This window comes from Simochromis diagramma, unplaced genomic scaffold (genome assembly GCF_900408965.1).
Source record: "Simochromis diagramma unplaced genomic scaffold, fSimDia1.1 OVJJ01000516.1, whole genome shotgun sequence".
Taxonomy (NCBI): domain Eukaryota; kingdom Metazoa; phylum Chordata; class Actinopteri; order Cichliformes; family Cichlidae; genus Simochromis; species Simochromis diagramma.
Window position 1 is genome coordinate 914,190 of NW_024386938.1, and position 70,199 is coordinate 984,388.

The following is a 70,199-nucleotide window of genomic DNA, read 5'->3' on the forward strand; positions in this document are numbered from 1 at the left end:
GCCCAGGGTGTGGTGAAGGCGGTGAGATGGCGGGAGCCTTCATCCACAAACCCCTGGTGGTAAGCCTTGCCTTGATCAAGGATGCTGAACCAGGAGTATCCCCCTAAGGTGTCAAGCAGGTCGCGTATCCGAGGTAGTGGGTGTCAGTCCGGAACTGTTTTCTGGTTCAATAGACGGTAGTCTATGCAAAGACGGAGTGAACGGTCTTTCTTCCGTACACACACGATGGGAGCAGCATAAGAGGACTTGGATCTTACTATCCATCCCTTCACCAGGAGGTCTTGCACGTACTCTTTAACCTTCCGTAGCAGCGGCTTAGGTATGGAAGTATATGCTCTCTGCACTGGTATGTCATCCTTTAGGCTTATCACCATTTTCAGATCAGGATTACAATATCATTCCCATCCCTCACAAAGGCCCTGCACTCATCGAACAACATTCTCTCAACAATCTCTATTTGTTCCTCCTCCAAATGTTCAAGGTTCACTGGCGGATGCCATGACGTTGGTAGAGGTTCAGCTGGCTCCACCGTTACCTCGCGAACTGTTACGGTAAGTGGGGACTAGTTTGGGGTCTCGGCCTCCACAATACGTTCAACCAGCTGTAAGGTGCCCAGGGCCGTCTTCCTCGTCAAGGTGATATCATGTTTGGTGTTGTTACTCAGAGCAATGGTGACGTACGGCTTAGCTGGATTCTGTATTTCAGCTAACCCTGTCCAGACATCCAACTGCTCTAGGGCCTGATTACCCTCATCAGCCTCAAACAGCACCAAACAATCGGACGGATTGATGGTTGATGGAACCCGGCACTTTACCCAGGTGGCCTGTCCAGCAGGGATAATCACATCCCTTTCACCTGTTCTCAAGCACCCTTGTGTCAAGTTTGGCTCTACTGTCTGGATGAAGCTTACAACCACCTCAGCTTTCTCAGGGGGAAGACAGATGGCATTACACAGCAAGGTAACAAGAGTAGGTATCAACCGCTCTGGTTGCCCCTCAATGATCTGTTCCAAGACATTGAAACCAATCAATGGTTTGTCCATTGGCAAGGTACTGACGAGGACCGGAGTACTGACGGAGAGGCTGGGGTCTTAACCCCCCGGTAAGTTGATCATGATGGGTACCCAGCCATCAAATTGTATGGTTTCCCCATTGACTGCGCACACTTTCAACTCATCAATTTCCTCGATGATCTCTGACAGAGGTCGCATGACTAAGTCAGGCAAGTATCTGTCTTTCCAATCCTGACACCAGTGTCAAGTAGTGCTTTCACTGCTAAGCCATTCAAATTACACTGTATGAGAGCTTTCTTACCGATTAGCTTAGCAACTGCCCCACGTTTAGTGTGGGGTGCCATAACACCAGACGTAACGAGTGCCTCACCCTGCTGCCAGTTAACTACTTCTGATGTGACTGGTGAGGGGAGACTGGGTTTGCTACTGTTAAGGCTAGGTTGGGTCCTCACCTCCCTTAAGCGCTCACTGTAGGGCTCTCTTTTGGACTCGGTCACTGGGCGCCCCGCTGCAGAGACCGGTTCACGTTTCCCTGGTTCTTAGATTTTTTTTAAGCAGCCAACCGCCCTGTGACCCTCTTCCCCACAAATGAAGCAATGGCGACAATCTGGAAGGTTCTGTTCAACACAGTTTGGACACCAAAGGTTTTGTCTTTTCTGTTTCTTGACCTGTTTTGTGAGTATGGGTTTGCTAGGTCTGAGGCTCGTGCTAGAGTCTGTTGTCTCATCGCCTCCACCAGCCCAGCGAGCTCATTAACTTTAGCTGTGAGTTCTTTAATCGGGTCAGTCTTGGTCGTGTCAATTGGTCGGTCTTGCTTACTACATTCCTGGATAGTGTTGAGCTCAGACTGAGCACTATGTACGCTAGTTGTGTTCTGTCGACGGGACGAGCCTATTCTCTTTTGCCTCTCACTTTCCTCGCTAGTGATTCTCATTATGTGGCGCAAGATTGTTTCATCACTCACCTCTCCGCTTGACAACAGAGGTTTTAACCTCTAATGTTACTAATGTTACTGTGCTTATACCCAAGCCCCTGGTAGACCAAGTGCAAGAAAACATCCTGAACAGTAGCTGGACTGTACTTTATGCCTGCATCAGACATTTTGGATGTGAAGAGGACCCGCTGCTTCAACCCTATCACCTGGTGGAGAAACTGCTGTGGTGTCTCACTCTCACCTTGTGTCAAGTTTGGCTCTACTGTCTGGATGAAGCTTACAACCACCTCAGCTTTCTCAGGGGGAAGACAGATGGCATTACACAGCCCAAAGATGGGCTGTATACTGGCTGACCTCACCCTGATGACCGGCACGGGTGCCAGGGCAGACCGGATATGGACGTCCTTGGTTTAACAGGTTTAAGAGTGAACTGACGTGGGGATGACTGAACCAAACTTGACAAAAGCTGAAGTGACAGAACCTGAACTGAGTGTCTTAGACCTGGTAACATTGCTCACAGTTTTTCCTTTAACAGCACTTACAGGCAAGTGACTATTGTCTTTGATTTTTCCCTGTTCAAAGGAAGCTATGTCATCATCCAAAAGAGAGATTCCAACAGTGTCTGGGGTGAGTTTATTGTTCTTTTCAGTCAGGGCTTCAGGTGGAATGTGTGAAAGGCAGTCCTTATAAGTCACCACTGGGAGTTGCTCAGCAGGTGAAAAGTGACGGCGGCGTGAGCGTCGCTTCCTCCAAGGCAAGGAAGCCCTGGGCATACAGCTGAGCCTCTGACATGCAGGACAGCAACACAGAAGCTGGAGTGTTGGAAGAAAAACGGAGCACTCCCACCTGAAGCGGCTGAAGCTTGGGTGCGACTGGTGGGGTTTTTTGGCAGCTCCAGGGACCTTTGAGAGCTAGCCGAGTTCCACAGAATATGCGCTCATAATCAGGAGTGCACCACGGCTTCCAGCGGAGCTCTTCATCCAGCTGGGCGAAGGCAGCCTCGCGCATACAGCTGTAAGTCCGCTGGGTCCATGTTCTCTCACAGTCTGCCGGGACAAACTGTGTGAAGTGCGAAGAGTGGACCCAGGTGCGGACATACTAAAACTCAACTTTAACTGAAGATGAGCTGTTTATTAAGGCAGACGAAATGGTACAAAAATAAAATGGCCAACAAAATGCAAAACTAAACGATAACCTAAACTGGGTAAACTAGAAAGGTGAAATGAACCATGAAAAACCCTGGTGAATAAAAAAACAAACAAGAAAGACTCTAAACATGGCAATGTCATATGGAAACCTGAAAGCATGACATGGTGTGGAAAAACCACAGACAGTCCGCCAAGGAATGGCTGAAAACACAGAGACTAAATACATAGGAGGTGATCAGGGGAAGTGACAACACATGGGGAAACAGCTGACACACATGAACATAACGACGTCACGGGGGAGGAGTAAAACTAAACACACTGAACGTAGAACACATGACCTCTTCAAAATAAAACAGGAAACATAATGAGACGCAGACGTGACAACATGAACTTGACAACATAAGACACACAGACATGAAACACATGAGAGGCAAGGGAGACTTAAACATAGAGGAGAAGACACAAAGGAAATCTAAGAAACAATGAACTACAGCAACAACCTGGGCATGACAGGAAAGAACTTAGGTAACTTAAAGAACTTAAATATAAGACAAAAAATATCAAAATATATATACACTCAAAACGCTGAGCCAAATGGCCCAGGATCGTGACATACAGTCTGGAATCAAAAGGATTATAAGGCTACAATTTAATAGTTAAGTGACTAAAAGAGTGAGGAAAAGAGGTAACTTCATAATTTGATAACTTTATAAATTTGAGAGATTTGTCATACGCATATGATTTGAAAAAAGACAGCTTCTTTTTCACATAGTTTTTAAAAGAAGACCTGATCTCATAGCAGAAATGGCCTGGAATATTGATATAATCAAATCAATTGTCCCTTAGCCCAAGGCCAGTCTGTCCACCAAACTTCAAGAAATCCATTTCTGCTGGCAGACAGACTAGCATGGAAGAAAGCATAACCTCTTTCACGAGGGAGATAAACCCTCAACTGTGAATCAAACAAAGGCATTTATATCAGTATCTGACACCGCAGTATATGAAACGTCATATATATTACATAAAACACATCAGCCTCTATTAAACTACATGAATCAACATGATAGCCCTCTTCCTTTTGTGTGTGTGTGTGTGTGCCTTTGTCTTCATTACGATTTGAGAACACTTACAGCACACTCCAAGTGTGGGGACCCAAATTTTAGTTTGGATTAAAACCTGGTCCCAACAAAAATAACATCAAACTCTGTAAATTAAAGAAAGAAAGAGTACCCTGTCAAGTTGTCAGGGTTCTCCCCACAATACCAACCAAAGTTTTGTGCTTTAGTGTGCTTAGGAACGTTAGTACAGTATTTACACCTGGTGGTGTAAAACGGTATAGCATTGTATATGTTGCAAACACACACTAAGCTAAAACGCACACATTGAAGCAGCAAACATCACTGGAGGCTAACTCTTAGATTAGTTGCTGATAGTAAGTTTCTTAAACAGATAAGAAGATAGGTGTCACATTAAAAAATGCCTGAGGATCTTAAATTCAATACTATTAACAGATAAAATATGTTTTAGTCCTAAACTTATGCTAGTTGTACAAAAGGCCAGCCAGTTCGCAGAACTCACGAACGGAGCCACATCTGCGGAGTAAGATATCAGCATACTGCTGCCGTTTAGCCAATGAGCGGTGAGGCAACCCATTCTCTTCACCAATCAGAAGACACAATTCTACCTCATCATTACGCACACGTCGACGCAGAGAGTTCAGTCGGAGCTGCAGGTGGGAAGAGTCAGCAAGGTTTTACTCACCGTGTGGATTTTCATTCCTTCTAATGCTGTTAGCGGTGTGCGTCCATGAGACTGTAAGTTTCTGTGTTTTATCGTGTTTGTTCTTTGCTGCGGCCATTATCCTCCCTCGTTTAATCCTTGGCGCTAGGGTTGCCAACCGTCCCTTAAAATACGGAATCGTCCCGTATTTAGAAACAAAAGTACACGTCCCGTATTGAGCTAATAAGGGACGCACTTTGTCCCGTAATACAGTGAGAATCAAAAGTAGTCTATAACTTTTAATGGAATTAACGCTTTGTTTGAAAACATAATTCCCAGCCCCTCTCCTGCTTTGTGACCAATGAGCTGACAGCACACTCATGACAATTCGAGTATGACAATTCAGATTACCGCTCATCTCATTGGTCGAGGAAAGGTCGCTTGCGGAGAAAATACCGGAAGACAACAGGTGACCACAACAAGAAGCATGGCCAACAGGGAAACAAACGCCGACACTGCGGTGCAAGTCTCGGACGACAGTACACCTAATGCTGGGCAGACACTGTGCGATTTTTTCAGTCACGTGATTCAGCTCCTGCTCAAACTGCACGATTGACTCGCAGGGGTTAGAAGTTCGTAGGTCACGGTGCAGGTCTCACACTATACCGCCCGATGCTCTGATGCGACCTGAGAGCTCACACTGTGCGTCCATAAAATTAAGGTTATAACAGAAAATCTGTCGCTCTCTCTCTGTCTTTCACGCACACAGACACGCACACCACCACCATCAACTTTGCTAAATTGCTAATGAAAAACATTTATCAGGCAGCTGTGATTGAGCAGCAGTGTAGATCCAACTATTTTCACGGTTGTTGTGGTCGTGATAATTTTGTGATGCCACATCGAAAAGGCTCGGATGAGCTTTCCAAAGTTCTACAAGTTGTGCCTCCATCGCTTGTGTCCAGATCACACGCTGCACAGCCGTGCTGCTCCATCTTTTTCACCGACGTTTACGTGTTTGCGCGTGAGCAGTGTGAGCGGCTGTGGTGAGACTCTCACGAGCGATTGATGATCGGGAGCTGGTCGTGAGGTGTTAATCACTTCTTGTTACCCCACGTATACTACACGATGCACGATGAAGGCCAAAATCGGTCTGATCCCCAAAATCGGTCGCACGACTCAAAAATCGTCTCAAAATGGGCCAAAAATCGCACAGTGTGAGCCCAGCATTAGAGCAGCAATGTTTGTTCGCTCAGAGAAAGGGGAGAATGGGAAAAGGAAAACACCTGGCTGGAAAAAGTTAATATGGGCATGTGCAGTGAATATCAGCGCTATGTGGCCAGAAGTGTGATAATATAACTTATTTTGTGTAATAAACAACTGCAAGGATAGATGATTACAACAAATAGATGACTAATACATAAAAGTAATACACAGATGAATAATGATGATGAGTTAAGATGCGTAATCATGGGAACAAGCGGGTTTACAAACAGGAGCAGCTGATTAGCATTAGAAAAGCTGAAATAATACCTCAGCTGAAGCCAATTGTACTAAATGCACTAAATGTGCACTGTTACAAGAATATTTTTCTTTCTATTATTTTCTATTATTTTAAGTTAAGCAGGACAGAGTTCTTTTAAAGAAAGATTTACTTATATTCTCAAAAGTTAAGCATGACAGGCTTCTGTTTAAGAAAGAGACCTGTTTTACTGTGTTAATTGTCACGGTCTGGCTAGGGCAGACCGTATGTTGCAGGGAAGGACTCAAGCGCAGACCGAAATGAGGTATGAATAACAAAACAAGCCGTTTATTAAGGCAAGAAACGAGGGTACAAAATAATGAGGAATCGATGAAAACTAAACAATGACCTAAACTGGGTGAACTAAAACGAAACATACAAAACTCTAAACATAACGAACTGACAGGGATACCTGGAGCCGAGACATGGATGAGCAGTACAACGGACCAGTACAACGGGTGAATACAACGGACGACCTGACAAAGAATGGCTGAGAGCACACAGACTAAATGGACACAGGAGGATAATGAGGGAAGTGGCAGCACCTGAGGAACCCAGCTGACACATGAACATAATTACGTCACAGGGGGAGAGTAACTGAACATGATGAACACAGACACACCAGACCTCTTCACAATAAAACAGGAAACACAGTGAGATATAGACATGACAACCTGAACTGACAACATAAGCCACAGACATGAAATAGACAGACTTGACACTGACCAAAGGCTACTAAACGATAATCATAATCACAACAGTATCAAATCATAAATCATAATATAGAAAAAACACCAAGATAACTGAAACATCAAGTACCAGAGAAACATAAAGGAAAATCCATGATGCAAAAGTACCAAAACATAATGAACTCAAAATACTGGGTCCAACGGACCCAGAACCGTGACAGTACCCCCCCCCTAAGGGCTGGCTCCCGACAGCCCCAAACAGAAAACAGAACAAAACCGAGCACCAGACCAGGGCGGGCGGAGGGGGCCCAGGAAGGAGGGACAGAGACCAGACAAAAAAAAACAAGGAGCACAAGAGACCAGAACCAAAACACGACTGCTCACTAGCCCGTAATACAATAAAGTCCGGGGGTTGACAACGCAAGAGCTGAAACAGTTCAGGGGGCCGACCGTGCACACAGCAACGGCGGCGACGTGGAAACGGTTCCGGAGGCCGACCGTGCACACAGCAACGGCGGCGAGGAAGCAGGTCCGGGGGCCGACCGTGCGGACGGCAACGGCGGCGCGAATGCAGTTCCGGAGGCCGACCGTGCACACGGCAATGGCGGGCAAACAGTTCTGGAGGCCGACCACTTGGAAGGCAGTGGCAGCCACTGAGCAGGTCCGGAGGGCGGCCGCGATGCCAGCGGCGGCGACAAACCCTTCCCGGAGGCCGTCCCCGAAGGCCATGATGCCACCTAATAGGCCCGGAAAACGGCCAGCAGATGCGAGGCGGAACGGGTCGAGCTGGCTCTGACGGCGGTGTGGCAACCGCAGGACCAGGCGAGGCAGGACCAGACGAAGCTGAAGCTGAAGCTGGACCAGACGAAGACGATGCCGGACCAGGCGACGGCGTGGGCGGAGCTGAAGCTGAAGCAGAGGCCGGACCAGGTGTGGATGAAGACACGGAGGCCGGACCAGGCGTGGATGAAGACACGGAGGCCGGACCAGGCGTGGATGACGGCAGCGGGACGGCTGCGGAACCTGACGGCAGCGGGACGGCTGCGGATAATGATGTAAAAGTCGCGGGGGACGATCCAGCAGGTGATGGCTGAACCAATTTCCCCGGACCATCAGCAGGTGTGAGGATGTGCTGGCTGGGCTTCTCGGACCCTCCAGCGGAGACAGGAGGCTGAACGGGCCCCTCGGACCCTCCAGCGGAGACAGGAGGCTGAACGGGCCCCTCGGACCCTCCAGCGGAGGCATGAGGCTGGTGTGGGTCTCCGGAACCACCAGCTGACGAGGAAGGCTGCTGGACGGGCTCCTCGGGCCCTCCAGCTGACGTGGCATGAGGCTGGACGGGCTCCTCGGGCCCTCCAGCTGACGTGGCATGAGGCTGGACGGGCTCCTCGGGCCCTCCAGCTGACGTGGCATGACCAGTAGGTGCAGAGACCACCGGCTGAACAGAAGGCTGAGCAGGTGATGGAGCAAATGACTGAGCTGCACAGTGGGTTAAGGGCTGGGCTAACGGAAGCACAGGAATGTAAGCTACGGACCGGGCTGCTAACAGAGCTAACGACTGAGCTAATGACTGAAAGGCATGCAGTAGCGATGGCGGTGTGGATTGCAGACCGAATTCTCCTGAGCCCTCAGTAGAGACAGGAACGAGTGCAGGAGCATGCCGGACACTAGCCACTCCCACCCGAGGAGTAGGTACGGGTGCGGAGACGGGCTGTATCCTGGCTGCCCTCACCCTGGGGACCGGAACAGGTACCGGCAACGGCTGGGCAACTGCCCTTCCCACCCGAGGAGCAGGTACGGGTGCAGAAAGGGTCAGAGCCTCAGCCGGCCTGGAAACCAGAGCGGGAGCCAACCGGGCCTCAGTCTCCCCCACCCGAGGAACAGACACGGGTGCAGAGGTACGCTGGGCCCGAGCTGCCCCGGGAGGAGAAACGCGAGCAGGAACGGGAGTAGGCTCAGAAAAAACAGTCGCAGAAACGGCAGGCTCAGGGTCAATGTAGGTTTTGCTTATAATAACCAGTCCGCTGTAACTGTATGCCAGGCGTTTATTAGCAGCCAACATGAACGTCCGTACATTCGTAACAGGAAGTACACATAACATCTAGAGGGAACCACAGCGACACCTGCTGGAACTCTCCGTAACGGCAGCAACAGGAGGCAGTATGGACAAACATAACATTGCTGTTATCTACATCCCCCTTTTCAGTTTTTTTTTTTCTTCTTCTTAATTTTGCACTTTTCAGGCAAACCCAAATCAAACACCACCACCGTGATGGAAGAACTTATCAGGTTATGGATTACACAACAAAATGAGGCTTCAAATATCAAATGAAATTCACAGTAATCATTGTCATAACTGCGACAAGTATGCAACAACATAACACGAGATAAAACACATTTCAAAACAGAAAATACAGCACCGGTGTGCTTTTAATCCACGTATTTACTATTCGGTTTAGACACTCTACCAGATCTGGTTCGGTACAAGTTGTCATCAGAGCGTACTTGGCATTTTGTAGGTGTTATCACCTGTTCTGACTGTTTTGTGCCATGTTGTGGTGGGTCGAGTTGAACTTGAACTGTTTCATGTTTGTTGGTTTGTGTTTTATTAGGTTCAGTTTCATCCGCTCGTCGAGATGAGTCCAGTCCATCTTGTGTTGCAGCGAGCTTTTCGGGTTGAGGCTCGCTCACAGGCAGAAGATGTTGTCTGTTGCGCCTGTATTCTTTTCCACCCGACTCAACGACATATGAGCGAGGTTCAGCACATACTTTACTTACAACTCCAATCTTGTCATGTCCTCCCTGTGTTTGTAATCTCACCACCTCGTTTGGTGTTAATGGACTGAGCAGCTTGCTGGACTTGTCGTAGTGCTGTTTTTGAGTTTTACGCTTTTTTGTGAGTTGAGTTTTGATAGTGGTTGTCACTTTTGCTGTTGGTGTTAGCAGTTTTTTGCACACAGGAAGGGTTGACCGCGTTCGTCTTGATAGCAGCCTCTGTGCTGGTGAGCCAAGAATGTTGTCTCGTGGCGTGTTGCGTAGATGTAACAGGTTCAAATAGAAATCAGTTCCATCTCTTTTTGATGTTTCAAGGAGTCTTTTGGCACTCCGGACGGCTCTTTCACTGAGTCCATTTGACTGAGGGAACTCAGGGCTGCTTGTGACGTGTATGAACTCCCAGTGTGTGGCAAACTCACGAAAGGTCTGGCTGGTAAACTGGGTGCCATTGTCTGAGTACAGTTTCTGTGGTATCCCATGTACTGAGAAGTGGTGTTTGAGTTTGTTAATGACTGAGGCCGATGTTAGGTTTTCCAGTTTATCTATTTCAAACCATCCAGAATATGAATCCACGAGCACAAGGTAGTGGCGATTGTCCCATTCGAATAAGTCTGTGGCTGTGATGGACCAGGGAAGATCAGGAATTTGGTGTAGTTTCAGGGGTTGTTTTTGTTGGTGAGGCTTTAGACTGTTGCAAATGCTGCATGATTTGACTTTGTTCTCAATGTCAGAGTTTATTGTCAGCCAGAATACGCTGTCCCTTGCTCTCCTTTTTGTAGACTCCATGCCTGGATGTCCCTTGTGTAGTTCCTGCAGATAGGTTTCATGTAGTGATGCTGGAACGATGGCTCTGTTGCCTTTCATAATGACATTGTTGTCGATGATTAGTTCATCGTGGTAGCTGAAGAATGGTTTTATTTCTATAGGCACACTACTTGCTTGTTTTGGCCACCCCTGCTGGATGTAGCGAGCAAGTGTCTGTAGGGTAGCGTCCTTCGAGGTGTGTTCGGTGAGCTCTTGTAGGCGTTTTGGTGAGATGAGCTGAAGTGACATTACCTCGAAGTCGCGCCCCTCTTCCTTTAGAGGTTGCTCATCCAGCGTTGGTGTGCGAGAGAGTGTGTCTGCGATGTAAAGGTGTTTGCCTTTCTTGTACACCAGAGTCAAGTTGAACTTTTGTAATCGTAGCATCATGCACTGTAGCCGTGCCGGGACTGTGTGGAAAGGTTTGTTTTGGATTGTGACCAAAGGCTGGTGGTCAGTTTCAATCACCACTGGCTTTCCGTAGATGTAGTCGTAAAACCTGTAACATGCGAACACTACAGCTAGTAACTCCTTCTCTATCTGAGCGTACCTTCTCTCCGTTGGAGTTAAAGTTCTTGAAGCATATGCCACAGGTTTGTCGTCCTGAAGGCATGCAGCCCCTAGACCATGCTGGGAAGCATCACATGTGAGAGTCACTGGCTTGTGCATGTCATAGTATTGAAGTACTGGTGGGCTAGTGAGGCATGTTTTAAGTTTGTTGAAAGCATCCTGCTGATGTTGAGTCCAGCTCCACACCACATCCTTGTGAAGCAACTGACGAAGTGGTGCTGACAGTTCACTTAAGTTCGGGATGAACTTGCCCAGGTAGTTGATCATTCCCAGGAAACGTTGGAGAGACATCTTGTCCTCTGGTGGTGGCATTTCATTGATCGCGGAGATTTTAGTTGGATCTGCTTTTAGTCCTTCGTCGGTGAATATGTGTCCCACGTAGCTCACTTCTTTAAGTCTGAACTTGCACTTTTTTGGATTCAGTTTGAGTTTTACTTGTCTGGCTCGCTCCAGGACCTTTTTTAAATTTTTGTCATGCTCCTCTATTCCTTTGCCTCCCACTATGATGTCATCCACTATCACTGCGCATGGATATCCCATGAATATTTGTTCCATGGCTCTCTGGAAGACTTCAGAAGCGGTGTTGATGCCAAAGGGCATCCTCAGGAATTTGAATCTGCCGAAAGGTGTTGCAAACGTAGTGAGAAGAGATGAGGCAGGATCTAGTTTGATTTGCCAGAAGGAGCTCTTTGCATCCAGAACTGAGAAGATGGTTGCTCCCGACATCTGAGCAGCTACTTCCTCCACAGTTTGCATGGGATGGTGAGGTCGCATTAGTGCCTTATTCAGATCCCTTGGATCAATGCAGATACGAACATCATCTGTATTCTTTTTGTGTGTTGCGACCATGTTAGATACCCATTCCGTGGGCTCCTCCACTGGTTCAATTACTCCCAGGGCCTGCATTCTTTGGAGTTCCTCTTTAACTCTTTTCTGCATAGGAAAAGGAACGCGTCTTGGAGGGTTGACGACAGGTGACACGTTTGGAGTGAGTTTCATTGAGTAAGTTACAGGTAAGTCACCAACTTCATCTTTAAACAGGTCTGTGTATTCATGAAACACTTTCTGCGCCAGTGTCTCATCCTGATCTGTGTCAACCTGGTAGACTTCCTTGCTGAAACTAACCAGTTTCATTCGCACGCTGTCCTTTAATCCGATGATGGGTTGCACATCTTGTTTTACAACCTGGAATTGCAGGTCATATAACTGTCCAGCTAGCTTGCACTTGAGAGTAACTGTGCCTGTAGTCTTGATCTTCGTGCCTCCGAAAGCAACACGATTTACCTGTTTTTGTGACTTGAATAGGGTTTCGTTGTTGCCGATCTTTCTGTAAGTGTCTAGTGAGATTACGTTACATTTTGCCCCAGTGTCTACTTTTATTTTGAGGGCCTTATCAGAAACTTTGACTGTGCAGTATCCTTCTTTGTTGTGATTGTTCTCACCCTCCATTGTTAGGTGCTCAATGCAAAATGTCTCATCACTGTCTGGGTCAGCATCCTCTGAAATTTGGTTCACTTGTTTGCCTCTGTGATGTGGTTTTGCTGATCTGCATTGTTTTTTGTAATGATTGTATTTTTTGCAGACGTGACACTGTTGTCCGAAAGCAGGACATTGCTCCCTTTTGGCTGGATGCGAACCGCCACAGTTTCTGCAATTTTGAATGTTCGTTAGAGGTTTATTTATTTTCCTTTTGAACTTGCCATGTTTAATCTGTACAGTGTCCACACTAGCAGATGTAATATGCTTTGGTGTAGAGAGGGCTTTGCTATGTTGATCTGTGAGCTCGCTTATTTGGCATATACGCACCGCCTTGGCAAGAGTGAGTTCCGTCTCTTTAAGAAGGGAACGTCTGACGCTGTCACTGGTTATACCACATACTAATCTGTCTCTGATTAACTCGTCTTGTAGTGCACCAAAGCTGCAGGTTCTGGCCATGTTCTTTAACGTGCTCACGTATGCTTCAATGGTTTCACCGGGTTTCTGTTGTCTTTTGTTAAAGTTATGCCTCTCCATTATGACATTGGTCTCTGGGTTGCAGATTTCCCTGAACTTTCTCTTTAGACATGCGGGGTCTTCCCTCGATTCCGCGGCGACTTCTACTATGCCTTCAGCTGATATGACTGCGGGGGCATACGTGAATGATCGCTCTCTTTCAATGGCCTCTGGTCCCGCCAGATTGAGGAGTATATAGGCCTTAGTCTTAGCATTTTTGTCACTGTGGGCAGTGGCGATAAAGATGTCATATTCGCGCTCGAACTTACGCCAGTTTTCAGCGACGTTGCCGTCAAAGATGAGAGGATCTGGGCGCCGGAATCCGTCCGCCATGTTGTGCGGTGATTGCTTTTTTCGTCGTCCTTACCGGCTCCGCTTTTCTTCTTGGACTGTGCAGGCTTTCTAATATATCCCACTTCTGACACCATGTAGGTTTTGCTTATAATAACCAGTCCGCTGTAACTGTATGCCAGGCGTTTATTAGCAGCCAACATGAACGTCCGTACATTCGTAACAGGAAGTACACATAACATCTAGAGGGAACCACAGCGACACCTGCTGGAACTCTCCGTAACGGCAGCAACAGGAGGCAGTATGGACAAACATAACATTGCTGTTATCTACAGTCAACATATACGGGGTCGACAAAAACGGATCTATCAAAAATGAACCCGCCGTCCACTTCATGTTTAGCAGTCCTTGTTTTAATAGTTTTTGAAATCTTTGGGTAAACAGTTGTAGAGTGAGCTGACTTGGGGATGACTGAACCAGGCTTAACAAAACCGGAACTGACAGAACCTGAACTGAGTGTTTGAGACCTGGTGACGTAATCAACAGTCTTTCCTTTCCGTAAGTGCAGGCTTAGGCGAGCGGGAATTGTCTTTCAGCCCTCCCTGTGTAGAGGGAGTAAAACAAAACGGGTCCTCCCAGTCCACGTCGTCATCCATAAGGGAAGTTCCCCACGGATCAGAAGTGAGCTGATTACTTTTAATGTCAGACGGGACGTGAGAATAAAAGTCATTGTCACTCACCACCATGAGTAGCTCAGCATTGTCCAGTTTATGGCGGCGGGCGCGCCGCCTCCTTCGAGCAGAGGAAGCTGGCGGAGCGAGCGACTTAGCCTCCGGTGCACAGAACGGTGACACCGAGGCTGGAGCGTGAGCGCCTGTAGCCACGCGAAAAACTCCCACCTGAAGCGGACGAGGCTTGGAAACAGGCCGGGACTTACGGCAGCTCTTGGGACCTCCGAGAGCCAGCCGAGTCCCGTGGAAAATCCGCTCATAGTCGGGGGCGCGCCACGGCTTCCAGCGGAGCTCCTCCTCCAGCTGGGCGAAGGCTGCCTCCCGACGCTCGTAAAGCTCACGGTCTGCTGAGTCCATAGTGGTCAGGTCGTACTGTCACGGTCTGGCTAGGGCAGACCGTATGTTGCAGGGAAGGACTCAAGCGCAGACTGAAATGAGGTATGAATAACAAAACAAGCCGTTTATTAAGGCAAGAAACGAGGGTACAAAATAATGAGGAATCGATGAAAACTAAACAATGACCTAAACTGGGTGAACTAAAACGAAACATACAAAACTCTAAACATAACGAACTGACAGGGATACCTGGAGCCGAGACATGGATGAGCAGTACAACGGACCAGTACAACGGGTGAATACAATGGACGACCTGACAAAGAATGGCTGAGAGCACACAGACTAAATGGACACAGGAGGATAATGAGGGAAGTGGCAGCACCTGGGGAACCCAGCTGACACATGAACATAATTACGTCACAGGGGGAGAGTAACTGAACATGATGAACACAGACACACCAGACCTCTTCACAATAAAACAGGAAACACAGTGAGATATAGACATGACAACCTGAACTGACAACATAAGCCACAGACATGAAATAGACAGACTTGACACTGACCAAAGGCTACTAAACGATAATCATAATCACAACAGTATCAAATCATAAATCATAATATAGAAAAAACACCAAGATAACTGAAACATCAAGTACCAGAGAAACATAAAGGAAAATCCATGATGCAAAAGTACCAAAACATAATGAACTCAAAATACTGGGTCCAACGGACCCAGAACCGTGACATTAATGTTGTCATTTTGAGCTAAAAATAAATGGCTAAATGATCACTTGTTTCACATGTGTTCATATCACAAAGAATAGAATATGCATCTACTTAAATCAACTTCAAGTCAAATGGTTAAAAAAATAATAATTTCACACACAAAAAAAGAGCTAGAAAATTCACCACACTGGGAAGGGTGAAGACAACTGGGTTGCCCGGCCCTGGCCACGAGGTGTCCCTTATTTATTTTTCAGGGAGTTGGCAACCCTACTTGGCGCACACTTTGTTTACCGATTGTTACTGCCGTTTACTGCGAAGCAGCCTCTGCCGTGCGGTCATTAAGGGACCGTCACTAATTTCTGATGTTAGCTCTAATGTAAAGTGCCTAGTTAGGATTTATGTAAATAGTAAAATTAGCATTTGTTGACACTCCCTTATTTTGGTTGAATGTTCCACTATCCAGTATTGTTTGTATTGTTGTATTACACATTTAATTCACTCTGTTCACATAATTATGGAAGACTTTTATGTTCTTTCCAACAGAAACCACACCATCACTCACCACACGGCATATAGCATTTTACAGCCTGTTAAATCCCCTCACTCACATTATGGATGTGTGCTTCAGATTCTTGCTAAATAAATGAGTGAACGACAGATACCTGAGTGGCAGTGGATTTTGTGGATACGCCATCTGTTCTTATCGGATAACCCTGTTGAGATTGTGGATTCATAGAGTCAGCACCTTATCATCTACATCAGTCATAGTCAGGAGGTCAAGTCCATTCCTCTTAAAGTGACCTCCTCCATTACACTAGTAATGCATCAATAACCGGCTTTTTCTGTCTGCCTGTGTATGCTGCAGATCCAAATGCTAAGCTAATTACTTAGCCATGCTTGTCACATCTGTGTTTATTAGCTGCTAAGCTAAAGTAATATAAAACAATGATCCAAATAGTCAATGTATATAAGAAGACGTACTGGACTTGAGTAACTCAGATTTAAGTTTTCACATTCACGCTTGAACGATTACATTTATTTGTAATTTTGATTTTCTTCTGCTTAACTGAAATCTATTGATGGTTGCAGGGTAGGCAGCTTATTCCAGATGTACTTTTCCCCAGCAACATTTTGCAGTTTTTTCCAGAAGATTTGAGTTGTTCCCAGTGATGGGAATAACGGCGTTACAGGTAATGGCTTTAGTAACGGCGGTACTTTTTTCAGTAACGAGTAATGTAACTAATTATTATTGCAATCGTTACAACGCCATTACCATTACGAACAAAAAATGCGGTCGCGTAACTATTTTTCAACAAACAGACGGTTGAAGCTGTGTTCAGCTTACAACATCTTATATCAGTTGCACGGAAGTAGCTGTAAGTAATCTGGGAGCTGCAGCTTTAAGCAGCTGCGCGCTCCCGCAGGCAGCAATCACTGTCTGGCAGACGATCACTTTTTGGCACAACACCTGCAGCTAGGGGCCAAAATGAGTGCTGCTGTTTAACTGAGGAAGAATAAAGTAGTCGTGGTAACCCAATCACATGACCACTTTAAGATGACAGCGCAACAAGGTAATATATGCCAGTTTTTACAGTACATTGTGTTGATAGGCCACGTAAAACCAGAGTTATGATGAACAATATATACGCGTGTTTTCCTGAATAGTTTCGCCACGTTTACTGTCTAAGGACAGCAGCGAGCACTCTCTGCTTATGAGCAAAAAATAAAAAACAAAACAAAAAACAGCCCGTTTGTGTTGGTGGAAAAATGCACCATGTCGACCAATCAAAAAATAATATGGCGACATGACATTTGGCTGTTTAGGAAGAGGGGGAAGTGGGAGTGACGGCGAGAGAGAGAGAGAGAGAGTTTTGAGATGTGAGAGATTTGTGATGTTTAGCGTGTTTGGAGTGTGTAGTTAATGTGTTGTCTTGTGTAGTTAGTGTGTAGAGTTGTGGATAGTTTTGTGTTGTGTGTCAGAACAATGAGGCGACTGCTGTCTCCAGGTAGAAACAGGAGTGACACACCTGCTGCTGTCAGACCTGCAGGTATCAGGCTGTGATGTTCTCCTTTATAGTGGACAGAAATTATTTTTTTGGAGTGGCACAAATAGTTTGTGTGGCATCTTATTGAATGCAGAACAGCTGATGGTTATGTAAATAGATGTGGTTATTAAAAAAGGGTAAAAGGTAATTGGCTGCAAATAACTTTGTTGTTTGCAAAACTTGTGCATATGATTTTAAACTTTAAAACATTTAAAGTTATGAAATATGATTCATTAAACATGTTTGTGGTTGTTACAGTAAAAAAATTAACTTTTTCTCCTCTGATTTTATGTTTTTTGTCTGATTTTAGATCAGTTGTGTTAATACAGTATGTCAACATGAAAAGATAACTGTAAATTCAGACACGTGAGGTTGTGCTGGAAAGGCAGCTTAGTGTCTCACCTTTCTATTTCTGTTTCTTCCCGTCTAACGGTTCCTTGTCCAGTGCTTTCTGGACTTCCAACAGTTCCTTCACTGTATTTTCAAGTCAGGATAACTGCTGGATTCTATCAAAGAAAAGATCTTTGCACACAAAAGGAGACGTGCTCAGAAGGTGTTGGCTGTCTTTGGATCTACCTTCACATGTGAACAAACATTCTTACTTATAAAATTTCACAAGTCCAGGTACAGATCCTCTCTCTTGGCGATGATCACCTGTCCAGTGTCCATTGTATTTCCACCTCTTGTTGCACTTATTCAAGCCTAAAACAAGCAAGTATTTCTTCACTTAACAAGAAAAAAATAACTGAAAAATACCAGATAAACTAAAAAACTAAATGCAAAGTTGCAACAGCACTTCAAATGTTTAACATTTTGCCAGAACATGCACATTTTGTTTACAGTTCACTGGACGTAGCGTTTTCAGTGGCAGAAACGTCCAGATGAACAGAATCAACTTTTGGAGATTCACTTACCTGGATGATTGAGAATGCATCAAGACGTTTTGTTTACAGTTGTTTTTCTGGATTTGATTAAATAGTGATAAAATGTTTGCATTTTTACAATGCCTGTTTCATATTTTCATTCCCTACAGCATCCACTCTTACCATTGGCCGTTTTATATAATAATAATTTATGTATTATGGAGATAAAAGTAATATTATACGAAACTGGGTTCAGCTTATTGGTGCAGCACTCTACAACAGTCCCAGGAGCACCTTGGGAAAATTAATTGCCCACCTTTGGTTTGAATGGTACATAGAGATGTAGCCTAAAGTCCAGTTATATCAAGCATGACGCTGAATCATGCTGGTTCAGCACCTATGATGCAGTTATATAACAGAAACCCAAGTCTCAAAATTATGACTTCTTATTGCTAGTTCAGCTCTTAACCTGCTGAGTTATTCAGCCACTGAGAAAATATGATGATATTATGGACTAGAGCTACAGTTTGTAGTTCATAGACTCACCAAAAAAAAGCAAATAAGCTCATCATGTGACACACAGTGACACCAATTTAATTTACAAGTGGATGAACATAAATAAGATTAACATGTTTCTTACATTTAATAATAATAAGTCTTTGTACACCAAACAGACGTACCGCGGTTGTGATCATACAAATAGTCAATATAATTGTTGACTGTGGGAGAAAAAAACAAAGATAATTATTAATCAATAAGACTAACAGAGATGACAGAGGAGACATGACACTCAAATATCCCTAATAGAACTACTGGGGATTATTTCACATCAGCAAAGATGGTGGTACAGTGGAAATAAAAGTTTCAGGGAAAAACATGTTTTAACCTTTTGACATTCAGCTGGTCATTAATAACTCACCTAAAGTTAGGATTCAGGTCTGGTTAACCTTCTCAGGTCTGAGCTATTATAGGTGGTAACACTAACCCTGTATTTAGGGCTGCCACGATTACGTCGACTATCAAACTCGTCGACGACTGATTTAATAGTCGACGCGTCGTTTGAAGCTTTGTAAGATCCTGAAAGACGCAGGAATAAGTAGTAGGATTTAAGAGTGTAATAACGGACTGAAACAGAAGATGGCAGCACTGCATGTACAAGGATGCCAGCTGCCGTTAAACCCCGAAGAAGAAGAAGCTGTGTCCCAGAATTCATAGCGCGGCCCAGCTCAGTTTCCAACAATGGCGGAAGCTAGTTAGCTTTAATATTACTCTTATTATTCTTTCTGGGTCACAAAATAAACGTTTAACATATTTTCAGGGAGAATGTAGCTGTGCAAACCTCAAATATCGGCTCGGTTTATCAGGACACCGCATATTTTCAAAAGCGTTCTGACGTTTTCGAAGACGTCTGTTACCCACTAGCTCGATAGCTAGCCGGGGGCTAGGCTCACTAGAGCCCGTGAGAACACCGGACTCCCGGCAAATCTTTTTCAAACCCACCGCCGTCTTTCGCTACTCAGGTTAACATGATATATAAGTCACTTAGATAACTTAAAAATATTATTGTTTGGCTTTTTTTGTGTGTGTTTTATTTGTTCCTGAGTAAATCGGTTTGGCTGAGATTAAAGTTATAGTTTTTACACAGCTGAATAAACGTCAAGCAGACAGCTGATTATCAGAAGTGTGAGATGCTCGAGAATTTACTCCGGTGTCCTGTTATATTTTAGATAGAAGGAGTTTATTAAACTTCACCGAAACAATCTGCAGATTTCATTAAAATTCAATAAACTATCATCTTGCTCTTTATTTTTAGTTAGCACAGACCTTAAACACTTAAAGCTGTAAGCTAATGATAGTTATATAAGAGCAGATGCTGCTGGTGCAATAAGCTGTACGTTTCACGTCCAATGGATGATGATCTGATTAGTCGACTATCAAAATAATCGTTTCTGGCAGCCCTAACTGTATTGTAAAGATAGGAAAATGGAATTTTTAGGAAAACCAATCCAAAAGATTTTTGACAAGGTTCCTGGAAGTATTCCATGATGGCTCCTGAGTGAAAGTATTGCTGTGTCCAAATTCAAGACCTGCATCCTTCGAAGGACCCGGCCTTCACGGTCAACGTAGGCTGGGTCCTTCAAAGACCGAGAAGGCTGGAAGTGCGAGGCTGTGAAATGGGACGGTCTAGCCTTCAGATTTGTGTCACCGCTGTCTCAGTGGAGTTTAATAAAATCAGCCGCCTGCTCCTTGCTCCCTAAAATATAACAGGACACTGGAGTATATTCTCGAGCATCTCACACTTCTGATGATCACCCGTCTGCTTGACGTTTATTCAACTGTGTAAAAACTATAACTTTAATCTCAGCCAAACCGATTTACTCAGGAACAAATAAAATACTGAAAAAAGCCAAATAATAACATTTTTAAGTTGTCTAAGTGACTTATATATCATGTTTAACCTGAGTAGTGTAAAACCGCAGGGTCTGAAAACGATGTGCCGGGAGTTTCCGCCTGCTCTAGTAAGCCTTGAACCCCGGCAAGCTATCGAGCTGGTGGGTAACAGATGTCTCCGAAAACGTCGGAGCGCTTTTGCAAATATGCAATGTCTTGATAAATCGAGCAGATATTTGAGGTTTACACAGCTACATTCTCCCTGAAAATATCTTAAAAGTTTATTTTGTGACCCAGAAAGAGGAATATTAAAACTAAGTAGCTGCCTCCGTTGATGGAAACTGGAATTGGCTGCGCTATGAATTCTGGGATAGGTTGGGCCACGAAGGATACAACTGACCCATCCTTCAAATCTGGGGAAATGAAGGACGCATTTGTCGGACGCATTTGTCGGAGTCTTCGAATTTGGGCAGCTTTCGTCGCCTGGCTGTGATGTCATCGGTCTACAAATGCGGCCTCTGAATTTGGACACAGCTTATTTGGACTTTGGCTAAAGTCTATGCGAGCGGACTCTGGATATAAAAATCTAGCCCAAAAGTCTAACTGAATTAGCATCACTCATTTTTAGACAAAATAAAAGACTTAGTGTATTTTCATTGTGCATAGATTTTTTTGGGTGAAACAAACCGGCTATGTAATAATGCACAGGCTAAAACTGGACTATGTGTTTTAGCCTGTGCATTATTGCATGAACTATTCCATGTGCTGATGAAATGCCATTCACAATATTTTTGCCCAGTATATGAAGTTCATGTGGAGGTTTTCTTATACATAAATTACATAAAGAATTAAAACTACTTGTGCTAGAATTGGTCTATATTGAGCCATAAGCATTAATATGCCTTTTTTAATTCATGCCTAAAATATTTTTTATTAATAAATGTCAACATTCTCAATTTGTGGTACAGTACCACATTGTAATGAAAAGAAATTGAGGTTTGTTTGATTGTTTCCTCTTTTTTGCTTGCAGTGGGTGCATCCATTTGTTTTTTGCCATCACAAAGTGGTTGTGGAGTGGTGCACGGTGAGCGTGTGCATGCGACGAGCTTGTGCGTGAGACTGTGTGCGTATGAGGCTGCGTACAGCGTGTCTGTATCTGGCAGACATCAGGTTGTACAATAAAGGATTGACGGCGGCACTGAGGTAGAAGAGCACGGAGGACACAAGATTAAAATACTGAGACAGATAATATAAAAAGTACAAGTGTGTATCAGGGGGTGCGTATGTGTCGCTGAAGACTGTGTCATTGTAGGTGTGGTCATAGTGCAGCTCTGTAGATGCTGCAGAATAGGCAGTTGTGGGGATGGGAGGCGCAGTTTCAGGTTTGTCATGTTGTGACTTTATGGTAATTGATAGCTTACTTTGCAGGCTGTGTGTGATTGTGTTTGTGCTTCTTTGCAGTTGGTTATGTGTGTTTCTGTTGTCTGGTTGTGTATTAATAACGTGAGCCGAAACATTTTTATTTTGAGTGTGTCCATTATGTATGTCGGTCTTTTCATGTCGCCCTTTTGTGTGTGACATGATATGAGAGTGCAAGGACAGTGTTTCAGTGTTTATGTCCAGGTCTAAGTGGCTAGGTGGGTTAGTAACAGTGGGTATGGTGACATCTTTTCTGTCCATGCTGACATCCGGATGCGTGATAGTGTCTGACTGGGAGTTAGTGTCCAGGTAAGTTTCCTGTCTCTCAGTCCCAGTGCCCAGAGAAAGAGAAAATATGGTTCGACCAACATGGAACGGCAGCCAACACAAGACGAACGCCAAGACGATCACTCCTGAAGAAAAAAAGATGAGAACATTAAGTCAGAACCGCCAACGTTCCAGATCGAGTCCTGACCAATCACAGCATGTACTACATGGACTACACTATGCAAACGTCTTTGCCCACCCCTCAGTTTTTTTATATGTTGTTTTAAAAAATGGAAAATAGGCACAGCCATTAATGTAACCATGTACAAACATACATGGAAATACAGGTCGAATGAGCGTCTGAGTCAGTATTAGGTATGACTGCCTTTATGAACTCTCTCAGGCAGCTTTCGTATAATTTCTTGAAGCAGTCTTCAGGACTAGTTCTCCAGGCTTTTTGAAAGCTCATCTTTGGATGTTTGTGACCCTTTGGTTCCATTCTGTATCAAGCTGTTTCTATACGGCTCCATGACGGACAGGCTTCCAAGAACGAACTAACCCATCAACAACTCTACCAACTTAATGTAAATAAAACAAAACTGCTTGAATATCCCCCCCCCAAAAAAAACATGTCTCTCACCTGGCCGCCATACTGGTGAGAATTTAAAAGAATTTGAAATTTTCAAATTTGGAGACTCATCACTCTGACACTCCTTTTTTCAGTCCAGTTCCCAGCAGGGGCTACAGTAGGTGGATCAACTGAAAGGTGTGTGTGTGTGTGTGTGTGTGTGTGTGTGTGTGTGTGTGTGTGTGTGTGTGTGTGCGTGTGTGTGTGTGTGTGCGTGTGTGTGTGTGTGTGTGTGCGTGTGTGTGTGCGTGTGTGTGCGTGTGTGTGTGTGTGTGTGTGTGCGTGTGTGTGCGTGTGTGTGTGTGTGTGTGTGTGTGTGTGTGTGTGTGTGTGTGTGTGCTTCCTCACCCAGCATTTTGACAGTGTTCCTGTGACTCTGGTCTCTACGGCTGCTTTTTGGGCGGAGCCACAGTGTGCGCCCAATCAGACTATATACCACTCCCAGAATGCAGAGAGGTACCAAGAAATACAAATTGGAGAGAATCATCATGGCTGACAACAGGCCAGAGGAGATGGCAAAATGTGTACAGCGGCACTCTCTCTTGTCAGTCTCTCCCCCACGGCCTTCATTGGAGCTTCCGTCCATTCCTCCTCCCTCGTCTTCCTTTTTGTTTTGCTGCTCTCCCTCTAATCCCATCTTTCCGTCTCCCTCCCTTCCATGTTCAACTGTATGTTTTTCAAGTTTCATTTCACCTTTGTCTTCCGGTGGCCTGTTATCTACTTCTGCTGTTTCGGTCTCCACTTTTTCTCCGATCCATTTCAGTTCACCAGCTCGTTCCTCCCAACTCTTTGTCTCTTTTTCACCCCACTTTATTCCCTCTAGACCTCCATCCATGTGTCTGCTTTCTTTTTCTCCTCCACCCATCGTAAACCCTCCCTGATCTCCTTCCCTGCCTGTCCACCCCCCGTCTTCTTTCCATTGGATGAGCCCGAGGTCTTCTCGTCCAACGTCCTCCACTCCAACCATGACCAGCACTGGTGCGGCACTCACAGCCGCACTCAGCCAGAGGCAGCCTATGATGGCCCGGGTTCTGCGCCGTGTCACTACTGTCTTGGCTGTGATCGGCCAGCAGACTGCCAGGTATCTCTCCAGGGAGAGGAAGGTGATGTGGAGGATGGTGCAGAAGGTGCAGCACTCTGAGAGGAACATAGTCAGCTTACAGGCAAGGTCTCCCAGGGGCCAGGGCCGGGGCCTCCAGAGCTTGGAGAGACAGAACAATTATTTTCCTCTGATTGCATTTTATACCTTTTTTAACCTGTAAAGAATATGTGAGCAGTGCATAGCATGTCAACAGAATCAGATAAGAACAAGTATTTAATATTAACTCAGCTGCTTAGTTTAAATGAACATTCTGAAAACTATAAGAAAATCATAATTTTCTACTTATCAAGACAAAAGGTATCGTTTTCAGTCAGTGCCCACCTAACCAGAGCGAACCCCCACAGGCACACGAGAGCATGCAAACTCCACACACAACTGCCCCACTGTGACCAGATCATCCTCACTGAACTGAGCTTTTAGCTCCTTTAATGCCACCCTTCCTGTCGGCCCATCTGTTGATTGGCTGCATGCTTCAGATGACTATTTTAAAGATGTCTTCTCTTTATGAAATTATACAGAGTGCTGCCTTCCTCCCATCACCCCAACCAGTCACAGTATGGCCACTCCTCCCTGAGCCAGCTCCTGCAGGAGGTTTCTTTCCTGTTATAAGGGAGTTTTTCCTTCCTACTAGCACCAAAATTGTGTGCTCATAGAGGGTTGTCTGATTTTTAGGGTTGTCTCCATTTTCTCCACTGTAGGATCTTTACATTACAATATAAAGCACCTTGAGGCACCTGTTGCTGTGATTTGGGGCTATATAAGTACAAAGAAACTGTCTGAAATTCAGTGTTCAGCTCAGTCTGAAGCCTGTCTTTGAGTTTGTACGTACACAGACCTCGTTATGTAAACCATGTTTTACTGAGCGTCTGCCATTCTGACAATATATATGAAAGAACAATTTAAAACTTATTAGGGCTCTTTATTATTGTGGCAACATATGGGTTAGTTGTAACGTTTGTTCTTCAAGCTCTTGGCGTCTTACAGAATCAAAGGCCAGATCTGTCTTTGCTTGTGTTAATTAAGTTACGCTGCACAAGGAACATGATAAAACCCCATGCAACTAACAAAAATATGACTTGTTATTTATCCACATACTTAAAGTGATTGTGCCAAGCCCGCGATAGAAGAGTGATTTAAGATTGCTCCAAGTGTGACACAAGCTTTCAATGTAACAAGATTTAATTTAGAGGCAGGGGTCCCCCTGAGGGGAAGGCAACAATAACATCTTTAAACAATTACTAGAAAACACAAACAGGAAGCGAATCTATTGTGCCTGCTTTGTTCACCCAATGGAGTGATTTTCTGTGACTCGACTAAACCTAACTAACATCATGATTTGATTGCTTAGTGCCACAACGTGGCTGTAGGTCTGGTGTTCAGGCCAAAGTAAAGCAAGCATGCATTACAAAATATGCACTGTGTCAGTAGATACCTTATATAAATCCAGAGGCAGCAGCAGGAGTATCAGCAGATCACTAACAGCCATGCTGCTCAGGTAGAGGTAGGTGGAGGTTCTCATGTGTGGACGCAGCCAAACCACCAGAATTGTTAGTATATTTCCCAGGAGGCCAAATAACATCAGGGGGATGTAAATCACAGTCACGCACACTGCAAGAAGAAATAATTATCTGTTTTTATCATATCTCGATTTGATCTGTTTCCATCTATCTTCCTCATATACATAACACACACACACGCACACACACACACACACACACACACACACGCATATATATACATATATACAGGGGTGCACATACGTGGTCCGCAGGTGTGCATGCGCTGTCAAAATAAAAAACGCGCACCAGATAAGAAGTTGTCCGCTAGAGTGGGATTTTCACGGCACCACATCTCTGTGCGTTCATCATTTGTTTGAAGCCAGCTCACCTCCTGCAACCACTTTTCCGAGAATACGCGCTTCTTTTGTGGTTCGGACTCCTGACATTTCTTTGGAGGTGGAGGAACACCAAAGTAATTGCTTAAAGGAGCTTTTCGACATCTTTAAGAGTTCTAAACAAACTCTGTCCTCCTCCAGAAAATCTTATGGACACAAACACGCGTCGCAATTTCTTATCTGGTGCGCGTCTTTTATTTTGACAGCGCATGCGCACCTGCGGACCACGTATGTGCACCCCTGTATATATGTATATATATGTGTGTGTGTGTGTGTATTTTTTTTACATATTGTATAGATTTCTTTACAAATAATTCAATGAAACTATAGCCAGCAGCTGGTTAGCTTAGCTTAGCACCAACCATAGACTGTACATAAAGGTGGACATGCCTTTTCAGCACAGATAATAAAAAGGATCAACATTTCCAGATACTAGACAAAGAGTGTAGCTAGAATCATGTCCTCATATTACCACCGCTGCCTGCTTGATATAATGAGAAAACGACAAGGAGAATGCAGAGTGGATCTGCCTGGAAACACAGGCTTCACAGGCTAGCAACATGTGAAATACCTGGAAAGGCTTCTGACTCTAATAAGGACGTCATTAGAGTCAGACCTTTTTTTTCCTAGAAGAGTTGCCCCCCTTTCCTTATCACTGACTGCATAAAAGGAGAAAATAAAACCTAGTCAAAGATTAGGCCAGTGTTGCCAACTTAGCGACTTTTCTCAACAAGCAGCGGTGCTGCCGTGGGCACCTCGCCCGTGCCAAAGTGCTCACGGGCGGAGGATAGTCCTCCCCCAGCAGGAGATGTTCACCCCTATGCGTGCAAACTGCAAATGAATCGCACATGAGTGAAGCCGCTGCTCCCGCACTGACTGTAACGCAGTCAGTTCTTCTTTTACTCTTATGCTGTTTTGTGGATCACAAGGTTTAAAACTACTAATAAACACACAAACACACACACAGAGTAACTCCACCAGAGCGCCTATTTCGGGTCACTTTTGCCGGTCCAAGCCCGGGTAAAGGAGCAGGGTTGGAATTGTGACATTAAAAAACAATAATTGCTAAAAGAAATTTAATTTGCAGTTCTAAATAAACTCTAAATGCATTTTTTACTCACTTTATGTCTCTTCCACGATGTTATTTTTCTCTCCTACAACATAGGTTACAATTACATTAGCATGACCAATTATGCAAATTAGGCGATGACATCATTTAGCATTAAGCCAATAGCGATTTTCCTTAATGAGGAGTTGGCAACACTGGATAAGGTTGCAGTGTCCCTCAGACTGACATTCAGGTCAGGCCCCCCGCTTGTAAAGTCTGGACTTAAAACATCAGCTTGAGCTTTCAAAACACAACTTCAATAACCATGTGTGGTGTTTCTTGTTATATAAACTTTTATATACGCTCTGGACACAAAACGTGGAAATGGAGAGTGCTAGCTAATAAACAAAAAAAGAAGAAAAGAAAAGGAAACCCTATATGTCATAGGTGTCAAACTCTGGCCCGCGAAGCCATACCAAATTACTATTAGAGCTGGCCTACTGGTATTATACAGCTAATATATATATTGTTTAGTATTAAGCTTTGCTTGTTCCATATTCAGTTTTTCAGCAAAACGTGTTTGAGTCCATAAGAAAAGATTCATTCTTAAATCTGGAGGAATAAATATATTTCAATAAATATTAATGTTAGCCCGCGACTTTGTTCCAGTTTTGAACTTTGGCCCACTGTGTGTTTGAGTTTGACACCCCTGCTATATGTTAAGATAAGCAGACGAGCCTCTGGCATTAGATTTCAGTGCCTTGTGCCATGTTTACATCAGATAAAGTTTACTACTGATATTGACAAATTTAACTAACAGGGACATGTAACCATGCAAGCTTGCACGAACATCTCACAACACAATCCACTGCTGATGAGTTGCTTAGATGTGAGTTGCACAACCCATGAAACCAATCCTTTTATTTAGCCTAAAACCACATGTACAGAGCAAATCAGGTTTCTGGAGTGAATCAAGCAGTACTCAGCATCACCCTGAAAACAGCATTATACACCCAAACTACTTTAACACCAATGGAACGTAAGAGAAAATATGACTTTGAAATATTCAGATACCACAATTTCCTTCAATCAACAATTTGTTCTTTTTCTTTCTAAAGAGAAAGATGCGCTGTAGCTGCAGGTTTTTATTTTTATTATTTTATTTCTAAGACTACTTTTACAACTGTGTTTACCCACCTAATTCAATCAGTCCAAACATAGGTTCCTCCCAGTGGCACTCTTGGTTGGAGCAGTCCTCCGGGAAGCCGGACGTAAGGCCGCAGTTTTTTTCTCCACAGCCACGGCCCCCGTCTACATCCATCAAATCCATGATGGGTGGGGTGCGAGGGGGGAAAGGGTGGGCATCGACAAGAAAAGTGACAGCAGGAAAAGCAGCGGAGTATGTCCCCCGGGTTACAGGGTGCAGAGGTGACGCACGCTGATGGATTTCCTATGGCGCTCGATAGCGGCCGACGCTGACAGCGATGTTCAGGGGAGAGAAACGGTCCAGTTAAAACACATTTAGACGGGTTTACAAGACAAAGTGTTGGCGATGTAAGTGAGTACAGTTAAATTAAAGGTTAACAACAACATTATAGAGTACACACCAGTGTTTACATCGGCCCTAGCTCCAAAAGTCACAACTTTATAACATCAAGAAAACCAGTGTACAAATATGGAGGCAAATATGAGGACATGCATATTCAACATTGACTGTAATGGTCCGTTTCTCCAAGCAATACTTTTGTTACCATGTGGAACAAATAATATCAATGAAAACAATAACAACAACAAAAACATACATATTTTTGTATTAGCATTTTCAGATTGAAAAATTAGCCACAAAAGCACATTATAACCTAAAATACTCACTGACTGAGCCTCGGCGTGTCATGTATCGCTGCTGCAGACACACACGTCTGCCTTGGCCGTGACTTACACACCTACCATCTCTCTCTCTCTCTCTTTCTTATACCTCTCTCTCTCATGTCTTACTGTGTACAGCACCCTGCGCACCACATACCTCTTTTACACTACGCCACCTGATGTTTCCTAAGATGCCACCGGCTGTTTCATGTCGTAATGAAATCAAACTTGTTTCAGGACACCTTGTTCTTGTTCAGATGTATCTTTGTAAACCTTTTCTCTGATGGCCGTTTCAGTCAGAGGAGGCTTTCTCGTCCATTATGAGAAGTTCTTGTTCTTTTTCTAATTGTGCTGTCATGAACATTCAGCACGTTAATCGAGGCCTGTGAGATAATAATAATAATAATAATAACTTTATTTATAAAGTGCTTTCAAACAAAGTGCTGTACAACTAAAGGGATAAATAAAATAAAAGTGATACATAGCAACACAGGTAAGAGACACAATACAAGTTAAAAACAATACAAATGTAAAAACTAAAAGCCACAGAATTAAGACATGTAGGATGAACAAATGTGTCTTCAGCTTAGCTGTAAAAACCTCCACAGAGCAGCCTGCCGAATATCTTGAGGGAGGTTGTTCCACAGAAACGGGCACGAAAAGGAAAAGCTCTCCAACTGTCTTTGTTCAGGCTCTATGAACTTTTAGAAGGCCAGAGTCCTGAGATCGGAGAGCACGAGAACCTGACAAGGTAGCCAATGCAGAGATCTCAGCACAGGGTAATGTGCTCAAATTTCCCAGTTCTTGTTAAAATGCGAGCAGCTGCATTTTGCACCATCTGTAGACCTCTAAAACTTTTCTTTGGTAGGCCAGAAAGAAGAGCGTTACAATAATCAATGCAGGAAGACACAAATGCATGGACAAGAACCTCTGCAGTGTCGCTTGACAGAACTTGTCTGATTCTGGCGATGTATCTCCTGGGTGTTTTGGAGTTTGTCCGAGTAGTGCGCAGTCTGAGCTTGGGGTGAATTTGCTGAGATGTCCACACCTGGGACGATTGTGGCATTGTGTTAATACCTGAATGTTTCAAACCAGCAAACTGCCAAACGTTCTGCTTTTATAGGTGCGCTCACAGTCGCTGATTATCAGTTAACCAGGTTCATTCTCTTGATTGTTACAGATACAGAACAGTTGTTCTTCGTTTGTGACAAACTTTATTTTTCTCGTGACTATTTATAGTTCTGAAGTGGAAATTTAAAGCTCTAAAAGAAATAACTTTCTGAGTTTAAAAAAACCTCTTGGATTGTTAGCTCAGCTTGGTCCCTAACAGGACAATACATTCATGTATTTTACTCAAAGATGTTGTCTAAGCATTTACTTCTGTCTCATAACTATGTACAAATCACTGTCCTTATTTGGAGCAGTTTTTAATTTGTACTTAAAGGTGGAGGCCATAAAACACGAAGACTCATGAACACAATGTATCACAATGGTCATAAGGTGATGTTTTCAAATTTGGCACAAATATTCTCATGGAAAATATCACTGTCATCTCATACAACAAGGTTTTCCCAAGAAGCATAATTAATTCATGAGCAATTATAACATTTTTCACATTTTGTTGATTTTGTTTGTGGGGATAGTTTAATTGAAAAATCTAAATTGCCCATAGGTGTGGATGTGAGTGTGGATGGTTGTCTGTCCCTGTGTGTTGGCCCTGCGACAGACTGGTGTACCCCACCTCTCGCCCTATGACAGCTGGGATAGGCTCCAGCACCCCCGCGACCCTGAAAAGGATAAGCGAATGGATGGATGGACATTTTGTTGATAATCCAAGTGATCCCAAATAATCAAAGAGTTGGCAGTTCGTCTTGTAACCAGAAGGTTGCCGGTTCGAGCCCCAGCTCGCACAGTCTCGGTCGTTGTGTCCTTGTGCAAGACTAGAGATGGGTATCGTTTAGGTTTTATCCGAAATCGGTACTTTTGAAACGGTGCCGGTGCTCGAACCGGTGCTTAAAGAATGGAGAACACAAAATTGGTCCAAAAACCTCTCATGTTCAGCTGTTTTTTTGTAAAAAGATAACAATGTTAGCCTTTTCTGCAGCTATGGGGCATATATGGTATCACTCTTGGCTGGAAGCAGTGCTTAAACAATGGAAAAAACACAAACTTTGTCCAAAACCTCTCATGTTTAACTGTTTTCCACTTTTCCTTTGGTCATTTTAGCCTTTTTGGCCAGGGTGAAGGGAGTATCTGCCATCAAACAAGAAGACAGCCGCATGTAGCTACGATGATGTGTGCTAGTTCACCTTACATGCATTAATGTAATAACGTGGTTAGCCTACTCAACGTAAATTACACACGAACAACATTAAGCTACTCACGCAGAGAAGAACGGCTGCTGCTGCATCATCATCCTCATCATTTCTGCTACACTGGCAGGGCTAGGGGCCAGGACTCTATTCTTCGGGTTTTTGGGGGATGTTGCTAACTCCGGGTCTGATAACAGGCACCACACCCGCAGTAGATGTGCACGATGTGAGGTCTCGCAGCAAGCTATCAAATACGGCGCATTTCTCAGCTTTTAAAAAAAAACGCTATGCGTCGCCAGGTGTTTCATGGGATTCGAGGTGTTACCTCCTTTGACAGTATCACAGTATCAGCTTAAAGCACTTGTTGCTGCTGAGTTTGCATCTTTTGCTGTGAAGTACAGCCAGACTTTTGACCGCTTCGCCTTGGGCATTTTTAATCTGTAGCTCTGCTCTAAAAGAACATACGTACCTGGACCCGCCTACTATCCTCGGAAACGTAAAATGATTGGCTAGAATCCAAAGTGTATCACAGCTCAGGAAAAAAAAGCACCGAAATGTGCGCTGCTCTTCGGTCTGGTTACTACCGTTTATGTCAGAACCGGATGGTAATTACACCAACACTGGCACCGGATACCAGTACCCATCCCTAGGCAAGACACTTCACCTGCCACCTACTGGTGTTGGCCAGAGGGGCCGATGGGGCGATATGGCAGCCTCGCTTCTGTCAGTCTGCCCCAGGGCAGCTGTGGCTACAACTGTAGCTGCCTCCACCAGTGTGTGAATGTGAGAGTGAAGGAATAGTGAAATTGTAAAGCACTTTGAGGGCCCGAAGCGCTATATAAATGCAAATTATTATTAAAACTAAAACTCACGAATGGGAGGGTCGAAGGTGATCATTTCCATTTGTCTGATACTGAATTGTGGGTGCCCACCTTTAAAGAGTGGTGATGCTACAGATGTTCTGGACTACGAGGTGTGCAAGGCATCCACATGTTAGAATTGGGAGACTAATCTTTGTATTTGAAACATTGTCCATTGTTGAATCAATAACTTTCAGAATCTGCTTTTTTGTCAGGAATTTGACTGTTTTTGTTTCTCTCAGTGAAGTTACTGCTGACTTCTGTCAGTACAGACAGAAGTCAGCAGTAATGCCAACACAAACAGTTTGAATCTGGATGTTTACGCCATTGCTCTGTCTGTGTTCAAGTATCTTCCCCAAGGATACATTGGCATGCAGACTGGAGCAGCCAGGGTTTGAACCACCAGCCTTCCAGTTAGTAGATGACCTGCTCTACCTATTGGGTAGGAAGTCTTTGATATTCACTAGAGTTATTTTTTTTTCCGTCATCTGTTTGCAAAGACTTGTGAGAACAATTCAATGAGTATATAAAAAAATTAGGTCAGGGTTTGTCAGTGATGATGCTTTATACCTCAGAGGGTTAACAGTTATATGTGGGTGAAATGTGCATGTGTAAGGAGCTTGGTGACTTTGTTGGTGGTTTTGCCTAGAGCAAAAAACACTTCTGGAAGGGATGAGCCATCTTATGAGCTTTTGAAGCTCATAGAGATAATTTCGTTTTAAAGGAAGTCGTATCATTGCTCAGGTCAGTTGCCGGCAGAATGGAAATGGGTTGTTTTTCTAGCTGTCAGACTTGGCGATGAAAACAATTGTTTCAGCCACACAGTACTTCTACAATAAAATGATGTCTGTGATGTGTTCTTTTCTTGATAGACAAAAACTTGAAGGAGTTTACATAAATACAATTTTATATCAACTGACCATAAAATAGATAGCACAGCGGCACAACAAGAAGGTCCTGGCTTTGGCCTTCCCGTGCAGGGGTTTGCATGTTTGTATACTCTGGCTTCCGCTCACAGTCCAGACATGCAGTTATTGGGATTAGGTTAATTTGAAAATGGTGGTAGGTGTGAATGTGAGCATGAATAATCTCTCTGTGTTAGCCGTGTGACAAAGTGGTGACCTGTCCAGGGTGTAACCACCTCTCGTCTTATGGCAGCTGGGATAGGCTCCTTGCCCCCCACGACCCTGACTTGGATAAGCAGAAGAGGATGGAATTAAAGTACATCTACATGATGCTCATAATGTTCTTAAAGGGACTTTCTTAGTCCATCTATTCTCTTATGTTTATCCAAATCCCCCAAAGGAAGCATTGTTTTACCAGCAGGCATGTTTTCAGATGTCTGCTGCTGTATTTTTTTAAAGCCCTGCCCCCATTTCTTCTGGGGGCGGGATTTCCTTTTCCCAGGTCACCATAGTAAATAAAAATGCTTCTCAGTGACTTGCCTGGTTAAATAATGAATTACATTAATGTGATGTACTATGTTTTTGTACAAATTGGTCTTGCACAGAAGTACAGCCCCGCTCTAGTTCAACTTCAGTTGATGTCTCTTCAACACAAAACAGATTTTTTGAACATTTTTGGATTATTTGATAGCTCTACTTCATTTTGAAGGTTTTTAGCTAGTTTGGAGATCAGAAATATACAAAAAGTAGCTTTTAAGTACCTTGTATTTTTCATTGATTATATGGTGATTTATGATACAGGGTTTCTTTGAGCATCAGGGATGTTGGCTAGTTGGTAATCCTGGAGGGATATTTTCTCTATCCCTTGTTTCACTATACCCGGCTCGCAAACATTATCAGTGGGGTGTGTGATTATTGATCACACGATGAGTTTCTGTTGTTTATTTTGGTATAGATGTCGGTCTGTTAATTAGACTGAGCTCAATGTTTTGATTGTTTTTCCTGTCTTGCTTCTGTGGATCACCTGTGTTTCCTGGAGTCGGTCGGCCATCAGTCTAAATGAAGAGAGTATGACTGACTGGAGCACAAGAGCAGTGAGGCAAATTATAGGAGTGATTTTCTGTAGTCTGTGACACTTTATGAATATATGGATGAACAGTACCAATACTATAGTTACCCACAATCAAAAGGCGGCAGCAGGAAGAAGGATTACCTTTGAGAAAAACAATCCAGACGAGTAAAAACTCATCATATGTATATCTCGAGATGATGTGCACCATGTCCTCAAAAAGTCTGAAGAAACTGGACAAGTGGAGGACAAAAGAAGAAGTGACGGGACTGAAAACCGATGTACAGCAGATGAACAGCATCTGGAAGTCATGTCCTCAAGAAACAGGAATAAACCAGCAAATACTAAAGCACAGTTCTGTGCATTTGAACCTGTGGTGTTGTGCATTCATGTCAAAACTGATGGAATTATGAATTCAGAAAAGTACTATCAGAGTTTAATCCACCATGCAATACTGAAAAGTGTCTGATTGGTTAAGCCTTAATTTTTTTCATCAGGGCAATGATCCCAAACATGCCAATGCAGAAAAAAAGACCTGGATAGAGGAACTATTCCTGAAGAAACAACAAGAAAGCTGCCTAAGAGAGTTCAGGCTGTGTTGGAGGATAAAGGGCCTCACACCAAATATTAACTAACTAAATTGCGCAAACTCGGTTTTTGCCTCATATACTGTATTTGCATGTTTGCTTAAATGGCTGCACTTATTTTATATTTTTCTTACAAAACATGAAGAGATGACTGGTGGCTCAAGAAGCAAAAAAAAAACTAAATAAATTACTGAGGAGGAGATTCTTTGGCAGGATTGAAAATCATGAAGCCAGCCAACCAGAAGGTGGCGCTATTCGGTCACAACACAGTCAAACTAAAAGCCTGTTTCTAAAAGACCCGGTGAAGAAGACCAGACGCCAAAGACGAGAACGGGAAGACGTGACTGTCTGAGAGACTGAAAATGGCTTTGAGGGCATGTTTGAGGACCAAGCCGGGTTTAACAGGTAGGTTTGGGAGTTTCGGGGGAGAAAGTCCGAGTTTGTGCGTCTCTATTTCCTCAAAACACACCGAGCTCCTGCTGCCGACGGTGCGCTGCAGAAACTGGAGCAAAGGTCGCAGCACTTGTCTCTTTATGTCGGTGTGTGCAACTCCACTCACCCACAACACGGGAGCTGAGAGCGAATACGAGGCTGAACGTGTAAAGAAGCGTGTGTTTGTTATGTGCTGCATGCCAGCTGTTAGCTTTAGCTGTCTGTCACAGAGGCTCCGGAAACAAAAGCTCATAAGAAACTGTTTTTCTGTTCATTAGCGAAAGAAAAATGTGTTTTCGTGCATCATTTCAACTTGGATCTCTTCAAACTATTAACACGACTGCACATTGATACGTATTATATCAAGTTCTATAATAAGTATGCTACATGGCTGTTTCCTGTCTTTTGAATGCGTGTGTTGCTGCTTTGTGACCGATGACTTTGAACTGAGCCAGTGTGCTGCGTTCCTGTGCAGGTCTTCTGTCCCAGCTCTCCTGCAGCGGTCATGCTGCTGCTCGCAGGGCTCCTGCGCTTGTTGCTCAGCGGAGCAGCAGCTCCACCTCACAGAAGATCAAAGTGGATTTTGACCAGAGCTCAGGTGAGCATTTTGCTAATACGACTGTGCAGGTGAAAGGATGCTTTGTAAATGAGACATGAAGTACAACTGTGAGTTGTTCTAAATATTTAGGGGAAGGTTATGTAAATACAGATGTGTGGAAAATTCAGCTGGCTCTGCCTGTAAGTCTCTTGTCCCACAGACATTAACTCCCCCGTGTTTAACTCCAGCCGGCACATGAGGCAGTTCTCCAGCTGTAGCATGTTCAGCTCGGAGCTGAGCGAGCACCACGATCACCAGGGGGAGTTGGAGTCGGTCTGCTGGACTAGAAGAAGCCAAATTACATCAAGGGCAGCCACAACAGAAATACTCTGACTGTTAACAGACCTGTGACTCACCAAAGCTGCATTATAATGAAATTAAATAAAAGTTATTGTCCAGCATAAAAGGAGCATTTTTAAAAGCTGAGGCGCGTAGCAAGCTTAGAGCAGCGTGATGGATAATGCAAACCCAGCAAAAAAGCAACTGTGTGACTATTTAAAACAACAGTTGATGCTCGAGGCTATTAACCAACCCAGGGAGGTGTAATACACTTCGATAAAATCTTCTTCTCCATCAGAAAAACAATGTTAGTATATTTATTATGCTATAATAAATATCATCTTATATATTACTCACCTCCCAGTCTGACTGCGAGGACACAGAGGTGGGAGGGGCAAAACCTGGCAAATCAAATATGTGGATCTGGTGCTGCGATGACTGACTGAGCCCATAAAGTCATCAGGAAAGTGTTTACTGAGGCTAGGAGCTTCTCTCACACTTTCATAGGGCTGTGTCATTGATATTGATGTCCACAGTGCCGTGTAGAGTGAAATCCAATAACGTGGGCGATTAAAGTAGAAAAGAATTTATCAGCGTGGTGGCCCCCAAAGCCCCTCCTCTCACCACATCCAGAGCAGAGCCAAGCCTCTGGGAGACCGCTGAGGTGAGTTTCTCACATCACTGTCAGTCCAATTAAAGTGTTAAAGCTCCTTAGCGGGTGGATACACCCGTATGAATCAATATCCTCTCACCCCATTGAGTTAATTAGTCGGATGCAAAGTGCAGCAGGCCGGCGATCGCTCAGGTTGTTTGTCTTTCCTCTCAGGGGTCACTAATTTGAGTTTAATCCAGTGTGACCTCAGCTGCCATCATCAGCAGACACAAAGCATGCAAAATCTCCATCGCAGGTTTCCTGGCAATCACTGCAGCATTCAAGTGAATGATCATCGCCTCTGTCTCTGCAGGTGTGGCAGTGATGCACATGCAGAGTCCTCCTGTCAACAGTCTTAGTTTAGAGTTTCTCACTGATGTCTGCATTGCTCTTGAGAAGCTGGAGATGGACAAGAGCTGCAGAGGCCTCGTCGTCACCTCGGTACAGTTAAAGCAACTTTGTGCAGATGGACTAACATCTGTGTTACAGTGAAGTCTTTCATGTTTACAGTTCCACAGCTGAAGTTTGAACATGCTAAGTATAATGACAGTTTATCCAGCGGGTTTAGCTTCTGGATGTGTTTTACCCTGAAATCCAGAGCCAGCCCAAGGTGTTCTCAGCCGGGCTGGACATCTTGGACATGTATGGGAAGAGTCCAGAGCACTGTGCGGAGTTCTGGAAAGCTGTGCAAGAGATGTGGCTCAAGTTCTATGGCTCCAACATGATCACTATAGCAGCAGTCAATGTACGTATAGAACAACCCAGCACCTACCTCCACACTGTCTGCACCTCACACAAGGACAGGGTGGTGCATTCTGGGGGGCAAACACACTGAAATAAGCTTGTGGGCTTCTCGTTACTCATCACCCAGGGCTCCAGTCCTGCAGGAGGCTGCCTGCTGTCGATGACATGTGACTACAGAATAATGGCGGATAACCCTCGTTACAGCATCGGTCTCAATGAGACCAAGCTCGGTATTGTAGCACCTTTTTGGTAAGAAATTACACCAACACTAATTACAATAATAATTGATAGTACCAGCAGCAAGGTAGAAACACAATTACATGCATTAGTCTCATTTAAGCTCAGTGAATGCGAGAGGTTTGCGGTTAGCTTCTTCCTTGGTTCTCCTGCGCTGTAACGCCGCTGCTCATGTTGTGGAGATAAAAACAAAGAACTCATTCCAGTCTCACTGCGGTTCATCTTTTTGAATCGGGATCTGTATAATTTTGTGCCAAAGCCCCTAAAACCAATACAACTTCTCAGTTTAAAAACTGTTTTATTAACATTTCACACCCATCCTTTGTTTTGTCTTGTCACTGTAAAACTGCTCCTGCAGGTTTAAGGACACTATGGTAAACACAGTCGGACATCGGGCCACAGAGATGGCCCTACAGTTGGGGCTGCTGTACAGCCCTGCAGAGGCCTTGAAGATAGGATTGGTGGACCAGCTGGTGCGTGAAGACCAGGTCCTCACTACAGCCACTGAGACCATGACCAAGTGGTTGGCTATTCCAGGTATGCTAAACATCAGTTATACTTGTCATTTTTTCCACCTGTGGTGCTGCAACTTGGTCTGCACAATATGTTCATGTGTATGTCAGGTTATTGCTGCCAAAAAGATTCACCTGAGTCAAGATTTCTAATCTTGTTTCTATTCAAAATAAAGTAAAAAGTCTGACAGCTCTTTGGTCATTTGACCACATTTTGAAGTCGAGGTAAAAATGTCTCTGTCTGTCCTCTTCACTGCTGTGCTGCTCATATGTGTCATAATCAACACAGGAGAACCTAGAACAAAGTTTAATCGGTCGTCCTATTATCTCAATGCTGCTGTGGTTTTTTCAGTCAAACAGATGTTAGATGGAAATGTGTGATCACCTCTGTAAAATCAGACGTTTTGGCACGTTGAGGTTTTGGAGTATTCAGGCGGTTAATTCCACGGTCTTCACAAGGTCGAGCTACAACACTCTACAACAAACAAAACAAGCTACATGTCTGAGACTACAGGCTCAGATAGCATGTTAGAACTTGTCAACATTTCAAGACCAGACAAGCATGACTCATTTGACACCAAAGCGGACACGTTTGAACATAATGTTGCATGGTGCAGTCAGTGAGTCGATCATAAGCACGTCATGCATCTATCCAATATCGAAAGCTTTGCCCAAATTGTGCCACGATCCCTTCACAGCAGCCAACCTGCAACAGACGTGCTGGAAATGAAAAGAATCGAGGTTTTGCAGTGGCCCCGTCAAAGTCCAGACGTCAGCTGGATTGAAATGCTGCGACCTTATGAAAGAATTCTCCCCAAACCTCAATGAGCTGGAGTCGCACTATAAAGACAAACGGGCCAAAACTCCTCCGACGATGTGAGACTGAAAGTCGTGCAGTCAATAACGACTTTATTGCTGTTCAAGGTAGTTCTGCAGTCTACTGCATCATGGGGAGTAAAACCAGAGTTCCTGCACACTATTAAAGACAAGGAAATGATGTTTTATTTAAAGTAGATTTATTTGTGTAGCTCAGGCGGTGGAGCAGGTCATCCACTGATCGGAAGGTTGGTGGTTCGACTCCTGGCTTCCCCTGGTCTACGTGCCAAATATCCTTGGGCAAGATATTAACCCCAAATTGCTCTGAATGTGTGTGAAAGTTAGCTATGAAGCACTTAGAAAGATGTGCTTGTGCGAATGGGTGAATGCACAAGTTGTGTAAAGTGCTTTGAGCGCTCAGATGAGTAGAAACGCGCTACATAAGAACCAGTCCATTTACCATTTGGGTAATAAAATTGCAGGTAACATTTCCAAGGCAGGTAGGAAAAAAATGAGCTGCTATCAGTGTATGTTTGTTTTAAGGTGAGGTGGCACGAACCCGCATGTAGGGAGATGTAACCTCGTACCTCAGAAGTGTCGATATGGGTGTATTTCCATCTGTACAGCAGTATTTAGTACATCCTGGTACTTGGCAGGATGTGCAGGAGGCAGAGAAAGAGCATAAGCTTTCAGCACCTGTTAGAAATGTCACTTTCCCACATAAGAAATAAAAGGTGCTCCACAATAGTGCTGCAATTGAATATATTTTGCAATGAATTGAAGCCCATGTCAGTATTCATAGAAGAAATTGTATATGAATGCACAGCTTCCTTACATGTGCATTTGTTTCATTTGCAGATCACGCCAGACAGCTCACAAAGTCCATGATGAGGAAGCCAACCATAGACAAGCTGGCGGCTAACAGAGAGGCTGATGTCAATAACTTTGTCAAGTTCATCACCAAGGACTCTATTCAGAAGTCACTGGGGATGTATCTGGAGATGCTTAAGAGAAGAAAGGCTTAGAGAGGGGAAACATGCTTGCACACTTTGTAGCACCAGCTACAGATGTGATCTGACATCAAGCAGTGAGCAGTCTACATGTTTGGGGGATAAAACCCAGCATTTACACCTCAAGGTGTTAATAAAAACACTCGAGGTTAGGGTGTGACTTTTTGTTTTTGTTTGAAGAGCCGTACACTCGGGCAACCTGCCGAGCCTTCTCCATCACTCAGCATTACCTGCAGTATGCTTACGCGAGCAAACTGCTAATTGTTGCAAAAGAGTCTCAGTCACAAACGTTGCACATATGAAGAACTAACAGCAAATCTGACCTTTAGTGCATCTAAATGTGGCAAAGCCTTTGTCATCTCTAACAAATGTTTGGTTTTTACTGTGAAATATCCAAATAAATGTCTGGATTCATACATTAAATGGATTAAAGCGTGTGGTTCTCATTCATTATCACTGTAACTCAGACGTCTCTACATTCAAATGACAGCTGAGAATGTTAAAAATTCAGCGGACAACCAAATCAAAATGAATCTTGCATTCTTATAACAAGGAGCATTTTTCATTCTTTCTATGTTTGTGTTTTGGACAATTGAATCAATATACAACACTTCAAAAGGACCTGAGTGTCAGCGCAACACAATCGGCTAAACTTCAGGTGTGCAGTGTCTCCACACTTTTCACTGTCACGTCCTGTGTGTGACAGACATGAATGACATCTGCTGTGGTGCTCCCTGTTTTCTTTGAGCACTACATTTACACATTTAAGAGTATTACTCTTAAATGTGTTTGCATTTGTCAATGTGTGAGTCGTCTACTAAGCCTAAAGCTATAAGTCACTAATGTGACTCCTGGAAAAGTAAATGTTCTTTCTTGTAAAGAGATGAAATCAGCACGTGTATTCACTTTAATATTACATCCTCGGGGGGGAGGTTAAGTATTTTGCAGCAGCTGGGTATTGAACTGCAAACCTTCCAATTAGTAGAACTGAACTACAGCAACCCCAACTCAACTGTTCAGCCAGGACAAGCAGTGCTTGTCTAGTCAGTTATACCAAAGCATAAGTGATGTGCTTCTACATCACTGCCATCTTGAGGCTGCAGTCAGCTATCGTCTCTCCAAGCACACTTCTCTTGGACGCTATTAGAAACTCTAGTGTCTCTATTTCCCAGGCGTCTTTAGCTTTTTGTATGCAGACAACCTGATTTTCCATTTCAGTGTTTAAAAATCACAGGTTAACATATGTGGTGAACACATTTCAGCTTTACAGGAGTAACTGAAGATGACTGAAAATAATCTTTAATGAATACATTGTTTCTTCTTTTGTGTAGGGGAGACCGGGGACAGTTGTAACGTGGGTCAGTTGTAACACTTCCAGTTTCTCCAATCAGGGCTAAGTTTCAAATGATGTGACTCATCCTGTGCATGCCCAATTCAGTTCTGCTATCACATGTGAAAAATCAGCACATTTTGTCAAACACAGACAATTTAACACGAAAAAAAGTAATTTGTATGCCAAAAAGTAAGTTTTTCTACTTTATTTCAATTTGTAATAGCATTATCTGCTTTGCAGTTAAACTCATCAAACTTAAATTGTGTTATTTGTATGTCTATGGGGATATATTCTGTGTAGGTCTTTAGTGCTAATGTTTTAGCCGTTGGCTGTAATGTTAGCTAGTTCATGGCTATAGGAGTCTGGGTCAGTTGTAACAGCAACAGTCTGGGTTAGTTGTAACAATAATGCAGATGTTACAACTTACCACACTATTACTTTAACTTATATTAAACAAGTTGGGGCAACGACATCAGCAGAGAGAGGTTCACTGGTTGCTTTTGTATATGCGGTTAATGCCATTGGCAACACAATTCCTCCACTGTTTGTGTTCCCACACATACATTATGTCAGAGATGGACCAGTAGGAAGTACTGGTAGTGGAAATAAATCAGGATGGGTGCAAGAAACAGATTTCCTCATCTTTCTGAAGCACTTTGCAAACCACACCAAGGTAAGCCATGACAAAAAGTAATGGAATTGCGATGCTGGTGCACAACTACATTTTTTCAGCTTCATTGTTATGTTCAAATTGGTGCAAGAGCTGTAGGTTATAATGCCCACTGAGCCAATGAGGCCAAACCCAAGGAAGACCAACCAAAATTAATGAAATATTCAGTTGCAGAAAATTCCATAATTTGTCTTTTTTGGGGGGTTGGAATATGTTCAAAAGCTAGATTTCTGCATTCTGTCACACACACACACAGCTACATAAATGGCTCTAAGTGCATTCATGTGTTGAATAACAAAGATTACATGTTAATATTTTGTTAGTACCCTTATTTCATTGTGTTACATTTCACCCCAGGATATGTTACAACTAACCCAGACTATGGGGTTAATTGTAACATTTCACTCTTCGTGTTTGAGGCCACACCATGCAATGGGTAATTGTGCTGCAGAGAAAATAGCTGCACTATTTAATAGCAGAGACATGTAAATACTTTGCATTACATTTTGAATCCACTACCTTAAAAGAGCTCCAATTTACAGACAGAGATGTCAAACATGTTACAACTATCCCCGGTCTCCCCTACAGATGTATTACTCTACCGCTCTTTTATGTTTTTTCAACATTTTTGGCTCAGTTTTGCAGGTTAGTGTTTTGCTGTGTGTCTGAGCTGTTTTGGGAAATTAATTAAAAAACTTCAGTAACTCAAAACTCTGAAGACATTTAAGCAGACGAAGGAAGTGAAATAAAATACAAACGCGTTATTAAAGGTTTCCAAATCAACAAAGGGTCTCAGTAAATGTTCCAGACAAATGTGCTCCACTGCAACAAGAAGCCGAATTCTTTACAACACACAAGTTTTCAGTGAAATTTTTTTAGTAGCTTTATTGTGCATTTGCATTTCATGAAGCTGTGGCTGACAGTAGTCCCCAACTGAATGATCATTGTGCTGGCTGCAGATTGAGCACGATGTGTGGAAAGCTTGTGGAAGTCACGGTTCAAGCAACGTGAGCCTAACCGCTCAGCTTCACCTCCACGGGGAAGTGGTCGCTGACAGCCAACGCCTGAGAGACAGAGAAACCGTTCTTTTAGTGGCTCAGTTTGTGCTGCAGACGGCTTCAGTTTCCACAGGTTTCTTTCCAGTGCTGAAAAACTCAACGTGCCTGCATGGTAATGCCATCACTACAGTATACACTGCATTATGATTTTGTTTGCATCTCTGTGGTCGTTACTACAGCCACTGCTTTACAAAGTTGCTCGATTTTCTGTAGCTCAAAGCTGATATTAAAAAAGCAAAAGTGCTTTAAAACTGCATGATTTCTGATGGGGCGACTGCTTTGCCCTTTGTGTAGAATGCCTCTCTTCTGATTGGAGCTCAGTAAACATTTTGCTGACGAGTCTATGGTCTCAGTTGCAGTGAATACAGCATTATGTTAACTTTTTATATTAACGTTTCCATTAGTGTCAGCGGGGAATGAGGCAGGTTGTGCTTTTTAGTTCAAATGAATTCTTACAGAGATAAGGATTGAAATTCATCTGTTACCAGATCTTGTTTGAGATTCAAGTGCGTCATGTAGTTATACACCTTCGCACTATCTTTCACCACTCCTCTCATCATGTCCGCAGTGACCACAATCCTGCAAACACAGAAAGATGGTTAGAGTTTAGAGTTTGCGTGCACACATGAGAACGACCTGCCACAATCTGTCTACCTGTCGTAAGGGCAGACAGTTTGCGACACGGTAGTGTCGGCCGCATCAGTGATCAGCCAATGGAAAGTCTTGTCAGTGAAGATGCGGATCTGCTGCCAGTCAGACCCGGACACATAACTACAGCCTGCGTTGAAGTCACCCAGCAGCACGATGTCCTGCAGGGAGAGTAGTGTGAGTCGCATTTACCGAATGTGTGTTTTTCCACCAAATAAATGATTTTTACTTGTAGGCTGTAAATACATCATTGTTCCAGCGAGCGCGGACATCTGCCACCACGTCATAGAGAGCATTTAGCTCCCGAACAGCTGATTCTGGGGAAGTGTGCTGAGGGATCAGAGTAAAGTCTCTCACAGCTGCAGAAGAGAAGGGAACGAAGGAGAGTGTTGACAGTGACGGAGGCGCTTACACCGCATGAGAATGATAAAGGACTAGTGACTAACATGTCCCAGGAACTACCACGCACAAATGTTTGAATGAGGATCCACATCATTATCAGTGTGATGCAGAAACAGCTGTATAACTCGAGCCACAGCACCATACCAGTGTGTTTGGAGGAGAACATTACGACAAACGGCTCCCTGCTAAAGGCGTCTTGTCCAGTTTCCTCCGGGCCGTCATCATAGGTGTAGCTTTTTGCCACCGATACCAGCGCCTCCCTGTGGAGAAAATCACCACCTTTTCATTTGCTGCCAGTGTGTACTTCATTTCTAAACATGTCCAGTTGCTTCTCGGGACAAATTTATTATAGTTCTGCTTTTCCCCTTTTTTTAAATCACTTCTTCTGAATTCTGAGTGTGTATAAGATGTATGTTTATGCCAGAACAAAGACGGAGGATTTGCCGTTACATTACTTCAAACATGCCTCAAACACTACAAACATGCTGGAAATATACATTTTTTAATCAAGTTGTTTTGAATGGTTATTTGAGAAACTTATGGGAGGTTCTTTAACCCTCTGAGGTCTAAGTGATGATGATGATCCAACACCAATCCTGACTTTAACCCCGGGCAATGTGAACATGTCATTTTTATTTTTGTTAAATTGTTTGGCTTTAAGAAACAAAGAAAACAAACTATTCACATTCTGCCATGAAAAAGACTTTTTCCCTTTCTACAAAACACATATTTAGGGTAGAGCAAGAACTAAAAATGCTTTTTACACGGCATCACTGCAAAGAACCATGTTTTGTTGCAAATAGCCGCCCCTCCCTGAGCCTGGTTCTGTCGGAGGTTTCTTCCTGTCAAAAGGGAGTTTTTCCTTCCCACTGTCGCCAAAGTGCTGCTCATAGGGGTCATATGATTGTTGGGGTTTTCTCTGTATGTGTTATTGTAGGGTCTACCTGACAGTATAAAGCGCCTTGAGGCGACTCTTGTTGTGATTTGGCGCTGTGTAAATAAAATTGAACTGAATAAATATCATTTCACTGTGTGTAGAGTAGAGACTTATTTTTTTAAATTGCCTTTCATCGTGGTGCACCTGTAAAGGAAGAGATATCGCTCTTTATAGGTGCTCGCACCGAGAGGCTCGCTGACGATGTATTTGTACTGAGGAGAATCTCTGTGGGGAAACACAAACACACACTTTTATGTTTCCATACGTTTGCATTTCATGCTCAGTGTTACTCTGGATGTTCCATGTTCGGTGTGTGGACTCACTTGTTGACGTACTCCATGAGTTTTTGGGTTGCTGAGAGATCACTGTCTCTGACCTCTTGGATCAGAATGACGTCATAGCGTTGGACAATCTGCAAAACACACATAGAAAATGAAAATGAATCAGCTGACACATTTGTTTATATTTTAACTTGTACGAAAAAATTCACGTGTTAAGCTTTAGATTGTAAAGGCAACGCTACAGCTGTTGCACATCCAGTTATTTCATTGATCATTCCTTAAGCATAGAGGTGGGAATATTCTGGGAATATTCAGGTTTACTTCTGCAACAGGCCAAATCATCCAAAGCATTTCTCAAAATTCACTTCAAACTATTTCAAAACACACACACAAGATAACACTTCTGGATTGGTTTTGAAAGCACTCTGACCCAAATTGCATCACAAATGGGTGGATGTAAACATTTTGTACAAACTGTCATATCTACCAAAGAGGGGAAAGTTCCAGACCTTGGTAATGATGTTCATCAGGGTGGTGTTGGAGGCTTTGGTGTCTCCGAAGGATTTGATGTTAAAGGCTCCCAGCAGCAGCGAGTTAGAGAGATGCAGCAAGGTCAGAAAAAGCCCCAAAGTGCCCACCAAATGCATCCTACACCAAACAGGTTACATGTTAAAAATGACTTAGAAATCATATGAAACACTGACGTTTACAAATGATTTCATATTTATTTTACACGTATGTATGCAAATGACTTCCCAGGTTATCAGGTTAATAATTTCCAGTTCCTGTGCATTAAAAACCGATTTGCAGGCTGAAGTAAGGCCTTTCCTTTCACTCCATATTTTTCTGTCATAAAGTCCAGTTTAACATGGAGTTTAGTCCAAAACAAAGCGGCTCATGTTCCACCATCTGCTGAGAGCTCATGACATGAGAGTGAGAGACCAAACACCTGCTCCTCTGGATGTATTTTTGGCAGTTTATCTAACATTGCTATTTAGCGCGTCGCTATTTGCAGCATGTTGCAAGGCTTGGTAAAATATTATCCTTTTAGGACAATATATTACTCTGTTGCCCTGGTTACACCGTCCTGGCGCTGTTGTGGAAGACCAAAGGTTGCCAAATATGGAAACAGAGAGCTGCATTTATACTGTGATGGTTTGCATGTGCTGCTGAAATGTGTTTGTAAACGCACAATTACTGCAGGAAAAATGCACAAAAGTTACTGTAATGCTGCTGTAGCCTGAAACATCCACTCTAAACAAGAAACTGGCTCACAGTATTGCACCGAATACAGCTCAGATGTTTTTGTAGCGAGTGAGAGGTCCATACCTGCTCCTGTATGTCTGCACGGTGGAGACGCCTGAACTCGTGAACCTTCTGAAAGCTCCTGAAAAGCTTCTGAGCAGAATGGCGAACAGTGTCTCTTTTGAGGTTTTTATCTACCTGCAGGCGCATGTGACTGCAGGGTGCTGGGGAGGAGTACAGAGAAAAGGTGTGTTGTGGATGGGGTACAGATTTCAGGCTTTCAGGTTCTCACATCCCAAGATTGCAGTGCAACAAGGATAACGTTGCAACCTCAAATTCTTTTCTGCTCGTCATACAATAAAAACACTTCTGGATTGTTTTAACTTGCTGTTATCCTGTTTGGCATTTGTGTGAAGTTCTGTCACACTTCACAAATGAACTCAGAATGAGTGTCGCAGTGTTGGGATGACCTTAAACTTTGGCAAAATCCTTACGGAAACTGAAGAAATTCCTTCAAGCAGTTTGAAAGATGCCTTGTTCATGAGAGCAGGGACAGACAAAACATAATATCTACTCTAGGTCTGCTCCAGCAAAGACACGTAACAGTCATTAGCAATAACAACAGTAATATTGCTACAGCCTTGTTAAACTATCATCTGTCCCAGTGTTATATCTTGAAATCAGACCTTCAAAAACCTTCCGATAGGCTGATACAACACAAGTATGCCACCGTCTCCACCTTATTGGTCAGAAAGTTTTTCTTCCCAGTTGTAGCTGAACAAACAGAATCCATTCACTTACAATGCATTCAAGCTCGGCAACACAATAATACACTTTAGTGAAGTTTCATAAAAGTGCTCATACTTACAGCATGTTACAGTTGTCACGTTACTGATGAGGGTTAAGCTCTATGTTTTTAACATTGTAATCAGATCTGCCAGGTCGGTGCTTAGACATATACGGTGTCCACTACACCCAGCCTCCTGACTCTTCCTTTACTGCCAGCTGTCGAGAATCTGATGCCTCAGCAAATACTGAATAAATTTCGGTGCCACCGCTGCTGTCTACATTCATGCTCCCGTCAGGGTAAACCATAGTTTCCCAAACTTTCAATGTATTTTAAACTTGAGAATCCAAGTGAAGCCAAGATGTTTGCTGACTATTAGTCTTGTTTATGAAGTAGACAAACGAAGAGGATTTTGTGTAGAAAGGATGAAGGGCTCAGTGTGCGCGTGAGGAAAGCTTACAAGAGAGGAAATCTCCACTGGGACATGGAAAACTACCACATACTGACCTAAAGAGCAACGAGTACAGAGGGAGAAACAGCAGGAAGTGCAGCTTAACCACATATTTGTAGCCACTCTTCTTGCAGTTTAAACCAAAGACCAACAGAGAGTTGCACTAGGGCCAAAGTAGCAGGATTATTTTCTGTATTTGACTTTTGGTTATATGCACATGTGACCTGTTGGGGAGTGCAGATGTGCAGTATCTGCACCTTATATTTATATTTTATTTTATATTATATTTTTCTCTAACATCCATAAACATGCACACTCTGGTAAAACTAATTAAAGTTAAATACTTCTTTGTAAGATGTTTAATAAAGAATGATAAAATGGAAAAGTGCCATGTGTGTAGCTAAAAATAAGCCCCAGAGCGAACGCCAAGGCTGCAGTCTGGGAACCGGTGGGGCGGTCACCGCTGGGATGTGCTTATCAGAGTGTGGAAAGTTGTGGACTTTAAAGTGTTGAACTTTGATGGATAACCAGTCGTGTCTCAGATCAAACGTGCAGAATAAAATCTTTCCCGTAACTGTTGACATGAGAGTGATGCTCATTATCCCTTCTGGCAACATTTTGAATAGCACCATCTGGTCAAGCAAGGCCATGTGACACACTGAGCTCGTGATACTGGTTTTGGGCGGCAGTGATACAGACACTACTGGACTGAAACTGGTTTGAGAGTCTGCTAAAACGACAGCATGTAAGGACACAGTGACTGTGTTTTAGTAAGTGTTTACCTGTTTTACTAAATGTACTTAAGAACTACTGAGACCGTTTATAAACCTGTGTTTAAATTTCAAGAAAAGAATGATGCATTTGCATTTCTGTATTAATAGTTGGAACCGAAGAGGAAATATGAATATGAATGCAGCTGCATCGTTTTTTGCATTCATGATTTATTCAAATCAGTTTGTGTTAAATGCCCCAGACAACAAATCTGTTGTCGGTTTAATTTCAGAAAGGATGGCGCCACATCATGTGATCATTACAGCATATGTACAGATCTAAATGCATTTCATGTCCTATTATAGTTTTATTCACTTCAGATTAGCATCAAAGTTGTAGCCGCGTCTTTGCCCATTATGAGCCATAAAGTTGGACACTTCATGGGAGACTGTTCTGCTGGTGATAAATGAAACGAGTCGATCGTTTAAAAGGATTTTATTTTGAAATCTAACACCCATGTAGAGCTAATAACATCGTAATAACATCGTAATAACATTGTAATAACATTGTAATAACATCGTAATAACATCGTAATAACATCGTAATAACATCGTAATAACATTGTAATAACATTGTAATAACATTGTAATAACATTGTAATAACATTTTTACAGTTTGTATAAACCCAACAGAAACCATGTTGTCCCAAAACGCTGCGTTTGTGTCCCATATGTAACACCGTGTATTATCCAACTTATTTCACATGGTTTAACTTGAACTTTAAAAACTACAATAAAGTTTTGCTGTATTACCAGTAACAAATCTTTTATATACACATTAGCTTGTTTAAAAAAACCTGACTGAATTACCTTTAAACTGGTTCTAGGCTTTGTCACACTGGTGCGTGTCCATGGTCAGTAAGTGTAGAGTTGACTTAAGCTCGAGTTTGTGTAAACTGAACTGCTGCACTGATCACGTATCAGCGTCTGTTGGCGTGTTTCTGGGGTCGCTGGCTGGAGGTTTTCCCAGAAAGGTCACATGCGGCGCCAGCTTGTGTGTCGCCAAGCTCGACTTCAAAGCAAAAGCCCTCCCGCACTGGTCACACTTGTGTGCTTTTAACTCCACTGTGGACCAGTTTATGTCTCTTTAAGTTGCTCTGATGATTAAAAGCCTTTCCGCACTCCTCACATGTGTGTGGTTTTTCTCCGCTGTGGACCATCTCATGGATTTTTAAGTGGCTCATCCGAGTAAAAGCCTTCCCACACTGGCTACATGCGTATGGTTTGACTCCTCTGTGTAGGCGCTGATGAGTTCTCAAGCTGCTCATCAAACTAAATGTCTTTCCGCACTCCTCACATGTGTGTGGTTTTTCTCCGCTGTGGACCATCTTATGGGTTTGTAAGTGGCCCATCTGAGTAAAAGCCTTTCCACACTGGCTACATGCGTATGGTTTATCTCCGCTGTGTAGGCGCTGATGAGTTCTCAAGTTGCTCATAGAACTAAATGTCTTTCCACACTGGTGGCACATGTGTGGTTTGACGCCGCTGTGGCTGAGGTGATGCGTTTTTAAGTTGCTTTTCCGAGTAAAAGTCTTTCCACACTGGTCACAACTGAAGGGCTTTTCCCCACTGTGGATGCGCTGGTGTGTTCTGAGGTGACATGGGGCATAAAACTTCTTGTTACACTGATCACACCTGTAGTGCTCAAGTAAGTTTGCACTTGAGTGAGCATCTTCAGCCAACTGAGAGCACTGAGGTGTTGGGCTCTCTTTGTCGTCTTGTTCCTACAGCAACAAAGACACAGGCAGGGAGTCAGAAGCTTAATAAGTGTTTGAATTAAATCTTGTTTTGTCGTGCCGGCCTCTCTCTGACTCTGACACTGTATTATTGCATAAAATACATTTAAACAAGTGCATCGCTGATTGCATCTTGTGGACATCGGTTCTACCAGCTGATTGCCCTGCTCAGTCTTTACGCCCAACCCAACGAGGGAAAATCAAATGCAGAGGGGACAGTGCGACTTCACCCGTGCACTTGCACCTCTTGCACACAGTCCTCATTTACAAAGTGCTCTGCAAATCACCCCGTCCCCGTTACAGTGCAGCGAGCCAAAAATGAACCATTTAGTCCTTGGTGTAAGACCAGGGGTGTCGAACTCCAGGCCTCGAGGGCCGGTGTCCTGCAGGTTTTAGATCTCACCCTGGGTCAGCACACCTGAATCACATGATTAGTTCATTACCAGGAGAACTGGAAGTCATTTAACCATTTAAATCAGCTGTGTTGGAAATAAGGAAAGGTCTAAGAGGTTGAAGCCTTCGTCTTTCCATTTACTATTTTCTTTTCTTAACATGCATTGTGTTTCTCATGTTCTGGAAAACTGTAAATAATTACTAAAGGGTGGTAGTTAACAATAATCATAATGATATAATGACAATAAATGATGATCATTCATGAAAGTTGTACTGATAGACTTTTCACGTTTCCTAAAAGCAGCTCGGCCTTGGTTTGCACGGCACTTCCAGATGTGTTTATAAACTACGAACAATTTCACGTATAAAAGTCTGTGAAATGTTCGGACTCATGATTTATAAAAACGATGTTTTTCTCACCGTGTGTGAAGAAAACATTTTCTTCTTTCCAAGATGGCCGACTACGTTCCTCCGTCAGACTGCTCGACCCACCAACACCTGCCAGGAAAGAGCTTTATTAGGCTCCGGAGCCGAAATGCACATTAAAGTCACTTTACATCCAGATGACTTAGACCGTCCTAAGATAATCTTTTAGCCTGGTCTAGATTAAACTGAGCTGATGGCAAGACGGAGGATCAGAGGACTTGAAGCTTTAAATAATCCCTCAAGGAGACAGGTCTAACCTTTCCTTTGAAATATCTCTGAGGTAGCATGGACAACATACACGTGCAGATGAGAAATGACACCCTGATTCAATCATTCACTCTCTGTAAACACTTTAACTGGGAAGCCAAGCTAAAGGTTAAATGATCAGCGGCTGTAGGTTTAGCTGTGCTCGTATGCCCGGACAATACAAACATATAAATAAAGAACTGCACACAAACACAATTACACTACTTGATCTGTTACAATCGAGCGACATTACTTGTCAGCATCTGGAATCATGGAACTCTTTGGTCACGGTGAAGGAACAGTGTGCAGGGCTGTTTTTAAAATGAGGTTTTTCATCAAGCATCCTGATGGGCTCTTCCCAAGAGTTAGTGGACAGATAGTTGGAGGTCATGTTCCCAACAAGCAGCAACTGGTGCCGAGGATGAAAGGAACCATGAATGTGCTCAAAGCTAGATCGGGAAACCGCGAAAGCACCCTGGTTTGCGGTGTCCCAGGTGCAGGCCAGCACTGAGGATTGTTCTCCAGTCACTGTACACACAGTTTAAGGGAGGACAGCAGTTCCTACTTTGAAGGTAAACCTTAAATGATCAGCAGCCATGAGTTTAGTTGTGCTCGTACAAGTTATTGTCTCCAGTGTCTCTGCGGGTCCCTAACACTCCATCACAAACACACCTAAGCTGGGAACATACCTGAGGGAGCAGAGCAGGAGACAACAAACTAATCTAAACATATAAAACAACTCCAACCAGCATCAACTTGGTGGTTACCTTTGGAGGAGCCCAGCCCATGAGCTGTGCTGTGATGACTTATGGTGAACAGGTGTGCCAACAACTAAGAGCCGAGACACAGCCTCTTAAAGCTGTAGGACAAAAAACAGCACGTCCAGAGCACCTGAAGGCCAGAAGGTGGCAGCAGCAGCAAATGGGTGTCAGGTATAATCTTCAGCTTCCATAGTATCTACAGATCACACACTCCTCCCTTTGCTCAGTGTTTTCACCTTCAGCACATAAAGGTGAACTTCAACCACACCAACAGACTGGAATATGTTCACCCACACAGACCTGGACCAGTACGCCTCATCTGTACTGGATTACATCTCCAAAACCACAGACAGTGTCACCACCTGACAGTGGGCAGGGATAGCTCAGTAGGTAGAGTGGTGACACCATGATCGGAAGGTCGGTGGTTCAACTCCACTGAACGGCTACCCTGAGGTACCCCTGAGCAAGGTACCGTCCCTACACACTGCTCCCCGGGCGCTGCATTGGTGGCTGCCCACTGCTTCACTGGGTGAATGGGTTAAATGCAGAGGAACTATTTCCCTACGGGGACTAACATGCACACTTTACTTTACACTTTACTTTACACCCAGAAACGGATCACCATGTACCCCAACCAGAAGCCTTGGATGAACCGGGATGTTCGTCTCCTCCTGAAGGCCCGCAACACCGCCTTTAGGTCAGGAGATGCACACGCCTACAGCACAGCCAGGGCTAATCTAAAGAAGGGCATCAAAAAAGCCAAACACCATTACAAAAAGAAGGTAGAAGAACACTTCTCCAACTCCAACCCCCGACGCATGTGGCAAGGACTCCAGACCATCACAGACTACAGGACCACCAAACCCTCCCCCGCATCCTCTGATGTCTCCTTCCTCAACGAGCTCAACAACTTTTATGCTCGTTTTGAGCGAGGGAACCCCACAACCACAACCAAAGCAGACATGACGCCAGACCACCAACCACTGACTCTCTCCCCCACCGATGTAGGAGCGGTGCTGAGCAGGATCAGTGTCCACAAGGCTGCAGGTCCTGATGGCATCCCCGGGCGTGTTCTCAGAGCGTGTTCTGGGGAGCTCTCAGGAGTGCTCACAGACATATTCAACCTGTCCTTGGCCCACGCTGTGGTACCGGCCTGCTTCAACTCCACCTCCATCGTCCCGACACCCAAAAACTCCAACCCATCTTGCCTCAATGACTACCGCCCAGTAGCACTCACCCCCATCATCACTAAGTGCTTAGAGCAGCTGGTCCTAGCACACTTCAAATCCTGTCTCCCCCCCACCCTGGACCCCCACCAATTCGCATACCGCCAGAACAGGAGCACAGAGGATGCAGTCTCCATCGCACTGCACTCTGTCCTCTCACACCTGGACAATGTTACGAGTTCAAAAATTGGGGATGGAGACAAGAGGAAAAACCACAATAACAACACTGGTCCGGCCGGGTTGAGTCAAACGATGATTTTAATGATCACACGCATGGGAGATGGACACTGTACGCAGACAGCATCAGATCTCAAAATGGTGGAGCATTGATCAAACTCTTATAGCCTCTAGTGGCCCCCACCTTATCATAAAACACGTAAATTCTCGGCGTAGAGTCTCCCTCTGGACTGAAATAGGGCTTTGGGCAAAACGGGCCGGTCTAAATACTGACTCTGGGTAGGCAAACCCGAGGATACCGTGTCCGCCTCCACTTGGACTCTGGATTGACGGGCCGGAGCCTGCAGGTGCCTACTGCGTCTATTAGATCCTGGGATTCCTCCTTGTCCTCCCCCGCTCGGACTTGGAACTAGCAGGCCGGGGCCTGCTGTGTCTCCCAGACTCGGAGCTACTCAGGCCGGAGCTCGCTGCATTCCCCGGACTCGGAGCTGGCAGGCCGGAGCCGGCCACATTGTCCGTATTTCGAAGCTAACGAAGCTGGAGTCTGTTACACCGCCCGGACTTGGAGCTAATAGGACGGAGCCTGCTATACTGCCTGGACGCAGAGTCAACAGGCCGGAGACTACACCGTCCGAACACGCAGCATCTCCATCTGATCCCTGGATTGCTTAGTCCACCTCCGCTCGGATTCGGAGCTAATAGGTTGGAGCTTTTTGTATTCACCCCCACTTTGGACCCTGGGCTATCATTATGAAGACGAGGACACTTATCGAAGCTTTATTGTGTATATTCGTGGTTTGGGACTTGGGACATTGCGGTGCTCCTTGGGTGAGAACTGCAAAATATGAGCTGAGTATGGGTGAGACTTATTTTAGTGGCACTAGGTCAACTGTAGCAGTGCACCTGGAGTCACCAACGATTAATTTGGCTTTGGTTGTAAGCTTAAATCGATATGAAGTATTACCCAAACTACAAGGTTCTCTTGTTCTGTATAATCTTTCACTTTCACTTAAGAAAAAGCAGTATTTGTTGTTAACATCTGCAAAGTACGAAAATGCTTTTAAATGTAATATGAAACGAAGGTTAATGATGATTGTTTTACTTTTACTTATATCCGGAGATGTGAAACCAAATCCTGGACCTGAGTTAAAAAGTGTCCAGACCCCTGCCGACTTTAAATCTCAGCCAGGGTTAAAATGTATTCATCTAAACGTACGCAGTTTATTACATAAGATGGACTTGGTCAGAATTTGGGCGAAATCGACAAACGCGGATATTGTGATTATCTCCGAAACTTGGTTGTCCAAATCTATTACAGATGACGACATCAACATAACGGGATACAATCTTTATCGTACAGATAGGCCTAGGAAAGGTGGAGGCGTAGCAATTTATGTTAAATCAAGATATGAAGTATCTATTGTTTTATCTGAATCTATTCCTAAACAAATGGAATTCTTGGCTTTGAATATTAAAATAGTAAAGTCTCTCTCTATAACAGTTGTTGGATGCTATAGGCCTCCGTCTGCTGTAAGGGAAACTTTATTATCTTTGAAGCATCTTCTGTCCAAATTAAATTATAATGAACTTCTATTGGCTGGAGACTTGAACTGGGACTGGCTGAATATAGCTTCTGATGAATTTAAATCCTTCTGTGACTCTGTAAATCTTAGCCAGTTGGTCAACCTACCTACAAGGCCAAATATAAAGAGTCCTGACAAATCTACTTTGATTGACCTAATTCTAACAAATGTCCCTCATAAGTTCCTGTCTCTAGGCGTGTTCTGTAATGATTTAAGCGATCATTGTGTAGTTGCTACTTGTAGGAACACTAAAATCCCTAAATGTAAACCGCGTATCATTTGTAAAAGAAATTTTAAAACATTTAATGAGCAAGCGTTTCATTATGACTTGTCCATGGTAAACTGGGAAAATTTGAGTCTGATACCAGACATCCATCTGGCTTGGGCTTATTTTAAAGAAATTTTTATGAAGATTTTAAATAAGCATGCACCTGTCAGAAAATTTAGGGTCAAGGGACGGGAGAACCCTTGGTTTTCATCGGAATTATCAGAGTCCATCCATCAGCGCAATGTGGCATGGGCAAAAGCTAGGAAAAATGATTCCCTGACTGACTGGTTAGACTTTAGGAAATTAAGAAACAAATGCACGACACTTATCAAGAAGGCTAAGTCAGAATATTATTTATCTGTTACTACAGAAAACCTCAATAACCCTCAGAAATTTTGGAAAGTAATTAAGTCCTCATCTATAAATAAAATATCACAGGCTCTTCCAAAATTCATTTTAAAAGATTCTGTCCCAGTTTATGACAGAACTGAGGTCTTAAATAGCTTTAACAAGCACTTCGTAGCTACTGGTTTTTTATTTAACTCTGTTGGAGCAGCCCCCATGAATCCCTGTACAGAACCCCAAACATGTTTTGGGGAGCTTTTTGATTTTTCTCCTTTTTCTGTCCAGGAAGTGCATAAAGCTCTTAAAGCCTTAGATCACAGGAAACCCCCAGGGCCAGACTTAATAGAGGCCTATTTTCTGAAAATAGCAGCTGATTACATTGCACAACCTCTTACGATCCTTTTTAATCTTTCAATCCAAAATAAAGAAATTCCACTTGTTTGGAAGTCTGCTTTTGTTACGCCAATATTAAAAGGAGGCGACCCGGCCATTCTGACTAATTACAGGCCAATATCAAACTTGTGTGTCTTGGCAAAAGTCCTTGAGTCTCTCGTCAGTGAGCAATTAAAAGAGTTCTTGTACTCTAATGAAGTTCTCTCAAAAATGCAATCTGGGTTTAGAAAACAGCATAAGATAAGATAAGATAAGATAACCTTTATTAGTCCCACACGTGGGAAATTTGTTTTGTCACAGCAGGAAGTGGACAGTGCAAAAGTTATGAGGCAAAAATTAGAATACAATAAGAATAAATACAGTACACAACTGTACAGAATAGAATAAAATACTATATACAGTAGAATAAAATAAAATAAATATACAATAAGATAAAAATAGAATACAAATACAAATACTATATACAACTGAGTAAAAATACAACAATGACAGAAAGGATTATTGCACTTAGTATTATTGCATATGTATGGATGTGTGTGCTTGATCAGTTAAAGTCTTTATTATGGAGTCTGACAGCAGTGGGGAGGAAAGACCTGCGAAATCTCTCCGTCCCACACCGTGGGTGCCGCAGTCTCCCACTGAAGGAGCTGCTCAGTGCTGTCACAGTCTGCTGCATGGGGTGGGAGATGTTGTCCAACAGGGATGACAGCTTAGCCGCCGTTCTCCTGTCACTCACCACCTCCACTGGGTCCAGAGGGCATCCTAGAACAGAGCTGGCCCTTCGGATCACCCTGTTCAGTCTCTTCCTGTCCCCAGCAGAGATGCTGCCGCCCCAGCAGACCACGCCATAAAAGATAGCAGAAGCCACAACAGAGTCATAGAAGGTCTTCAGGAGTGGGCCCTCCACTCCAAACGACCTGAGTCTCCGCAGCAGGTACAGCCTGCTCTGCCCTTTCCTGTAGAGGGCGTCTGAGTTATGAGTCCAGTCCAGTCTATTGTTCAGATGAACACCAAGGTACCTGTAGCTGTTCACAGCCTCAATGTCCATACCTTGGATGTTCAGTGGTTGCAGTGGAGAATGCTTGTGCCTGCGGAAGTCTACCACCAGTTCCTTGGTTTTACTGGCGTTGATCTGGAGGTAGTTCAGCTGGCACCAGTCCACAAAGTCTTGGGTCAGACCTCTGTACTCCTTGTCGTCCCCATCAGTGATGAGGCCGACTATTGCAGAGTCATCAGAGAACTTCTGCAGGAAGCACTGGGTGGAATTGTGGGAGAAGTCTGCAGTGTAGATGGTGAAGAGGAACGGAGCCAGAACCGTTCCCTGTGGGGCCCCCGTACTGCAGACGACCCTGTCCGACACACAGCCCTGAGTCCTCACATACTGTGGTCGGTCGGTGAGGTAGTCCAGGATCCAGGTAGTGAGGTGATGGTCCACTCCAGAGTTCACCAGCTTGTCCTTTAGAACCGAGGGAAGAATGGTGTTGAAGGCACTGGAGAAATCAAAGAACATGATTCTCACAGTGCTCCCAGCGGTCTCCAGGTGAGCGAGGGAACGATGTAGGAGGTGAATGACGGCATCATCCGCTCCAATCCCAGGCTGGTAGGCAAACTGAAGTGGGTCCAGTGATGAGCTTATTAGGCGCCGAAGCTGAGCCAGGACCAACCGCTCCAGGGTCTTCATCAGGTGGGATGTCAGAGCCACCGGCCTGTAGCTGTTGAGGTCCTTGGGGCGTGAAGTCTTTGGCACTGGTACAACACAGGAGGTTTTCCAGAGCTGTGGGACTCTTCCCAACCTCAGGCTCAGGTTGAAGAGGTGCTCCATCACCCCACACAGTTGGTCCGCACAGGACCTGACGACCCTCGAGCTGATGCCATCTGGACCCGCTGCCTTCTTGCCATTAATCCTCCTCAGTTCCCTCCTAACCTGGGTGGTTGAGAGAGACAGGCTGGAGCCTTGTGTTGAGTGTGTATTGGATGCTGCAGTTGGGGGTGGGGGGGAGTGAGCAGGGTGAATAGAGGAGGTGTGAAGTGTCTGAGGTGGAACAGCAGCAGTGGGGGTGGGTGAGTCTGCAGCCGATGTTGCAGACTGCCTCATGGCTGAATCAAATCTGTTGAAGAAATGATTCAGTTCATTTGCCCATCTCACATCCCTCCCAGGCAGAGAGTTCTGCTGTTTGTGGCCCGAGATGGTTCTGAGGCCTCTCCAGACTTCACCAACGTTGTTTTGTTGAAGCTGGTTCTCCATCTTCTGCCTGTAGCTCTCCTTCCCATTCCTTATCAGTCCCCTCAGCTCTCTCTGCACCCTTTTCAACTCCTCTTTGTCTCTGGATTTGAAGGCCCTCCTCTTCTGCTTGAGGACGGTTTTAATTTCTGGGGTAATCCAAGGTTTGTTGTTGGAGAAACACCGTACAGTCCTGGTAGGTACAGTGTTATCCACACAGAAGTTTATATAGTCAGTAATGCATGTAGTAAGGCTGTCGATGTCCTCTCCATGGTCATCACAAATCATCTAGTGCTGTTACGGCTGCCACAAAAGTGATAAATGACATACTTGTTGCTCTGGATAAAAAACAGCACTGTGCTTCTCTCTTTATCGACCTGTCAAAAGCTTTCGACACTGTGGATCATGCCATTTTGAAGCATAGGCTTCTTTCTTTGGGGCTGTCTAGACATGCTGTCTCCTGGTTCACTAACTATTTGAGTGACAGGACTCAATGCATTAAATGTGAAAATCTGTGCTCAGAACTTTTGAATATTCACACTGGGGTGCCACAGGGTTCAATTTTAGGACCTCTGTTGTTCATCATGTATATAAATGATTTGGGACAAAATGTGTCAAATGCTAGTATGCATTTTTATGCTGATGACACAGTTATTTATTCCTTTGGCTCAAACCTTGAAAAGGCAATAGAATCTTTGCAGAAAGCTTTTGATGTGGTTCAACACACACTTCTGGAGCTGAAATTGGTTCTTAATGCTGAAAAGACAAAGCTAATGTTGTTTTCAAACATGAAGAGATTTCCTCAAACTGTCCCTTTGGTGTCCACTCTTGAGGGAAACCTCATAGAAGTGGTGCATACGTATAAATATCTTGGCTTTTTAATTGATGATTCTCTGACCTTTAAATCTCACATAGACAATCTTGTGAAAAAACTCAAACTAAAACTAGGATTTTTCTTTCGAAACAAATTTAGTTTTTCTTTTGAGACAAAAAAGCGTCTTGTAAATGCCACATTTTTATCTGTTTTAGATTATGGTGATCTGCTGTACATGAATGCTTCCGCCCAGTGTCTTCACAAGATTGATTCAGTATATCATGCCTCTTTACGGTTTATTACAAACTGTAGGGCTTTGACCCATTGTTGTGATCTGTATGCTCGAGTGGGATGGCCTTCGTTGTCCTCCAGGAGGTTTGATCACTGGTGCATCTTTATTTACAAGGCCCTGCTTGGACAAATGCCCACCTATATTTGCGATCTGCTCACATGGAGGAGTACTGTTTCTTATAGCCTGCATTCAAGTGATCTTCTTCTGCTCAATGTTCCATTTGCCAGAACTGAACTGGGAAAGAGGGCTTTTACCTATGCTGCCCCTTTTACATGGAACATGATGCAAAAAGACTGGAAGATAGCAGATCTTATTTCATTAAATGCTTTTAAGTCCAAATTGAGAGAGCCAGAGAAAAATGTTTTATAAAATGTAATTGTTATTTATAACATGTATGTAACTTTGTAATTTTAACATGTTGTCGCCTCTTGGCCAGGACTCCCTTGAAAAAGAGGTTTTTAATCTCAATGGGACTTTTCCTGGTAAAATAAAGGTTAAATAAAAAATAAAAAAAAGCCTAAAGATTCACATGCTTTCTCTCACACGGCGCCTAAGCTACGACCTTGGCTCCCTGTTTATCTGCTCCTGCTGAGATGGGGCAGAAAACTCCAGCATGTTCTGTTCTCTTCTAATCAGACAAATAAGGCGATGACTTTCTGCAAACAGTATTTCTTATAACTCAGCAGTATAATGCATCATAAACAATATCATTCATCCACAATAAATCAGCAGTCTAATGTAATGCAAATCAGTTTAACTAATGCAAGAGTTATCAGCTTCTTCTAATTCAGGAGAATAATGCAAACTAAAACTACATAATAATTCACAATCTTTAATTAGGGGTCTAACATGGCATAAAATAATATTATAATCTCACAACAACAACAACACCTACGCCAGAATGCTGTTTATAGACTTCAGTGCAGCGTTCAATACAATCCACCCCTCACAACTCATCAGGAAACTGACAGACCTGGGCATCAGTTCCATCCATCCATCCATCCATCTTCATCCGCTTATCCGAGGTCGGGTCGCGGGGGTAGCAGCCTAAGCAAAGAGGTCCAGACCTCCCTCTCCCCAGCCACCTCCTCCAGCTTGTCCGGGGGAATACCAAGGCGTTCCCAGGCCAGCCGAGAGATATAATCTCTCCAGCGTGTCCTGGGTCTGCCCCGGGGCCTCCTCCCGGTGGGACATGCCTGGAACACCTCGCCCAGGAGGCGCCCAGGGGGCATCCTTGCCAGATGCCCGAACCACCTCAGCTGGCTCCTTTCGATGTGGAGCAGCAGCTGCTCTACTCTGAGCCCCTCCCGGATGGCCGAACTTCTCACCCTATCTCTAAGGGAGAGGCCAGCCACCCTTCGGAGGAAGCTCATTTCCGCCGCTTGTATCCGCGATCTCGTTCTTTCGGTCACTACCCACAGCTCGTGGCCATAGGTGAGGGTAGGGACGTAGATCGACCGGTAAATTGAGAGCTTCGCTTTTACACTCAGCTCCCTCTTCACCACGACTGACCGGTGCAGCGTCCGCATTACTGTAGCCGCAGCCCCAATCCGTCTGTCGATCTCCGGCTCCCTTCTCCCATCACTCGCGAACAAGACCCCGAGATACTTGAACTCCTCCACTTGGGGCAGGAACTCATCCCCGACCCGGAGTGGGCACTCCACCCTTTTCCGGCTGAGAACCATGGCCTCAGATTTGGAGGTGCTGATCCTCATTCCCGCTGCGTCACACTCGGCTGCGAACCGCTCCAGTGCGAGCTGGAGGCCCTCACCCGATGAAGCCAACAGAACCACATCATCCGCAAAAATCAGAGATGAGATTCTGAGGCCACCAAAGCGAAAGCCCTCCGCCACTTGGCTGCGCCTAGAAATCCTGTCCATAAAAATTATGAACAGAACCGGAGACAAAGGGCAGCCCTGGCGGAGCCCATCACCCACCGGGAACGAGTCCGACTTATTGCCGGCAATGCGAACCAAGCTCTTGCAACGGTTGTATAGGGATTGAATGGCCCGTAGCAATGGGCCAGACACCCCATACTCCCGCAACACCTCCCACAGGACACCCCGAGGGACACGGTCGAATGCCTTCTCCAAGTCCACAAAACACATGTAGACTGGTTGGGCAAACTCCCATGCACCCTCAAGTATCCTGGAGAGGATAAAGAGCTGGTCCAGTGTTCCGCGACCAGGACGAAAACCGCATTGTTCCTCCTGTATCCGAGGTTCGACTAGCGGACGAACTCTCCTCTCCAGCACCCTGGCATAGACTTTCCCAGGGAGGCTGAGGAGTGTGATCCCCCTGTAGTTGGAACACACCCTCCGGTCCCCCTTCTTAAAGATGGGGACCACCACCCCGGTCTGCCAGTCCACAGGCACTGCCCCTGATCTCCACGCAACATTGCAGAGACGTGTCAACCAAGACAGCCCTACAACGTCCAGCGCCTTCAGGAACTCGGGGCGGACCTCATCAACACCAGGGGCTCTGCCACCAAGGAGTTGTTTAACTGCCTCAGTGACCTCGCCCCCGGAAATTGGCGGGTCATACCCCTCATCCCCAGACTCTGCTTCCTCCTCGGAAGACGTGTCAGTGGGATTAAGGAGGTCCTCGAAGTATTCCTTCCACCGCCCGACAATTTTCTCAGTCGACGTCAACAGCGCTCCGCCAGCACTATACACAGCGCAGGTAGAGCACCGCTTTCCCCTCCTGAGACGCCTGACGGTTTGCCAGAATCTCTTCGAGGCAGTCCGAAAGTCTTTTTCCATGGCCTCTCCGAACTCCTCCCACACCCGAGTTTTTGCTTCAGCCACTGCCCGAGCCGCATTCCGCTTGGCCTGTCGGTACCTGTCGGCTGCCTCCGGAGTCCCACAGGCTAACCAAGCCCGATAGGCCTCCTTCTTCAGCCTGGTGGCTCCCTTCACCTCTGGTGTCCACCATTTGGTTCGGGGATTACCACCACGGCAGGCACCAACCACCTTGCGGCCGCAGCTCAATGCAGCAGCTTCGGCAATGGAGACGCTGAACATGGTCCATTCGGACTCCATGTCCCCAGTCTCCCTCGGAATGCTGTTGAAGCTCTGCCGGAGGTGTGCGTTGAAGATCTCGCGGACTGGGGCCTCTGCTAGACGTTCCCAGCACACCCTCACTACGCGTTTAGGTGCACCAGGTCTGTCCAGCGTCCTCCCCCGCCACCTGATCCAACTCACCACCAGGTGGTGATCAGTTGACAGCTCAGCCCCTCTCTTTACCCGAGTGTCCAGAACATATGGTCGCAGGTCTGGTGATACGATTACAAAATCGATCATCGACCTACGGCCTAGAGCATCCTGGTGCCACGTGCACTTATGAACACTCTTATGTTCGAACAGGGTGTTCGTTATGGCCAAACTGTGATTAGCACAGAAGTCCAATAACAAAGCACCACTCGGGTTCAGATCAGGGAGGCCGTTCCTCCCAATCACGCCCCTCCAGGTCTCGCTGTCGTTACCCACGTGAGCATTGAAGTCTCCCAGCAGGACAACAGAGTCTCCAGGTGGAGCACCTTCCAGCACCCCCCCCAGGGACTCTAAGAAGGCTGGGTACTCCGAACTGCCACCCGGCGCATAAGCGCAGATGACAGTCAGGACCCGTTCCCCGACCCTAAGGCGCAGGGAGCAAACCCTCTCGTCCACCGGGAAAAACCCCAACGTACCGGCAGCAAGCCGAGGGGATATAAGAATACCCACCCCAGCCCGCCGCCTCTCACCAGGGGCAACTCCAGACTGAGACAGAGTCCAGCCCCTCTCCAGGAGACTGGTTCCAGAGCCCAGACAATGCGTAGAGGTGAGCCCAACTATATCTAGCCGGTACCTCTCAACCTCACGCACCAACTCAGGCTCCTTCCCCACCAGAGAGGTGACATTCCATGTCCCTATTGCCAGTCTTGGCAGCCGGGGGTCGGTCCGCCAGGGCCTCCGCTCCTGGCCGCCACCCGGCTCACAATGCACCCAACCCCTATGGCGCCTCCTGCGGGTGGTGGGCCTGCGGGAGGATGGGCCCATGTCTCCTCTTCGGGCTGTGCCCGGCCGGGCCCCATGGACTAAGGCCCGGCCACCAGACGCTCGCCCTCGGGCACCCTCCCCGGGTCTGGCTCCAGGGCGGGGCCCCGGTAACCCTATCCCGGGCAGGGTAAACTGTTCCCTCGATATTCTCTTCATGGGGGTCTTCTGAATCGCTCTTTGTCTGGTCCCTCACCCAGGACCAGTTTGTCATGGGAGACCCTACCAGGGGGCAAAAGCCCCCAGACAACATAGCCCCTGGGATCCCTGGGACACACAAACCCCTCCACCACGATAAGGTAGCGATTCAAGGAGGAGGGCATCAGTTCCCTAATGTGCAAATGGTTACTGGACTTCCTGACCAACCGCCCCCAACATGTCCGGCTGGATAACCGCTGCTCATCTACCATCACGATGAACACCGGTGTACCACAAGGCTGTGTGATGAGCCCTTTCCTCTACTCCCTCCCTCTTCACCCACGACTGCAGACCTGCTGATGGCTCCAACACCATTATTAAGTTTGCAGATGACACCACGGTGATTGGCCTCATCAGTGCTTTGAGCGCTCAGATGAGTAGAAACGCGCTACATAAGAACCAGTCCATTTACCATTTGGGTAATAAAATTGCAGGTAACATTTCCAAGGCAGGTAGGAAAAAAATGAGCTGCTATCAGTGTATGTTTGTTTTAAGGTGAGGTGGCATGAACCCGCATGTAGGGAGATGTAACCTCGTACCTCAGAAGTGTCGATATGGGTGTATTTCCATCTGTACAGCAGTATTTAGTACATCCTGGTACTTGGCAGGATGTGCAGGAGGCAGAAAAAGAGCATAAGCTTTCAGCACCTGTTAGAAATGTCACTTTCCCACATAAGAAATAAAAGGTGCTCCACAATAGTGCTGCAATTGAATATATTTTGCAATGAATTGAAGCCCATGTCAGTATTCATAGAAGAAATTGTATATGAATGCACAGCTTCCTTACATGTGCATTTGTTTCATTTGCAGATCACGCCAGACAGCTCACAAAGTCCATGATGAGGAAGCCAACCATAGACAAGCTGGCGGCTAACAGAGAGGCTGATGTCAATAACTTTGTCAAGTTCATCACCAAGGACTCTATTCAGAAGTCACTGGGGATGTATCTGGAGATGCTTAAGAGAAGAAAGGCTTAGAGAGGGGAAACATGCTTGCACACTTTGTAGCACCAGCTACAGATGTGATCTGACATCAAGCAGTGAGCAGTCTACATGTTTGGGGGATAAAACCCAGCATTTACACCTCAAGGTGTTAATAAAAACACTCGAGGTTAGGGTGTGACTTTTTGTTTTTGTTTGAAGAGCCGTACACTCGGGCAACCTGCCGAGCCTTCTCCATCACTCAGCATTACCTGCAGTATGCTTACGCGAGCAAACTGCTAATTGTTGCAAAAGAGTCTCAGTCACAAACGTTGCACATATGAAGAACTAACAGCAAATCTGACCTTTAGTGCATCTAAATGTGGCAAAGCCTTTGTCATCTCTAACAAATGTTTGGTTTTTACTGTGAAATATCCGAATAAATGTCTGGATTCATACATTAAATGGATTAAAGCGTGTGGTTCTCATTCATTATCACTGTAACTCAGACGTCTCTACATTCAAATGACAGCTGAGAATGTTAAAAATTCAGCGGACAACCAAATCAAAATGAATCTTGCATTCTTATAACAAGGAGCATTTTTCATTCTTTGTATGTTTGTGTTTTGGACAATTGAATCAATATACAACACTTCAAAAGGACCTGAGTGTCAGCGCAACACAATCGGCTAAACTTCAGGTGTGCAGTGTCTCCACACTTTTCACTGTCACGTCCTGTGTGTGACAGACATGAATGACATCTGCTGTGGTGCTCCCTGTTTTCTTTGAGCACTACATTTACACATTTAAGAGTATTACTCTTAAATGTGTTTGGATTTGTCAATGTGTGAGTCGTCTACTAAGCCTAAAGCTATAAGTCACTAATGTGACTCCTGGAAAAGTAAATGTTCTTTCTTGTAAAGAGATGAAATCAGCACGTGTATTCACTTTAATATTACATCCTCGGGGGGGAGGTTAAGTATTTTGCAGCAGCTGGGTATTGAACTGCAAACCTTCCAATTAGTAGAACTGAACTACAGCAACCCCAACTCAACTGTTCAGCCAGGACAAGCAGTGCTTGTCTAGTCAGTTATACCAAAGCATAAGTGATGTGCTTCTACATCACTGCCATCTTGAGGCTGCAGTCAGCTATCGTCTCTCCAAGCACACTTCTCTTGGACGCTATTAGAAACTCTAGTGTCTCTATTTCCCAGGTGTCTTTAGCTTTTTGTATGCAGACAACCTGATTTTCCATTTCAGTGTTTAAAAATCACAGGTTAACATATGTGGTGAACACATTTCAGCTTTACAGGAGTAACTGAAGATGACTGAAAATAATCTTTAATGAATACATTGTTTCTTCTTTTGTGTAGGGGAGACCGGGGACAGTTGTAACGTGGGTCAGTTGTAACACTTCCAGTTTCTCCAATCAGGGCTAAGTTTCAAATGATGTGACTCATCCTGTGCATGCCCAATTCAGTTCTGCTATCACATGTGAAAAATCAGCACATTTTGTCAAACACAGACAATTTAACACGAAAAAAAGTAATTTGTATGCCAAAAAGTAAGTTTTTCTACTTTATTTCAATTTGTAATAGCATTATCTGCTTTGCAGTTAAACTCATTAAACTTAAATTGTGTTATTTGTATGTCTATGGGGATATATTCTGTGTAGGTCTTTAGTGCTAATGTTTTAGCCGTTGGCTGTAATGTTAGCTAGTTCATGGCTATAGGAGTCTGGGTCAGTTGTAACAACAACAGTCTGGGTTAGTTGTAACAATAATGCAGATGTTACAACTTACCACACTATTACTTTAACTTATATTAAACAAGTTGGGGCAACGACATCAGCAGAGAGAGGTTCACTGGTCGCTTTTGTATATGCGGTTAATGCCATTGGCAACACAATTCCTCCACTGTTTGTGTTCCCACACATACATTATGTCAGAGATGGACCAGTAGGAAGTACTGGTAGTGGAAATAAATCAGGATGGGTGCAAGAAACAGATTTCCTCATCTTTCTGAAGCACTTTGCAAACCACACCAAGGTAAGCCAGGATAAAAAGTAATGGAATTGCGATGCTGGTGCACAACTACATTTTTTCAGCTTCATTGTTATGTTCAAAATTGGTGCAAGAGTTGTAGGTTATAATGCCCACTGAGCCAATGAGGCCAAACCCAAGGAAGACCAACCAAAATTAATGAAACATTCAGTTGCAGAAAATTCCATAATTTGTCTTTTTTGGGGGGTTGGAATATGTTCAAAAGCTAGATTTCTGCATTCTGTCACACACACACACAGCTACATAAATGGCTCTAAGTGCATTCATGTGTTGAATAAACAAAGATTACATGTTAATATTTTGTTAGTACCCTTATTTCATTGTGTTACATTTCACCCCAGGATATGTTACAACTAACCCAGACTATGGGGTTAATTGTAACATTTCACTCTTCGTGTTTGAGGCCACACCATGCAATGGGTAATTGTGCTGCAGAGAAAATAGCTGCACTATTTAATAGCAGAGACATGTAAATACTTTGCATTACATTTTGAATCCACTACCTTAAAAGAGCTCCAATTTACAGACAGAAATGTCAAAAATGTTACAACTATCCCCGGTCTCCCCTACAGATGTATTACTCTACCGCTCTTTTATGTTTTTTCAACATTCTTGGCTCAGTTTTGCAGGTTAGTGTTTTGCTGTGTGTCTGAGCTGTTTTGGGAAATTAATTAAAAAACTTCAGTAACTCAAAACTCTGAAGACATTTAAGCAGACAAAGGAAGTGAAATAAAATACAAACGCGTTATTAAAGGTTTCCAAATCAACAAAGGGTCTCAGTAAATGTTCCAGACAAATGTGCTCCACTGCAACAAGAAGCCGAATTCTTTACAACACACAAGTTTTCAGTGAAATTTTTTTAGTAGCTTTATTGTGCATTTGCATTTCATGAAGCTGTGGCTGACAGTAGTCCCCAACTGAATGATCATTGTGCTGGCTGCAGATTGAGCACGATGTGTGGAAAGCTTGTGGAAGTCACGGTTCAAGCAACGTGAGCCTAACCGCTCAGCTTCACCTCCACGGGGAAGTGGTCGCTGACAGCCAACGCCTGAGAGACAGAGAAACCGTTCTTTTAGTGGCTCAGTTTGTGCTGCAGACGGCTTCAGTTTCCACAGGTTTCTTTCCAGTGCTGAAAAACTCAACGTGCCTGCATGGTAATGCCATCACTACAGTATACACTGCATTATGATTTTGTTTGCATCTCTGTGGTCGTTACTACAGCCACTGCTTTACAAAGTTGCTCGATTTTCTGTAGCTCAAAGCTGATATTAAAAAAGCAAAAGTGCTTTAAAACTGCATGATTTCTGATGGGGCGACTGCTTTGCCCTTTGTGTAGAATGCCTCTCTTCTGATTGGAGCTCAGTAAACATTTTGCTGACGAGTCTATGGTCTCAGTTGCAGTGAATACAGCATTATGTTAACTTTTTATATTAACGTTTCCATTAGTGTCAGCGGGGAATGAGGCAGGTTGTGCTTTTTAGTTCAAATGAATTCTTACAGAGATAAGGATTGAAATTCATCTGTTACCAGATCTTGTTTGAGATTCAAGTGCGTCATGTAGTTATACACCTTCGCACTATCTTTCACCACTCCTCTCATCATGTCCGCAGTGACCACAATCCTGCAAACACAGAAAGATGGTTAGAGTTTAGAGTTTGCGTGCACACATGAGAACGACCTGCCACAATCTGTCTACCTGTCGTAAGGGCAGACAGTTTGCGACACGGTAGTGTCGGCCGCATCAGTGATCAGCCAATGGAAAGTCTTGTCAGTGAAGATGCGGATCTGCTGCCAGTCAGACCCGGACACATAACTACAGCCTGCGTTGAAGTCACCCAGCAGCACGATGTCCTGCAGGGAGAGTAGTGTGAGTCGCATTTACCGAATGTGTGTTTTTCCACCAAATAAATGATTTTTACTTGTAGGCTGTAAATACATCATTGTTCCAGCGAGCGCGGACATCTGCCACCACGTCATAGAGAGCATTTAGCTCCCGAACAGCTGATTCTGGGGAAGTGTGCTGAGGGATCAGAGTAAAGTCTCTCACAGCTGCAGAAGAGAAGGGAACGAAGGAGAGTGTTGACAGTGACGGAGGCGCTTACACCGCATGAGAATGATAAAGGACTAGTGACTAACATGTCCCAGGAACTACCACGCACAAATGTTTGAATGAGGATCCACATCATTATCAGTGTGATGCAGAAACAGCTGTATAACTCGAGCCACAGCACCATACCAGTGTGTTTGGAGGAGAACATTACGACAAACGGCTCCCTGCTAAAGGCGTCTTGTCCAGTTTCCTCCGGGCCGTCATCATAGGTGTAGCTTTTTGCCACCGATACCAGCGCCTCCCTGTGGAGAAAATCACCACCTTTTCATTTGCTGCCAGTGTGTACTTCATTTCTAAACATGTCCAGTTGCTTCTCGGGACAAATTTATTATAGTTCTGCTTTTCCCCTTTTTTTAAATCACTTCTTCTGAATTCTGAGTGTGTATAAGATGTATGTTTATGCCAGAACAAAGACGGAGGATTTGCCGTTACATTACTTCAAACATGCCTCAAACACTACAAACATGCTGGAAATATACATTTTTTAATCAAGTTGTTTTGAATGGTTATTTGAGAAACTTATGGGAGGTTCTTTAACCCTCTGAGGTCTAAGTGATGATGATGATCCAACACCAATCCTGACTTTAACCCCGGGCAATGTGAACATGTCATTTTTATTTTTGTTAAATTGTTTGGCTTTAAGAAACAAAGAAATCAAACTATTCACATTCTGCCATGAAAAAGACTTTTTCCCTTTCTACAAAATACATATTTAGGGTAGAGCAAGAACTAAAAATGCTTTTTACACGGCATCACTGCAAAGAACCATGTTTTGTTGCAAATAGCCGCCCCTCCCTGAGCCTGGTTCTGTCGGAGGTTTCTTCCTGTCAAAAGGGAGTTTTTCCTTCCCACTGTCGCCAAAGTGCTGCTCATAGGGGTCATATGATTGTTGGGTTTTTCTCTGTATGTGTTATTGTAGGGTCTACCTGACAGTATAGAGCGCCTTGAGGCGACTCTTGTTGTGATTTGGCGCTGTGTAAATAAAATTGAACTGAATAAATATCATTTCACTGTGTGTAGAGTAGAGACTTATTTTTTTAAATTGCCTTTCATCGTGGTGCACCTGTAAAGGAAGAGATATCGCTCTTTATAGGTGCTCGCACCGAGAGGCTCGCTGACGATGTATTTGTACTGAGGAGAATCTCTGTGGGGAAACACAAACACACACTTTTATGTTTCCATACGTTTGCATTTCATGCTCAGTGTTACTCTGGATGTTCCATGTTCGGTGTGTGGACTCACTTGTTGACGTACTCCATGAGTTTTTGGGTTGCTGAGAGATCACTGTCTCTGACCTCTTGGATCAGAATGACGTCATAGCGTTGGACAATCTGCAAAACACACATAGAAAATGAAAATGAATCAGCTGACACATTTGTTTATATTTTAACTTGTACGAAAAAATTCATGTGTTAAGCTTTAGATTGTAAAGGCAACGCTACAGCTGTTGCACATCCAGTTATTTCATTGATCATTCCTTAAGCATAGAGGTGGGAATATTCTGGGAATATTCAGGTTTACTTCTGCAACAGGCCAAATCATCCAAAGCATTTCTCAAAATTCAGTTCAAACTATTTCAAAACACACACACAAGATAACACTTCTGGATTGGTTTTGAAAGCACTCTGA

General features: G+C 44.3%; 5 protein-coding genes and 1 long non-coding RNA gene across 9 annotated transcripts in view; 2 read left to right on the forward strand and 4 right to left on the reverse strand.

The window, feature by feature from the left end:
- Positions 1 to 21,413: 21,413 nt before the first annotated feature.
- LOC120736890 lies at positions 21,414 to 28,233 on the reverse strand. Its single transcript, XM_040037253.1, has 4 exons — positions 28,101 to 28,233; positions 25,394 to 25,569; positions 23,208 to 24,060; positions 21,414 to 22,377 (listed from the first exon to the last, which is right to left on the reverse strand). Exons 1-4 carry the CDS (start codon positions 28,231 to 28,233, stop codon positions 21,602 to 21,604), a joined length of 1,938 nt encoding a protein of 645 aa, XP_039893187.1. The 3' UTR covers positions 21,414 to 21,601.
- A 6,542-nt stretch (positions 28,234 to 34,775) lies between these two features.
- On the forward strand, positions 34,776 to 40,048 carry eci1 (enoyl-CoA delta isomerase 1). The gene is made up of 7 exons (XM_040037267.1): positions 34,776 to 34,907; positions 35,410 to 35,532; positions 36,777 to 36,904; positions 37,062 to 37,208; positions 37,335 to 37,456; positions 37,803 to 37,981; positions 39,631 to 40,048. The coding sequence occupies exons 1-7, from the start codon at positions 34,865 to 34,867 to the stop codon at positions 39,795 to 39,797; spliced, it is 909 nt and encodes a 302-aa protein (XP_039893201.1). The 5' UTR covers positions 34,776 to 34,864; the 3' UTR covers positions 39,798 to 40,048.
- A 2,607-nt stretch (positions 40,049 to 42,655) lies between these two features.
- dnase1 (deoxyribonuclease I) lies at positions 42,656 to 46,506 on the reverse strand. Its single transcript, XM_040037269.1, has 9 exons — positions 46,441 to 46,506; positions 45,621 to 45,759; positions 45,154 to 45,242; positions 44,975 to 45,055; positions 44,038 to 44,153; positions 43,738 to 43,850; positions 43,498 to 43,652; positions 43,329 to 43,422; positions 42,656 to 42,849 (listed from the first exon to the last, which is right to left on the reverse strand). Exons 2-9 carry the CDS (start codon positions 45,756 to 45,758, stop codon positions 42,799 to 42,801), a joined length of 837 nt encoding a protein of 278 aa, XP_039893203.1. The 5' UTR covers position 45,759; positions 46,441 to 46,506; the 3' UTR covers positions 42,656 to 42,798.
- Positions 46,507 to 48,187: 1,681 nt separating this feature from the next.
- On the forward strand, positions 48,188 to 64,874 carry LOC120736905. Of its 2 annotated transcripts, none has more exons than XR_005696635.1 (2): positions 48,188 to 48,339; positions 64,288 to 64,874. It is a non-coding gene; the product is annotated as an uncharacterized LOC120736905 (long non-coding RNA). The 2 variants fall into 2 exon arrangements; XR_005696634.1 differs by having other exon boundaries at positions 48,189 to 48,364.
- On the reverse strand, positions 49,154 to 52,350 carry LOC120736902 (gastrula zinc finger protein XlCGF49.1-like). 3 transcript variants are annotated; one of them, XM_040037271.1, is made up of 4 exons: positions 52,332 to 52,350; positions 51,933 to 51,970; positions 50,914 to 50,991; positions 49,154 to 50,088 (listed from the first exon to the last, which is right to left on the reverse strand). In XM_040037271.1, the coding sequence occupies exons 3-4, from the start codon at positions 50,929 to 50,931 to the stop codon at positions 49,405 to 49,407; spliced, it is 702 nt and encodes a 233-aa protein (XP_039893205.1). In that variant the 5' UTR covers positions 50,932 to 50,991; positions 51,933 to 51,970; positions 52,332 to 52,350; the 3' UTR covers positions 49,154 to 49,404. The 3 variants fall into 3 exon arrangements, with proteins under 3 accessions (XP_039893205.1, XP_039893204.1, XP_039893206.1); XM_040037270.1 differs by lacking the exon at positions 52,332 to 52,350 and having other exon boundaries at positions 51,933 to 52,066; XM_040037272.1 differs by lacking the exons at positions 51,933 to 51,970; positions 52,332 to 52,350 and adding an exon at positions 51,419 to 51,772.
- Positions 64,875 to 67,314: 2,440 nt separating the features above from the next.
- Positions 67,315 to 70,199, reverse strand: part of LOC120736900 (deoxyribonuclease-1) — a 4,211-nt gene continuing 1,326 nt past the window's right edge. The window contains exons 4-10 of the mRNA XM_040037268.1: positions 69,813 to 69,901; positions 69,634 to 69,714; positions 68,697 to 68,812; positions 68,397 to 68,509; positions 68,157 to 68,311; positions 67,988 to 68,081; positions 67,315 to 67,508 (exon numbers count right to left, since the gene is read on the reverse strand). Of these exons, the coding sequence (XP_039893202.1) occupies positions 67,458 to 67,508; positions 67,988 to 68,081; positions 68,157 to 68,311; positions 68,397 to 68,509; positions 68,697 to 68,812; positions 69,634 to 69,714; positions 69,813 to 69,901 (699 nt within the window). The 3' untranslated portion in view covers positions 67,315 to 67,457. The remainder of the gene's footprint in view (positions 67,509 to 67,987; positions 68,082 to 68,156; positions 68,312 to 68,396; positions 68,510 to 68,696; positions 68,813 to 69,633; positions 69,715 to 69,812; positions 69,902 to 70,199) is intronic.

Excerpts from the sequence above, each read along its gene's own strand:
- LOC120736890 (XM_040037253.1), bottom strand. The coding sequence starts at position 28,233 with ATGGATTTGATGGATGTAGACGGGGGCCGTGGCTGTGGAGAAAAAAAC. Across the intron at positions 25,570-28,100 it reads GTTTGGACTGATTGAATTAG|TGTGCGTGACTGTGATTTAC; the intron begins GTGGGTAAACAC and ends TTCTTCTTGCAG. Across the intron at positions 22,378-23,207 it reads GAACACTGTCAAAATGCTGG|GAGTGATCGTCTTGGCGTTC; the intron begins GTGAGGAAGCAC and ends TTTTTTCTTCAG.
- eci1 (XM_040037267.1), top strand. The coding sequence starts at position 34,865 with ATGGCTTTGAGGGCATGTTTGAGGACCAAGCCGGGTTTAACAG. Across the intron at positions 37,209-37,334 it reads TCACTATAGCAGCAGTCAAT|GGCTCCAGTCCTGCAGGAGG; the intron begins GTACGTATAGAA and ends CTCATCACCCAG. Across the intron at positions 37,457-37,802 it reads GGTATTGTAGCACCTTTTTG|GTTTAAGGACACTATGGTAA; the intron begins GTAAGAAATTAC and ends CTGCTCCTGCAG.
- dnase1 (XM_040037269.1), bottom strand. The coding sequence starts at position 45,758 with ATGCATTTGGTGGGCACTTTGGGGCTTTTTCTGACCTTGCTGCATCTC. Across the intron at positions 44,154-44,974 it reads CGATATCTCTTCCTTTACAG|GGAGGCGCTGGTATCGGTGG; the intron begins GTGCACCACGAT and ends TTTTCTCCACAG. Across the intron at positions 43,653-43,737 it reads GCGCTCGCTGGAACAATGAT|GACATCGTGCTGCTGGGTGA; the intron begins GTATTTACAGCC and ends CTCTCCCTGCAG.